This window comes from Vipera ursinii, assembly GCF_947247035.1.
Source record: "Vipera ursinii genome assembly, chromosome: 2".
Lineage (NCBI taxonomy): Eukaryota > Metazoa > Chordata > Lepidosauria > Squamata > Viperidae > Vipera > Vipera ursinii.
This window is the reverse complement of record NC_139513.1, coordinates 157,079,196-157,151,284: the sequence shown is the minus strand read 5'-3', so window position 1 is coordinate 157,151,284 and position 72,089 is coordinate 157,079,196. Positions and strand designations below refer to the sequence as shown.

Below are 72,089 nucleotides of genomic sequence, written 5' to 3'. Positions count from 1 at the left end.
CCACGAAAACCAGAGGCATCATCCTCCAAGAAGCCAGGGAAGCCCCAAGGCAACACAAAAGAATCTTCCATGAAAGGGACAGAGGCTGTAGAGTCCACAATTCCTGCCAGGAACTGGGATTGGACTCCGGCCTGCACCGCAGGGACGGTGGACAACTCGGAAGACAGCTCAGAGGGAGAACCATTGGTAAGTGGACCCCTTCCACCCATACTTAAGACAGTGACTATATTAGCTTCCCCTATGCCTGAAGCAGCCAAAATAAAAGCTCTGATAGACTCTGGGTGCATCCGCTGCCTTATCAGCCCAACGCTGGTGGAGAGATTGAGCATCCCAGTGAGGAAGCTAAAACAACCAATCTCTTTTAGTCAATTAGATGGGACAATAGCAGGGGGAGGACCAGCCACCCTAGCCACTTTACCAATCCACCTATCACTGGGGCCCCATGAGGAGGACATAACGTTTATAGTGGCCCCAGGCATGGAATGCCCAATGATTCTAGGACTGGAATGGCTGAAGAAATGGAACCATGGGATAAACTGGAGGACAGCAGAACTCAATTTCCCAAAGGGGGGGCAGAAGAACTTAGACTCCAAAAGCACCCCCCCCAACCCAGAGGGAGGAGACAGCAGCGGTAGGGAAAGAGAAGGGGTTACCAGAGATACCGGAAGAATACAGGGACCTGGCTGAGGTTTTCAGTGAGGAAAGAGCAGATGAGCTTCCCCCCCACCGCCCCACAGACTGCACCATAGAATTCAAACCTGGGGCAAAACTCCCAAAACCCAGGATGTATGCCATGAGCCCAAGGGAAATGGCAGAAATGGAAAGATTCATAAAGATTTATTGAGCCTGCCAAACCCAAAGTGGCCGCCCCGGTTCTGTTCAGGGAGAAGAAGGATGGGTCTTTTCGCTTGGTTGTGGACTATAGAAATTTGAACACAATTAGTGAATGTAATCTGTACCCCCTTCCCCTAATGAAGGATATGCTATTCCACCTATCGAAAGGAAAGATTTTTACCAAACTAGACCTGAGGGAAGCATACTACCGTATTAAGGAAGGAGACGAATGGAAGACTGCATTCAACTGCCCAATGGGGTGCTATCAATTCAAAGTATTGCCATTTGGACTGCAAGGGGCCCCCGCAGTCTTTATGCAATTAATTAATGACGTGCTGAGAGAGCACCTATATAAGGGGGTCCTGGTTTACCTCGATGACATCCTTATCTTCACAGAAACCAAAGAGGAACATATCAAACTAGTCAGAGCAGTCCTGAAGAAGTTGCGAGCTGCCCACTTATATGCTAAATTATCGAAGTGTGAATTCCATCAGGAAAAAATCGACTACCTGGGGTATCGCATATCTCCAGAGGGCATCGAAATGGACCCTGAGAAGGTCAGGGCAGTACTAGAGTGGGCACCCCCCCACACATGGAAGCAATTACAAAGTTTCCTGGGGTTTTCTACCGCCAATTCATCCCCGCATTTGGCCAAATAGCCATGCCCCTCACAAATTTGTTGAAAATGAAGGGGGGGTCACCCGTGAAACCCAGCCAGCCTCTGAAATGGTCAATGGAATGTCAAGCAGCATTTGAGAGGCTAAAGAGACTTTTTTCTGCTGAACCTGTCCTAAAACACCCAGATCCCGAGAAACCTTTTGTAATACAGGCAGATGCGAGTGATGTAGTGGTAGGAGCCGTACTATTACAAGAAAATGATGGGGGGAAATTGCAACCATGCGCATACACATCCAGAAAACTCACAGAAACAGAACAACGCTGGCCAATATGGGAAAAAGAGGCATTCTCATTGAGGTGGGCATTACTAACATGGCGCCAATTTTTAGAAAGAAATAAAATACCTTTCCAGGTCTGGACAGACCACAAAAATTTGGAAGCACTAAAAACGCCCAGGAAGCTCACTCCTAAGCAAGCCCGCTGGTCCCAACATTTTCACCGATTCAACTTCACTCTCAAACACTTACCAGGGGGGAAGAACTTCCTGGCAGATGCATTATCCCGCATGCCCCAATATAACAGCACAAGAGTTACTGACTTTAAACCACTTGTACCGGAACAACAACTGGCAGCACCAGTCACCACCAGGGCACAAGAAAAAATGAAGCCGAAGGTAGATAGCCAAACTGGAATAGAATTCAGGAAGTCTTTGGAAAGTGATGAATGGTTCCAGAAAAATAGACATGTGTTCACAATTAAAGATGGACTGCCATGGGTGGGGGAGAAGCTATATATACCTGCCACACAGAGAATCAATTTCATGCAACTGTGCCATGATACAAAATCAGCAGGACACTTTGGCTTTGTAAAAACCCTACACTTAACTAAAGGCAATTTTGGTGGCCATCTATGAAAAAGGACATAGAAAGCTATGTGGGTAGCTGTCAAATTTGCGCGATGGCCAAAAGACTGCAAGGGAAACCGCCAGGTCTGTTACAACCAGTGGCAAACCCCTCACCCCCATGGAAAGAAATAGCCATGGATTTTATCGTAGAACTGCCAGAAAGTAATGGAAACACCATAGTCTGGACTGTCACAGATCTGTTCTCTAAGCAAGTACATTTCATACCTTGCCAAAAAATCCCAACCGCAAAAGCATTAGCAAAACTTTTTGTACAGCATATTTACAGATTGCACGGGGTACCACAATGCATCATATCTGACAGAGGGGTGCAATTTACGTCGGCATTTTGGAAAGAATGTTTATCCCTCTTAGGAACCACCCAAGGACTGTCATCTAGTCACCATCCTCAGACAGACGGAGCTTCTGAAAGACTTAATAATATACTTGAACAATATCTGAGATGCTTTATTAATTTTCAGCAGTCCGACTGGGCGGACCTACTGCCTTTTGCAGAAGTAGCATATAATAATGCAGTCCACTCAAGCACAGGTTACACTCCTTTTCAAGTAGCTACAGGCCAGAGTTTCAACCCAATACCAGAACTAACCCCAAAAGAACCGGTTATCCCTGATCTGAAGGAATGGATTGCTCAATTACAAAATACATGGCCAATCGTTAGGAAAGCGTTGGAAGATGCCAGAAAAGCATACAAGGCACAGGCAGACAAAAAAAGAACCGATCCCAGAACCAATTTAGGGTAGGAGAGATGGTATATTTATCCACAAAATACCTGAAATCACTCCAACCCTGTAAAAAACTAGGACCAAAATATATTGGACCCTTTCCAATTAAAAGAATCATAAACCCAGTAACAGTTGAATTAGAACTACCCAAAAATCTTAGATGAATACACCCAACCTTCCACTGCAGTCTATTAAAGAGAGAACAACAATCACCACTACGAGCAAAAATCCCACCACCACCCCCCCCCATCATGGTGGAAGGAGAACAACATTTTGAAGTGAAAGAAATCTTAGATTCCAGAAAACACCATGGAACGATACAATATATAGTGGCATGGAAACACCTCCCCTCCTCAGAAAATGAGTGGGTTAACAAACTCCATGTTAAAGCACCTAAGTTGCTTAAGAGGTTTCATATAGAATATCCGAACAAACCAGGCTAACATTTATATGTTTTCTTTCCCCACAGATGGACGCATCTTTTTTCTGAAAGGAGAGCCGAATGTCAGAATCCATTTATATCACATTTCATAAATGTATAGGTAGAACAATGTGCTTATTCTGGGGATTCTGCCATCTCTCCGAAGGGGGGGGGGGAAGAGGATAGACTTTAGGCATCTTCAAACAACAGGGAACAAAAGGAAGCAATAACCATAAAACCAAGGAGAGTTCCCTTTCCCATGGAAGGGCCTGACATCTGACCAAATGGATGAGGGGAGGGGCTGAAATGGGAATGCTTTATATAGGATTGAAATTGTAACTTTGTTAGATTCCGTCTTGTATTGCCACAATCGATTCCATCCTAGTAAACATTTTCGTTTTGGACTAAACTTGCATCCAAGAGTTCTTATTTCCTAAGATGTGGATTGAGGTGGGTCCTGACAGGGAGCTTATTTTTAAGCTCTCTGGTTGCATTAAACAGTGAAGGTTATCATAATCAGTAAATTGTGGCTAGGAGTTTTTTTTCTTTTTTTTACAGTCCTTGTAATGTATTGGGTTTTATATATGTTGTAAGTGTTTGCTGGAGTTGCACTATTTGCTAATTCAATTGCTAATACTAGTTGCACTGCTTGCATTTAATTGATAAGTGCTAGTTCATGTGTATGTTGTAACGGCTGCTAGCCAGCCCAGAGCGTTGTCTCCAGCTGGCTAAGTAGGTCTTTAGGTGGGAAACCTTAGCTTCAAACCTATTGGTCGCCGCCTATCGGCCAACCATATAAACAGCTGTGCATCAGCTCCCTTGTAGCTTCAGTTCTGTTCTGACCTTCAATAAAGCATGTTGCTGTTTTGAACCTTCTGTCTCACTCAGTGCCTGCAAGAATCGGCTACACAACACTGGCAACGAAGATGGGATGTGCTGCTTCTTAATAAGAGCCTGAAGTCGGTCTGCCTAGCAAGCCATGCTGGAGACCACCACACCCTGAGGATCAGTCCCAGGTCCCACGAAGAAGCTAGCAGCACGAGGCAACGTGAGCCACGAGCCACAAAGACTTCTCACCATGGCGAAGGTTGGAAAGCTCAAAGAATTCGACGTGACGCACCCGGAAAGATAGTCATCCTACATTTTCCGCATAGAGAACTACCTGCATGCAAATCAAGCCAGCGAAGATGGGCTGAAGGCCACGACCCTCCTCTGCGTGTGCGGCCCAGTCACCTTCGATATCACAGAAAATGTGGTCGCCCTGACGCAGTTGGAAACCGTCACATATGCAGACCTAAAGAAGAAGCTGTGCGACCATTTTGAACCAAAGCTTTCAGTAATAGTGTGGAGGCACGCCTTTGAACAACGTGAACAACAACCCAGCAAGTCGGCAACAGAATTCATCGCAGTGCTTCGTCAAGCTTTGCAACACTGCAATTTCTCTAACCTAGAGGAGCGACTAAGAGACTGCTTAGTCTGTGGACTCAGGAACAGAGAGCTCCAACAAAAACTCTTTGCGAAGGAGACTCTCTCACTTCAAGAAGCCTTAAAGGAAGTTATGGCGGATGAAGCTGCTGGAGGGGCTGTGAAGGCCTTGCAGCCCTCCAAAAGTGCACCATCTACAGAAACTGTCCACCACAAAGACACTGAATGAGTGGAAGACACTGACTCCGACCACGAAGTCGACAAAATTCAGCAGCACCACAAAAGAGGAATGAGGCCAACTGACAAGGCAGTTCTGTTCCCGAGGTGTTTGGGCTGCAGATTGCCATATCAGGACAGCCACATGCTGGGCGTGTGGAAAACCAGGCCTCATTGCTGCTGTCTGTCGAGGTCGCCAGAGGGACCTCCAGGCAAATGAGACTTTCAGGAGAGGTACTAGGGCCCCAGGGCAACACCGAGTAAGGTTCTGCTCCAGCCGCTGGAGCATTTTTCGCACAGGTGCCCATCGACCTCTTAAACAGAAGTTGTGACTGCAGGTCAAACCTCAAGGCGTTCCATGTAAAATGAAACTGGACACAGGCTCTGCTGTGTCCATCATCTCCATTGGCACTTTTCGGCATGTTTGCAGCTGAAGTAGCAGATGGGTCAAGCTACGACCATCCAATATCCTACTTACTGACTTCCAGAATTCCAGAGTGGCGGTTAAGGGCAAGGCCACACTTGTGGTGAAGTTCAAGGGGTTTTCAGACACACTAGATGTTATTGTGGTAGATGGCCAACGTACGACCCTCAGAGGGCTCGATTGGTTCAATGCATTGGGCATCCAAGGTCACCGGAATTCACCAGATTCAAACAACAGATTTGTCTTCTGTTTGCAAGGAATTCACAGATGTGTTTGGCTCAAGTTTGGGAGAGTACAAGGGCCCTCCGATAGCTTTTAAACTTAATCCCCAGGTTGCTCCAATTCGGGTTAAGCCCCACTGTGTGCCATTTGCGTTAAAGCATAAGATTGATGCAGAGCTGGACAAGCTTGTGAGTCAGGGGGTCTTGCAGCCCATAGATAGTGGGGAGTGGGAGACCCCCATTGTAATGCCACTCAAGGCCAACAGAGAGGTACAAATATGTGCTGACTACAAATGTACCATTAACCGGGTATTGCAGCAGCACGCGTACCCTGTCCCAGTTGTCAGCCATATTCTGGCATCGTTGCAAGGAGGCAGCATGTTTGCTAAATTAGATTTAGTGCAGGCCTACCAACAGCTGCTGGTGGATGAGGCCATGGCAGCCGCACAAACGATTGTTACGCACAGGGGGGCCTTCAAGGTAAAGCGCCTTCAATTCGGGGTGTTGCCCCAAGGATTTTTCAGGGGATCATGGAGTGCATGCTCAAGGGCATTCTGGGGGTCTGCCCCTACTTCGACGATGTACTCATCACTAGGGAGTCCACAGAAATTCTAGCTGAGCGGCTTAGAGCCATCCTTCAGCGGTTCTGCACTGCAGAACGTACATTAAGGAGAGACAAATGTAAGATTGGGGTTCTGTCCAAAGAATTCCTTGGGTTTAGAATCAATGCTGAGGGCATCCATCCTGCAGAGTCAAAGCTGAAAGCGATTCAGCTGGCACCAAGCCCCAGGTCCAAGGGAGAGCTTCAAGCCTTCTTGGGCCTCCTGAATTTTTATCATTCATTCCTCCCCAACCAGGCCACAGTGGCAGAGCCACTACACTGGCTCTTAGACAAAAATTCCCCATGGCAGTGGACCAAGCTCCACGAAAGGAGTTTTTGGGCAGTAAAAGCGTTGTTGTCCTCAAACTCAGTGCTCATGCACTTTAATGAAAAGCTGCCAGTTTGCATCACGTGTGATGCATCCCCATACGGGGTTGGAGCTGTGCTGAGTCACTTATCGGCGGATGGGAGACAGTCACCCATCGCCCATTATTCGAGAACCTTTGTCCTCAGCAGAGTGCAATTATGTGCAAATTGACAAAGAGGCCTTGACCATTGTGGCCAGGGTTAAGAAGTTCCATGACTATTTATATGGGAGGCAGTTCACAGTCTTTACTGACCACAAGCCCTTGCTAGGCTTGTTCACAACGGACAAGCAGACACCTCAAATTCTGTCACCACGAATGTTGAGGTGGTCTATCTTCCTTTTGGCCTACGACTACAGGCTGGTTCACAAACCTGACAAAGAGATGGGCCACGCAGATAGCCTTAGCAGATTGCCATTGCCACAAGTGGAGCCCGATCCGGCTCCAGCTGCATGCATTTTAGCAATTCAAGATTTGCCAGAGTTTCCCCTACATGCGGGAGATGTCACTGCAGAAACGGCAGCTGACAAAATCCTAAGTCGCGTGTTGGCTTGGATTCACACAGGGTGGCTGGAAAATAGTGTGTGGGGGGGAGTTCCAGAGTTTCTTCAGCTGGAAAAATGAGCTTTCAGCTCACAAGGGGTGCATCTTTTGGGGTAGCAGGGTTGTATTCCCCAGTTCACTCAAGCCCAGGGTTCTCCAGTCTCTGCACGATGGCCATCCGGACATTGTCCAAATGAAGGCACTGGTGAGGATCTACCTCTGGTGGCCAGGCTACATAAAGCTATCGAGGTCCAAGTACATGGGTGTTACACATGTCAACAGTCCAGACCAGAGATGCCGCAGACCCCTGTCCACCAATGGGAGGAAACACACACACCGTGGTCAAGTATCCACGTAGATTTTGCCTGGCCCTTTCAGGGACAATTGTTTTTAATAGTGGTCGATAGCCAATCTAACCTAAGATACGCAGATGATACCACTCTAATGGCAGAAAGTGAAGAAGAACTAAAGAGCCTCTTGTTGCAGGTGAAGAAGGAGAGTGCAAAACTTGGGTTGAAACTTAACATTAAGAAAACCAAGATCATGGCATCTGGCCCTCTCAATTCCTGGCAAATAGATGGGGAAGAAATGGAGGTAGTGACAGATTTTATTTTCCTGGGCTCCAAGATCACTGCAGATGGGGACTGTAGCCAAGAAATTAAAAGACGCTTGCTCCTGGGGAGGAAAGCCATGGCAAATCTAGACAGCACACTAAAAAGCAGAGACATCACCCTGTCAACAAAAGTGCGTATAGTCAAGGCTATGGTCTTCCCAGTTGCAATGTATGGCAGTGAAAGTTGGACCATAAGAAAGGCTGAGCGCCAAAGAATTGAGGCCTTTGAACTGTGGTGCTGGAGAAGACTCCTGCGAGTCCCTTGGACTGCAAGGCGATCAAACCGGTCAGTCCTAGAGGAGATCAATCCTGACTGCTCTTTAGAAGGCCAGATTCTGAAGCTAAAACTCAAGTACTTTGGCCACCTAATGAGAAGGAAGGACTCACTGGAGAAGAGCCTAATGCTGGGAAAGATCGAGGGCAATAGAAGAAGGGGACGACAGAGAATGAGGTGGCTGGATGGAGTCACTGAAGCAGTAGGCGTGAGCTTAAATGGACTCCAGAAGATGGTAGAGGACAGGAAGGCCTGGAGGAATGTTGTCCATAGGGTCGCGATGGGTCGGACACGACTTCGCAGCTAACAACAACAACAAGCCACTCTAAATGGTTGGAGGTGGTTCCAATTCCCAATATGACTACTGCAAGGACCATCCAGGTGTTGTGGTCACTGTTTGCAACACATGGGCTGCCGGACGTCTTAGTATCCAACAACAGAGCCCAGTTCACCATGTCGAGTTCCAGGCCTTCCTCAGGTCCAATCTCATTAGGCACGCCACATCGGCTCCTTTTCACCCATCATCGAATGGGCAAGCAGAACGGATGGTTCACACAACCAAAGAGTCCCTTAAACGCATTACTACAGGGGACTGGCACCACAGGCTGGCCGACTTCTTGTTATGCCAGCATACAACGCCTTGTACGGCTACAGGCAAGAGCCCTGCTGAGCTGCATTGGGGCAAGAGACTAATAACAAAATTGGACAGGCTGCACTCTGATAGAGTGGCCTCTGACATGGCACATCCCAAGGCACCTAGGCACTTACAGGTGGGAGACCGGGTTTGGACAAGGCAGTTATGGGTGCCAGCAAAAGTTGTTAAAGTGTCAGGACCACTCTCCTACGAGGTGGTCCTGGAAGATGGGCGAGTCATTTGCCGACATGTTGATCAGTTATGCCAGCGACTAACGGAGCAGTTGTTGGCCCAGGACTCCCAAGGGGAGCAGACCTGGAGTCCACAGCCTCACATTTCAGCAGGGCAGTTCGGACGCTCTGAAACCTTTTGCATGGAAGAGAATGGGGCCGGGGCTGTAAAAGCACTTCCAACTGGACCTCAGGGGCTGGGCAGTCACCCAATACCCAGCAGCAGCCATTTTTTATTTTTTTTATTTTAATCCCATTTATATCCCGCCCTTCTCCGAAGACTCAGGGCGGCTTACAATTTAAGCACAAACCAATGTGCTTAGCAATAGCCTTCATTCTATGTATATGCCTGCTTATTAGGGCTTTCGCCCCCCCCCCAAGCGGCATTATTACAAAGTCAGCTTATTGCCCCCAACAATCTGGGTCCTCATTTTACCTACCTCGGAAGGATGGAAGGCTGAGTCAACCTTGAGCCTGGTGGGATGTGAACCTGCACTAATTGCAGGCAGCTGGTGTTACTTAAGGAGGCATTAGCCCACTGCTCCACCAAGGCCATGCCGACTTAGCGGCACCATGAGACTTTGGGCTGGGATGACTGGGACAGGCCAGCCAAAGAGACTCAAGTTGTCTTGACTCCACCGAGCCACAGAGCCCGGGTCTACTCAGCATGGCAAACGAACCGGTAGACCGGGAGATTCCAACAACCCACCAACGCTCAGAACGAGCCCAAAGACCTCCAAAATATCTTCAAGATTTTGTAACCAAATGAATGTGTGTACCATCCAGGGGGGAGGGGTGTAATGTATTGTGTTTTATATATGTTGTGTTTGCTGGAGTTGCACTGTTTGCTAATTCAATTGCTAATACTAGTTGCACTGCTTGCTAATTGCTTGCATTCAATTGGTAAGTGCTAGTTCATTTGTAGTTGTAACTGTTGCTAGCTGGCCCAGACCAGCCGGCTAAGTAGGTCTTTGGGTGGGAAACCTTAGCTTCAAACCTATTGGTCACTGCCTATTGGCCAACCATATAAATAGCTGCGCAGCAGCTTCCTTGTAGCTTCAGTTCTGTTCTGACCTTCAATAAAGCATATTGCTGTTTTGAACCTTCTGTCTCCCTCAGTGCCTGCAAGAACCAGCTACACAACAGTCCTGAACCACAAAGAGGACAATGTAGTTCTTTGTGAATTTAATAATGTAAGACTGGGAAAAGTTTTGCCCTAACAAATCATGAATCCTGAAACAATAAATACCATACTAATAGGAATTAGGAGTACGGTACTTTTGAAGTGAAGTAAAGTAAAGGTCACTGGAATGTCATCAGTTCTTTACATTATGAGTAGAAAACAAAGATAACCTGAACATTGTGTTCCTTCAAAGTTTTGTCATTGTTCTGGTAAAGAAAATATTGCTGCAAATATGCTGTCAAAGAAAAATGCACATTCTCTTGAAAAAAATGCCTCTTCAAAATATTCTTTATTTAGAAGACTTGTTCAAATTGCAGGTCATCACAAATATTTCAAATTATAATGAATTATAGTAGCTGCAGTGGTATGCTTATGTATTATGACAACTGAGGAAAGTCAGTCTGTGGACTATGGATACAAAATGGGCCTACAGTAATCTGTTTCTAATGCTATATATTCCAAGCTTAGGGGGGGGGGGAAACCCCTAGAAACATACTTAAGAAACATATGCAGTATTTACTATTTTTCAGCCTGATCTGGCCTGTATGTGACCTTTGGCCCAAAATGTTTGTGTACCTATGTCATAACAGAAGGCTATCTTATTTCTTGGTTTTAAATTGTTGCACTGATTTGAGAATCCTAGGTATGAATAGTCATGATAATGATGTTTGATAAATAATCAAATATCATCCAAGCCGATGATAATTATATAAACAAAGTTCTGCTTAATCAATTAAGATTAAGAAATAAGTTTAAAAAAATCAACATTACTCAACCATATCTACCTGATAATGTTGCTTTAAGGTAAAAAATGGGCAATCCCTTGAATTCTAGTATAATAAATAACAAAACAAAGTTTAAAAAGACAGAAAGAGAAATAGTAATGGCAAAAATTTGCATCAGATATCTGGCTCATCTAATCATAAAATAAATAGTACTACAAAAATCAGATAACTAAATATACAAAAATAAGGTATTACTTGCAAATCCTCTGGATCTTGACTTAAGATGAATATAACTCTAACTCAGCAGATATGGATGAAATTGGACAGGAAGCCTACAGTTTTAGCTAGAATATTTCTAGTTCTAGAACTTTTAGCAGTAGTGATCTGTTTTCTACTTAATTTTATTTATCAAATTTAGATACTGCCCATAGCAATATCATTTATATACTGCTCCATAGTGCTTTACAGCACTCTCTGGGAAGTTTGCAACATCAGTATATTGCCCCAAGCAATCTTGTTCCTCATTTTATTGACCTCGGAAGGTTGGAATGCTGAGTCAACCTTAAGCCTGCCATGATCAAACTTCAGACTGTAGTCAAGAGTCAGCCTGCAATACTGCATTCTCACCAGGGCTCCAGCTGCCCACCTCATTGTCTACGTCACTGTCTAAATTGTCACTGTCTAGTTTGCAAGCAAAAATGATACAGCTGGTCCTCAACTTATGACCTTAATAGAGCCTGCCTGTTATGGTCGTAGGTCATGATGTTCATAAAGCAGGTTATGTGACTGGGTGATTTTACAATCCTTTTTTGCAGCAATTGTTAAGTGAATCTTCATTGTTGTGAAATGAATCTGTGGATATTAAGTGAATGCTATAGTTGTTAAGCAAACCTATTGTTTGCTATGAAGTGTTTTTGCCAAAAAAAACCACCCTGCAGTAAACACTGCTTTTTGGCAAAACTCTCATAGTCACGTAACCACAGATGCTGAAAATGGCTGAAAATGCAGGCTGATTGCCAAATTCAGATACATGACTAGTTGGACAACTGCTGGAACTTTGAATCAGGTTGTAAGTCGCTTTTGGGGATCCATCATAATTTCAAAAAGTTGCTAAGCAATTGGATGTAAGTTGAGGACTATCTGTAGCTAGTCAATTTACCTTAAACTACAATTTAAGGATGAGATAAGCGTTACCGCATAGTGGCCCCCCCAAAAAAAAGTTTGGTAGCACCTTTTCTGACAACATCAGCACTATTACAGGTACAAGTACTTGCATAAGAAAGTAGGCAAATTCACATGTGCCCTATGCCATTACGTTAGCAATGTCCTTCTGGATTTTCAATAGAACAAACAGGATCATGTTGCACAAAAGAATTAACGAACATAAATTTGACATCAGTGCTTTAACCTCCCCAGAGCATGCTTCAGTTACGGTGACATATTTTTTCTGGAAAAAAATAAAGAACAAACCTGAAAAAGGTTTATAAGAATATTTTTTTCAAAAATATTTATAATTTTGCTCTACAAATGAAAATTCAAAGCAAAATGTTTTTAAAGATCTTTACAAAATGTATATTCTAATAAAAACATTAAACCAAACAGCTTATGTAAACTTACTTTAAAAAGACAATTCATTTCCCATATTTTTCGCATGAATGTAAAAGACTGTGTACTGTATGTGGTATCTTTTGTACAGTAAATATTACAGAATTACAGAGTTGGAAGAGACTTTGGTCTTTTAGTCCAGCCCCCTGCTTAAGAAGGAGACTATGATTTTGGACAAGTGGCTGTCTAATCTCTTCTTAAAAACCTCCAGTTAATGGAGCACCTACAACTTTTGGAGAAAAACCATTCCACTAATTATTGTCAATAACCAAAAAGTTCTCCTTAATTTTAGGCTAGATCTCTCTTTGATAAGCTTCCATCCATTACTTGTCTTGCCCTCAGGTGCTTTGGAGAATAGGTTGACCTCCTCCCCCTCTCTGTGAGAGCCCTCAAATATTGGAAGATTGCTATCATGTTATCCCTAGTCTTTCTGTTTGTTAGACATTCCGGCAATTGTATGCTTTAATTTCCAATCCCCAAATCACCTTTGTTGCTCTTCTCTGCACTCTTTTCTAGAGTCTCAACATCTTTATATTCATTTTATTCACTCTGTAATTCTGACTATAGGGGCACTGTGATGGACACAACCTTGAGGATTAGTCATAAGTCCCAGCTACCATTCTAACTTTGAATAGTTGTGAATGAATGCTTGTAACCCGAAGACTATCTGTAAACCTAAAAGTGACTATTTTGGAAAAAACAGTACAGCACTAATAATAATAATAAATAATAATATAATAAACCTTTATTGTCAAAGTACATGTGTACATTGAGATTAGCTGAGCCTCCCCGTGCTCTCTCCCCCCAACACACAGTGACAACAAACCCTCCATCCTACCACACCATGTGAACCAACTACACCACACACCGGCCTCCCAAGTCAATTCTGCATAAGTTCACAGAGATTATGTCCCATTTAAAAGCCTAACAGCCCACGGATAAAAGCTATTTTTCAGCCTGTTGGTACGGCTGGCTATATTGCTATATCTCCTACCGGATGGTAGGAGAGTAAAGAGATACCTTCCAGGGTGTGAATCATCCCTGAGAATCTTCCTCACTCTTCCAAGGCAACGAGCCCTGGCAATGTCATCCAGTGGTGTCAGGGAACAGCCCACAATGTCTTGTGCTGTGCTCACTACCCTCTCAGACCAGCATACCAAACCACAATACCATACGAGAGGACGCTCTCTATAGTAGACCGGTAAAAGAGGGTCATTAGCCATTGTTCTACCCTGTTCTTCCGCAAGACCCTGAGAAAGTGAAGCCTCTGTTGGGCCTTTCTAGCCACCTGGGTTGTGTTAACTTTCCAGGTCAGATCTTCACAGAGGTAGACTCCCAGAAATTTAAAGGAGGAAACTCTCTCTACACAGTCCTCCCCGATGTAAAGTGGGGCAGGTTTCTCCTTTTTTCTCTGGAAGTCTAACACCATCTCTTTCGTCTTGCCAATGTTTAGGTGCAAGTTGTTGTTACTACACCATATGGATAGTTTTTGTACCTCCGCCCTGTATGCTGTCTCATCCCCACCTGTAATAAGACCCACCACAGTTGTATCATCTGCGAACTTGATTATCGCAGTGGATGGGTCAGATGATACACAATCATAAGTGTATAAAGAGTACAGGTAGGGGCTAAGCACACAGCCCTGTGGCATGCCGGTGCAAAGCTTCAGGGGGGTGGACAAAACAGACCCGACTAGCTCGATTATTGAGCAAGAGGCTGCTGAAGTCACATATATCAAAAGGCTTCAGGCACTCTCAGAACTCAGCAAACCCAAAGGGAGTTTTAACAGATTACAAGCAATTAGCAAGCAGTGCAACTAGTATTAGCAATTGAATTAGCAAACAGTGCAACTCCAGCAAACACTTACAACATATATAAAACCCAATACATTACACCGCACCCCCCTGGATGGTACACACATTCATTTGGTTACAAGATATTTTGGAGGTCTTTGGGCTCATTCCGAGCATTGGTGGTTTGTTGGAATCTCCCGATCTACCGGTTCGTTTGCCATGCTGGATAGACCCGGGCTCTGTGGCTCGGTGGAATCAAGACAACTTGAGTCTCTTTGGCTGGCCTGTCCCAGTCAGCCCAGCCCAAAGTCTCATGGTGCCGCTAAGTCGGCATGGCCTTGGTGGAGCAGTGGGCTAATGCCTCCTTAAGTAACACCAGCTGCCTGCAATTAGTGCAGGTTCACATCCCACCAGGCTCAAGGTTGACTCAGCCTTCCATCCTTCCGAGGTAGGTAAAATGAGGACCCAGATTGTTGGGGGCAATAAGCTGACTTTGTAATAATGCCACTTGGGGGGGACAAAAGCCCTAATAAGCAGGCATATACATAGAATGAAGGCTACTGCTAAGCACATTGGTTTGTGCTTAAATTGTAAGCCGCCCTGAGTCTTCGGAGAAGGGCGGGATTAAAATAAAAATAAATAAATAAAAAATAATACTGCAATGGTATCAACCTAATTAGTTTAATACTTATGTAATCTGTATCCGCATAACTAACTGTCCTCTCCTTTCTCTCACACCCTTCCGCCCCACCCCAATTCAAATCCTGTATCGGCTAGCTGCCTCTGGTGAAGTGAGCCGCAATAACATTTGTCAGTGTGATATTTTGACGTTTTGGATTCGGTTCTGTAACTGGGGGAAAAGAAAAGGAAAAAAAAAAACCCAGAAACCCGACAGAAGCAGCAAGACACATCAGAACTCGGCGAGTTGGAGAACACGGGAGTTGGAAACTGCGGAAAGAAAAAAAAAACGGAACTTCGTAACAAAACGAAGAGGCACGGGCACTGAATCCCAACGCCTCCCCCCCCCCACACCCACCCCCGGTTGCGATGAGCTTTGTTGCCATGGTCACCGAGCCTCGCAAAGAGCGTGCTTTCCCGTGAGGCCTCGGCGCTCGTTCTGTTCTGTTTTCTCCCCTTCGCCCTCTCTATTGTCCAAAAAGAGAGAGAGAGAGCACTTTTCGAGGCAGCCGCGCTGCAACTCTATGATCGGAGGCGGAGTTCTCCTTGCCTGGTCCTCCTCCAGCGCCGCGAAGGGGCGTTTGTGGCCACAGCGGGAGGAGAAGCGGTCGGTGTAGGAACGAAGGTGTAGGAATCTCAAGTGCGCAGGCTGTTAGGCGCAAGGTATGGGGACGAGGGGATTCGCCTGGCGAGCGGAGGAATGGGGGGTGGGTGGGTGGGAGACAAGAGACGGGAATAAGCGGCTGCAACCTGAGAAGGAGCGGCTGGCCGCGAGATGGAAAAGCACCGTAGCGGCGGGAGGGGAGCCGGGAATTGGAACGTTGCTCTGGCAACGGAACCGGGAACACATGTGGCGGGGATGGAAACGGGTGCCCAGATTGGCGCCAAAAAAAAGCGCCCCCCCCGCTGGCAAAGTTAATGGGGACGATCCCAGTTGTGGGTCAGTCAGCTGGCGGTCTTCATGGCTGGACAGAAAGGATCAACGCGTAAAAATATCGTTAATGCGGTTGTATGTTTGTCGTAGAAGCAGACTGGGCTGAGGGGAGCCCTGATTAACTGGAATCGGCGGGGGTTTATTGAGGATTCTTTGAGGATCTGGTGGTGGTGGCGGTGTTGGTGGTGAAAGTTTTCCTTAGGAGCGAGGAAAGCCAAGATTCTAGTCCTCTTTTTTAGCTTATGGAATCTCGAAGAAGGGGCGGTTGAGATCGAGCGCTTGCAGCCCTAGTCGACCTCACAGGGTTGCTGCGTTGGGAGAATGCCACCGTAGGTCTTTCTCAGAGGTGCTTTTCAGGAGGCAACTAGATGGTATTGTTTTTTTTTTTTATTTGAGGAGGTTTCGCTTCTCATCCAAGAAACCTCTTTAGCTCTGACTGGATGGTGGACTGGATAGTGGATCCCCATCATCCAGTCAGAGCTGAAGAAGCTGATTGGATGAGAAGTGAAACCTCTTCAAAGAAAAACCAGAAAGTCCAATTGCCTCCTGAAAAAAAACCTTTGGGACAACCAGGACCTGGGTGACTGGGAATCTCCGTAGCCATTGAGAATAGGTCTTGTCTTGCATGCAGATGTAAATGCATACTGACTAAAAATAGTAAATTGCTTCAAAAGTACAGTGCTCTGCAACTATTGAATGTAAGCTGGGTATAGTCTCAGGGAAAAAGATATTGATCACCTTAGCCTGCAGAGCAGAAAAATAATATCCTGAGATTTGTTTATGTCTAGTGAGCAAAATAAGAACAGGGGCTTGCTACACAAATGATACCGAAGCACAAGATGTTGAGATTCATTTATTAAAATGTTAACATATATAACAATCTTATGGAGATAGACTGTTCTTTGTGCTGTAATTCAAAGGGGGTGGTTTAAATCGGAGGTGATATTTTAAATCTGATTTGGATTAGAAATCTAGCTGTTGGATGTTTTTAGAGCTATTCACTATCTTGGCAGAGATAGTATTTTTCAGGTAGATGTATTTCTCTTTCTGAAACTCTGTATATATATGTCTGTGCTTGTTTGATTCTGCCCCGAGTAACAACGTACTGCTTTCAAGAACTGTTCCAAGATAGTAGTGGAAAATTTGCCCTGTTTCAATTTGATTTATTTCCTGGTATAATAAAGCAGAATTGCAGTATGGTTTGCTGTAAACTTTATTGGCAGAAACATGACTAATTGGGAATATAGGCATCAAATTGTTCCTTGTTTCTTATGGCCAGAAATAGCAAAATCCTAGATTATAGAAGTAACTTTAATATTTTCTTACAAATATTAGAAAATTACTGTATTGAATTAAAGTCCAATCTGATCTAACTTTCTGTTTGGATAAATTCTTTTAAGATGTTATGAGCAGTGTACTAAGATAACAGCTATCTTTGGCTCAGTCATCTGTTATTTATAGGAATGCTGCCTCTGAATATGGAAGCTCCATGTTTCCATCCTCAAATATCATATATCATCCGATGCAGTAGAAGTAATTACATGTTTCTCAAGGTCCTTCTTTTAAATTTTCAAAAAAAAATATTTCCCATTATGTAGCTTGTTCCACAATCTGAAAAATGTATTTCGAGAGAAAATCTAAATACTGTACTTTTCCTTAGCGTTGGAAATTAATCATTCTGATCTTACCCTGTGGAAGAAAAGAAATAAATTTGCCAGCCTTGTGGTATTTAGAGATAAATATCATGTTATCATCGCCTAGTTCTCTTTCCACACAGAACAGTCTCTTTAACTTTTCCACAAATAACTTAGCCTTAACAATTTATATTACTCTGCACTGGACATGTTCCAATTTGTCAATATTATGTTTAAAATTATAGTCTTCACAAATACATGTAATACTCCAGGTAAAATTTAACCAAAGCAGAATTGAATGGAACCTTTTATTGGAACTGCACATTATAGGTGCTAAAGTTTAGTGTGTTCTATTAAATGGCCCAAATCTTTTTCACATCCTCTGCTGTCACGGAAGATGTCAGCCATCAGGGATCTTTGTAACTGACTGTTTAAATATGGAACTCCCTACCCACTTTGAGTTGTTTTGCAGAACTATTTTCCTCCTTTATTTGGATTATCTATAAAGGTCAGTACTGCGCCTAGGCAGGACATTGTGTTATTCCATTTGTTACTTCTTTTCAGATTAGTGAGGAGCCATTGATGAATACACTTCATTGCTTCTTGATCTCCAGCTTTTTTGAGATCAGCCAAGGTGGGTGAAGTTTCTCAGAGCAGATACTTCAGCTTTATGCAAATTGCACACGTCTTTTAGACTTCCACTATCTGCACTTGATATTTACAGAATAAATTCCATAAAGCTTCCATATTTATAGTTTGTTTGCTTTCAGCCCTGATTTTTTTTATGGTAAGAGAGTGACAAAGAAGCTGAAGTTAAGAATAGTCTTTGGCGAATAAGTTATTGGGAATTGTATAGATCACTTGTCCGTTTCTTGTCCTTTGAAAATTCACTTAACCCCTTTCCAAGACCTTATATCAGAAGGTTTGGAATATCGTTCCATTCTGCTACAATTCTTCTGAGAAGCTGAAGGTTCATCTTTAGATTATAGTAAGGAAGATGAAATTTTGGATGATTTATTCTGTTAGGATTGTCTGATATTCTCTTTTAATCACAGCACACATTGAATGGGATGAAACAAGTTCAGATTAAATCCTGTACGAATTGAGCTGCTATATGCCAGTAAACATCTGTGCAATCTGATAACAGCAGGAACTACTCTTGATAGGGTTGAGCTGTCCTAGAGAAGTTGATTGTGATCTGGTTGGACTTCTAGTTTACAGCTTCACAAATAGCTGGTGAATGCTGTGTCCGGGAGGGCCTTTGCGCAATTTTGATGGTGCACCCCTTATAATCCAATGTGAACTTGATTATAGTTGGCTTACTATAGTGTGCTCCACACAAAGCAGTTTTGGCGATGACCCAGAAGCCACACCTGGACCAGAACATGATGCATAAACAACTGGCAAGTCAACAAGGGGCAACACCCTCCTTGAAATTCCTGCATTGATTAACAGTAGGCTTCCGGAGCCAACTCGAAAAATACTGAGTATCACCTCCAAGCTCTTGGATGGCATATCACCTGGATATACCATGGACCATCTTACCAGGACTGAATTTGCACAGCTGGTTCAAATATTTTGAGAAAGCCTGCGGAGAGTGTCCACTCAAAAGCAGGACTTTTCCATTGTGGTTCCCATTGTTCAGCTTTCATTTCCCTAAGACAGGGGTGTCAAACTCAATTTCATTGAGGGCCGCATCAGCATTGCGGTTGCCCTCAGGGGGCCGGGTGGGTGTGGCCTACTGGATGGGCATGGCCAGCTCTACATCGTTGGCATCAAGGGTGCCTATGGGGGCCTGGGCAGGAGTGGGACAGATCTGAGGGTCTCTGGCAGAAGGAGGGTCTCTGGGCCAGGGCCAAGGCAGTGGGGGCCGTTCCCTCACTGTTTCCAGGATGGCTTCGTGGGCCACATGAAACCACTTCGCGGGCCGGATCCGGCCCCCGGGCCTTGTGTTTGACATGTCTGCCCTAAGAGGTTCTTGCAGCATCTCCCTTCTTGGCATTTCACAGACAAAACAATTTTGTTCCATTCTCCTTTTAATCCTAATACATGTTGATGGAACATTCATCTTGGGGAGTTGATTACTTTTATGGTGCTGCTTTTTATATTATTGCTTTGTTATACAGGTAACCCTTGTTTAGTAACTGTCTTGTACAGCAACGGTTTGCAGTTGTGATGGTAATGAAAAAGTAATGTTGACTAACATTCACAGAGTTTCGTTTATTTGATGACTGAATTTCCAGTTCCAGTTGTAGTCACAAAAGAATGACTACCAGTATATTGCCTAGACTGGAGTCTTCAGATTGGGATGTTTTACAAATATTGTAAATAAATATTGATAAACTTTATATAAAGTTGTTAGTTTATTTTTATAACAAAAAATAAAGAACTGCATTAAACTATATTTAATTTTTGCTTTTAAAATTCTAAGTTAACAGCTTTCCTGATCCCTCAGATCATTCTTTCGCTATTGTGACAAAATGCCAGACATTCTCAAAATACATTCAAGGATTTGTACACACCTGGTTTGTTGGCCCAACTTTTGCCAGTGTCCCATTTTTCCTAGTTAAGTGCTTTGGAAGCAGCAGGAAACATCTCAGCAGAATAATACAAATTCTCATTAGTAGGCAAAATGGGTGCCATCCCAATCCCTATATCCATGCCGATTGGCCATACTGCATCAGTTTTGTTATATTTGAAACTGGAAGGCACCAGATAATTTACTCTTGCTACTTTTGATATCATTTCTTAGTATTTACTATGTGATATAACTGCAACTATCTAACTTGTAGTTTTGCTGGTTTGGCTTACAGAATGTATTTTCTTTAAAAAGACATTTCCTTCCTAGCAGTTTAACAAGGGGTTTTGCAGTAAAGACAAAAGTCTATTTGTCTAAATAGTAGTGTCTGGCCTCAATTCTTTGTTCAATTACCTGAGACTAAATATTTATTTCAGTGGAACTTTCATTTGTGTAGAACAAATAGAATCATACCATAAATTATCTGTCAAAAGACTTGTCTCAATTGGGATTTCACAGAAAATCCTGTCTGTAAGGACTTGTTTATTCAGTTATCTTCTGAACACAAAATGTGAGTCTGTGCAGCAGAGGAATTACTCCCTTAATGATCTCAGAGTCTGTGGCATTCTTTTAAGTAAAATGGTCTCTAGTTTCTTTCAGGGTTTGAATGTTAAAAACGTTACTTTGATCACATTTGTTAGACTGCCTGGCTTTCTCTTTTTCTTTGAGGCAGCTCTGAGTTCTATTGCTGCTATTATAACCCCTCTGTTGCATATTACACTGAAACTGAGATTAGGGAGGTGAGCAAAATCAGATTGTAAGACTTCAGAGACATTGTAAGTATTTAACAATTAAAATTTAAGGAAAGATGAACTAATTAAACTGGTTAATTGCTGGATAAGTTGCAGTCGAGTGACTAGTATTTCTTCATTGTTTACTGATGAAAAAAGTAATTACCTTTTTTTTCCAGTGGAGATGAACTCTTAGTAACAGTTGCAACTAAAAAGCATTTTCCATTCTGACTACATTACTGACAAATAATGCTTCGAAAAAATAGGAGTGGATTTGTGGGAGGACCATAAATTTCTGTGCTCAGCATGTGCCCAATTATATCTTCCCTCCATCTTCAGTATATGTATGTATGTATGTATGTATGTATGTATGTATGTATGTATGTATGTATGTCAAACTGAGTGTTATTTTGAGTACAGCTGCAACTGGCAAAAAATAGCCAACTCTGAAGGAAAGGAAAGGTGAATGCTTTCCTATGTGATCAGAAAAATGTTTGAAAATAAATTAGACCTTTGGCCTCTGACTTCAATTAAGAAAAGTAGGAAAGAATAGGAGAATTTGGTTTCAGGCAAAAACTGAACTGTTTCCATCTTTTCTATCACTTATGAACTGTTCTCAAATTGTTCATACTTCTATACTGTATTACTGCTTTCCATTAATCTCTTCTTAAAATGTATTATTTAAACTCATGTTTTGTTACACATACCTTTCTTTACACACTTACATAAGCATCATAACAATATTACACTAAAAGTGGGGAAGAAAAGATACTGCCAGAGTTGTTGCAGGCACACAGAGGATACTGCAGTAAATCAAATACCTATGATTCAGTTTTTGAAAAAGTACAGTGGACAACATCAGCTAAACTTTCTGGGTAATTTTTAATGGGAACCACAATCTTAGTACATTACAACAGTGTACCTTGAGCCGGAAAGGTCTTTCTGAATTTATTTTGGTAGTTGTGTACTTTTTATTTTCTCTGATAAAGAAATGTGGTATATAATGAGGATGCTGGACCAAGACCAGGTTCAAGTTTCCACTCAGGCACGGAAGTTCAGTGGAGGACTTTGGGCCAGGTATTATCTTTCAACACAGCTTTTCTGATAGGATCCCCGTTAGGGTAAAATTGGAGGAAAGAGTATTAATCTTACTGTTTTGAGATACAGGTAGTCCTTGACTTACAACAGTTCATGTAGTGACCGTTTGAAGTTACAACAGCACTGAAAAAAGTGAACACATGGCCATTTTTCATACTTACGACCGTTGCAGCATCCTCATAATCACTTGATCAGAATTCAGCCATTTGGCAACTGACTTGTGTTTATGACAGTTGCAGTGTGCCCAGGGGTCATGTGATCTCCTTTTGCGACCTTCTGACCAGCCAAGTCAACGGGGAAGCCAGATTTGCTTAACAGCTGTGTTGCTAGCTGAACAACTGCAGTGATTCACTTAACATCCGTGGCAAGAAAGGTTGTAAAATGGGGCAAAACTTCACATCTCACTTAGCAACAGAAATTTTGGGCTCAACTGTGGTTTTAAGCTGAGGATTCCCTGTAGTAGAGGAAAGTGGAATATAAACCAAATAAATACATCTGGACTTTAGCCTGCCCCTTTCATTTGCTCCTTTCACCTTTGCTCCATCCTTATTATATGGCCAGTTTGCCTGTCTCCCTGCGATCATCATCTGTTTATTTTAACTCTTGTTTTTTTACAATAAAATTACCCTAGCACCTTACATGAAACTTATCTCTTTTTTTCCCCAGAATGCACACAATTGGGGTTTGTACTGCTTCCCTTGGCTCACTGGGCCTCATGCGGTTCTTTGGTGTGTCCTGGACGTGGAGTATTGTAGTCACTTTGGGCATTTATATTGGCAGTGGTGGGTGGACCTTTCTCCGCATCATCTTTAAAACAGCCCTGAGAGATTTACTGTAAGTACAATGTCTTCTTATGATAGCAGGATGGTTTGTTTTCATCAAAGATGTTTGTTGCCCCAGATAATGAATCTGCATAGCCTCAGTCCCTTCATGGGACGAGGATATCAATTCTCCCCTGATCAAGAGCTCTGATAACTACTCTTTTGAAATACTACTATAAATACTGTTGGCTTTCTCTTCCCAACTATCCTCCCAAATGTGATTTTTTTAAGTCATAGAAGTATAAATGGATGCCTATAGTAAATAGATTTGAATTTAAGTAGAGGAAGGTGGGAAGGATAGTATTCCAAGCCATTCTTTTCTGTTTATTAAATCTTGTGTGTATAAAATAGGTAAGAAAACAGCCTGTGAAGGATTTACCTGTCCCAGAAGCCAAAAACTATAATGTTCATATGTACCTTAAAGAGAAATGCTCTTCTTGAGGGGATTCAAGACAGCTAGTTGTTGAAACACGCATTTAAAGTGTATAAATAGTATTAATAAAATGCTGATCCCCAGACCATACCTATTGTGATCAGCTGTCTTGCTTTTTTAAAAAAAAGGAAAAGCACTCATTGAAAGTTAAAGGGCAAGAGACATGTTTAGGGCTGTATCTGTATGTTATGTGAAGCCGTAATTTACAGAGTCATGTTTTATTGCATAAAATATGGCTGGTATTACCATACGCTATGTGCTAAATATGAATCAGGTAAACCATATTATAGCTTAGTATGATGATATGTGAGCCAGATCTTGTTTAAATCCACCATTCTCAATCTGCTTTCTTTTTGGGAGGGAAAACCATTTTTTTTTTAAAAAAAAAGATTAAGTAGACATTACCTGCTGCTTCTTCCTTTGGTTATTCTGTAGACTTGTGTACAGTTGAAGAATTTTGTAACTATTCATAATATGAAATTTATGCTCAGCCAGTAGCAGAGAATTCTTATTTATATGTTATAGAAAATGTATGCCTATGTCAAGATGGGAGTGGATTTCACTTCTTGGTTATAATGTTTATCTAGGAAATGAAATTTATGTCTAAACTCTACGTGTACTTAATTGGTTTCTTACTATTTCTACACAGATGATTTTTTTTTTAAATTGGGGCTTCTCTTTCCTCATCTGACTCAGCTCCTGATTAGGACATTCATAGTGAGGAGGGATAGATGGGTTTTAAGAGGTCATTTATCTCTACTAATGTTTGGTCCCGTGTGAAATCTTCCCAATATCTTTCCCAGTGCTTTTTTTGTAAAAGAAAAAGGTGCCGGAACTCACACATGTCATACAACCTGCCTTGCCTAACCTACAAGGTTCCATCCAAAAAAGGTGCCGGAACTCCGTTCTGAGCGTTCTATGAGAAAAAAAGCCCTGATCTTTCCTATGTCTAACACGTTGCTTTCCTGTTGCTCTGTAACTGAATTTGGCATCTAGTTTTTTGCATGTCCCCTTAGGATCTTTTTCTTGTTAAAAGGATTTAGGGCTGTTGCTCTTACAAAGGCTGTTATAGTGACTGTCAGTGCCCTCTGGATCTCTACTTCCTCCCAGTTGCATGGCAAGTGAGAAATAACAGCAGAGAATAAAGCGCCTCTTAAGAATATGGAAAGGGCAATTCATGCCTGAAAAGGCTCCTCTGTTTCCTTCCTGGCACAGCTTGGGTCACTATGATAGGCCAGCTTTGCTGGGCAAAATGCCAAGAGCCTATTACTAAACCAGCCTCTCTTTCCTCATCTGCCTAAGCTCCTGATTAGGGCATTCACAGTGAGGAGGGATAGATGAGTTTTTAAGAGGTCATTTATCTCTACTACTGCTTGGTCCTCTGTGGAATCTTCTGTGTTCTTCTTTAACCAATAATAAAAGCACATCTTCTATTATTATTCTGCATTTGAGGAAAATAAATGTGCTAAGTACAGTACAGCCAGTCGTTGCCTTGACCTTGTGACAGTTTTTGTGGTATTTTTCTCATCACTGAAAAGAGAGCTTTTGAACTGAACCATGTTCTGATTCTGATCGATCTTTCACATCGATCAAAACAAATATAAAATGTGGACAGGCAGGTAAGATTTTCTGTGAAGTGTCAATTGGGAATTACACAAAACTTTTTGTGCAATATGGTAATTGTGATAAAGGAATATCATCATAAGGTATACTTAAATATATCAAGGAATGTGGACAGAGTCAGACCGCTTGATGTTTAGAAGTGGATATTGCATTAGTTGTAATATGCTTTGCCTCCATTTGTTCAAAGTTATACCATATGTATGTTTCAGCCGTAAGGTAAAGTCTAAAATGACTTTATAACAAATGAGTCATGGTCTACCTGATAAAGAATTGCCTTCTCTGACAAATCACAACTCCACAGCTTCTGGACCACAGGCTTTACCCAGTGATGCTTTACAAGGGATTGAACCTGAGACCTTACTCAATTTGGGATAAAGGGTATTCTGAATTAATTTCCTCTATTGTATTTCATATCTTTTGTTTGATTAGTAAACAGAGATGGGAGGGAACAGAGCTAAATGAGATTGGCTAGAACAAGTAGAAAAAATGTGGCCAATAATATCTCCCAGTTACTGAGTTTTCTACATGTAGCATTTGCAATGGCAAGCAGAGGTCATAGTTTAGCTGGCAATCAAAATAATTGGTTGGAAACATTTTCTAAAAAGTCTAACTTTATTGTTGCAGATGAATTTTTTTTTAAAAAAAGTAAACAAACTCAGATGCCTTCTTTATATAACTCATTTCACTTACACTTTTGTTACATTTCTTATTCTCACAAACTGCCTAAGACTTAGTTTTTTAGTTACCTTTTCTTTGTATCGCTGAACTGTTCATTGTTGAAAATAGTCTTGAATGTGATGCTTACAACACTGAATTTAGACCGAAGTATTTCTTTTTTTCATTCCTTGGTTTTGTCTGTCAATAGCTCTGAATAGTAGTTATGAGCAGGAAAGAGACAAGCTGTTGAGTGTGTTCTTAATGTAAGAACTATTTAATCACTATCCTCGGTTGTGTGCAGAGTTATATAGAGGTAAAGGTTCCCACGCACATGTGTGCTAGTCGTTTCCGACTCTAGGGGCCGGTGCTCATCTCCGTTTCAAAGCCGAAGAGCCAGCGTTTGTCCGAGGACGTCTCCGTGGTCATGTGGCCGGCATGACTAGACGCCAAAGGCGCACGGAACGCTGTTACCTTTCCACCATAGTGGTCCCTATTTTTCTACTTGCATTTTTACGTGCTTTTGAACTGCTAGGTGGGCAGAAGCTGGGACGAGTAACAGGCGCTCACTCTGTTACGCGGCACTCGGGATTCGACCCGCCAAACTGCCGACCTTCTGATCGACAAGCTCAGCATCCTAACCCACTGAGCCACCGCGTCCCTGCAGAGTTATATAAACTGAGCTAAATCTGAGTACTCATACATGTTTATGCCACATATATTGATAGTAGTTCCAGTGGCAGTATTTAGAAATTACATTCCTTTAGATGTTTACAAGTATATAAATAGAGCATAGTGAAAGCAGAAGCGTTTCTCTATATACACAGCATAGCTGCTGTCTGTGCTTAGCCATCACCCCCTCCCCAAATAATAGTTGTTTCAGGTAGCTCACTTTCATTTGCTAAAACCAGCAAGATTCTCCCTATATTTTCTTTCTCAGATTCAAAAATTAAAGTAGTTTTAACCCTCAGCCCAACATGGTGTGAGGCTGGGTTATTTGAAGGACTACTTTCCTCAGTGACATCTACTCAATCTATTGGGTTCAGCAGAAGGGGCTTGCGGGTTCAGTCCACTAGAAAGTGTCATCGCTCTTGCCCCATAGAACATTACTCCCCTGGAGATCTGGCTGGCTCTGAGCTTGATTGCCTTCTGGAAGGGCTTCAAGTTGGAATATAGAACATAGAATAATATGGTTGGAAGGGACCTAGGAGGTCTTCTAGTCGAACCCCCTGCCCATGGCAGGATATCCTATACCAGGGGTCGGCAACCGGAAAAAGGAAAAGAGCCACTCAGAACCGGTTCCATCACACAAACAAAAAAGTGGGAGCCGCAAAAAGTGCGTGCGCGTGCGTCCACTCACGTGCATGCGCAAAAATCATTTTGCGCATGCGCAAAATGGGAGGCACCTGCGCGGCGACGGGTCTCCCCTTTGGAGAGGTGCACGCCGTCCCGTCCGGAGACCTGCCACGTTCGTCAAACATTGACGAACGCGGCAGCTGTGCAAACGGGATGGCGGCGGTTTGGCGAGTGCGTGCGCACCTCTCCCAAGCCGCCGACGTCCGGAGACCTGCCGATGGACGGCGACGGCTTGGGAGAGGTGCGTGCGCACTCGCCAAACCGCCACCATCCCATCCGGAGACCTGCTGCGTTCGTCAAACATTGACGAACACGGCAGCTGTGCAAACGGGATGGCGGCGGTTTGGAGAGTGCACGCGCACCTCTCCAAGCCGTCCCGTCCGGAGACCTGCCGCGTTCGTCAAACATTGACGAACACGGCAGCTGTGCAAACGGGATGGCGGCGGTTTGGAGAGTGCATGCGCACCTCTCCAAGCCGTCCCGTCCCGTCCGGAGACCTGCCGCGTTCGTCAAACATTGACGAACACGGCAGCTGTGCAAACGGGATGGCGGCGGTTTGGAGAGTGCACACCATTACTTCTTGACTTGCCCTCAAGTGCTTTGGAGAATAAGTTGACCCCCTCTTTTCTGTGACAGCCTCTCAAGCAGGCTGAAAAAATTGCTACCATATCACCCCCAGCCCTTCTCTTTCTTAGATTAGGCATACTTAGTTCCTTCAGTTATGATTATGTTTTAGCCTCCAGACCCCTTATCATCTTTGTTGCTCTTCTTGGACTCTTTCTTGGAGTCTCAATATCTTCTTTTATATTGTGGTGATCAGAACCGGACACAGTGTTTCAAGTGTGGTCTCACCACTGCATTGTAAAGCGACAGTCTTGAAACTACCCCTCTGTTGTTGCAACCTACCGTAGGACTGCATTAGCTCTCTTGGCAGCTGCAGCATACTTCTGGCTCATACTTAAGTGATTGTGTACTAGCACACCTACCGTAGATCTCTCTCACAGTTGTTACTATTGAGCCAGATGCCACCTATATTTGTGCATTTGGTTTTTTCTTGCCTATGTATAGAACCTTAGTTTTCTCACCACTAAATTGCATTTTGTTGGATGGGGCCCAGTGCTCAGTCTGTCAAGGTCCTTCTGAATTTTGAGTCTGTCATCTAAAGTGTTAGCTATTCCCCTCAGCTTGGTGTCATCTGCAAATTCGATGAGTTATCTAGATCATTTATGAAGATATTGAAGAATACTGGGCCTAAGACAGAACCTTAAGGTACCCTGCCTACTGCATGCTTTCCTCCATTTGGATGTAGTTCCACTGAGGACTACCCCCTAACTGTGGTTGGTCAGCCATTTGTGAATCCATCTAGTGGCGATACGCTCTATCCCATTGTTCTGTCTTACCAAGAAGTAGATGTTGTGGTTTTTCTATCTGGTTGTATGGCTCTTGAATTACCATATGCTCTCCCAGTGATTGTATTGTATACTTTTCATTGTTTTTATTGTTTTAACATTTTATATTGATGGCATATTTGTTTTATTACTTGTTTTTTGGTGTTGTTTATGTTTAATTGGAAGCTGTCCTATGGATATTAAAGGTTAAATTAGAATACTGTAATTAAAAATTGAAAATTAGGTAAAATTTTAAAACAGGACATGGATATGTATGTATAAGTAAAAATATATTGATAAATGTTTTAACTCAACATGCTATAACTAGAAATGTACTAGCTAAAAGATGATATAGCAAATGTTAAGCAAATGTTGTATGTTGGATTTTTAATTCCCTGTAAACCGCCCTGAGTCCTCAGGGAATAGGGCGGTATATAAATGTAACTAAATAAATAAATAATAAAATAGAGAAGGAATGTTTGAAGATGCAACCTGAGATATGTACTAAACATTTTGTTATTGCTATTGATTACCCAATCACCACGCTGCTTTCCAAATATTTAAATGTAAAACTGGAAAACCAATAAAATTGGTGTTTTTTTAAAAAAAGAAATGAGCTTGATTTAATTTGAAGAATGTGAGTTTTGCGTCACAGTTTGAGCATTTGATTTCTGTTCTTCCCTAGTTCTTCCCTAGTTTTCAATCCTTTAAATTGCCACTAGATGTTTGAAACTGCATAATAATAGATGACTAAATCAGTGTTTATATGGGTTGCTGAGCATGTTTTTTCCCTGATGAAGTAAAATAAAATTTGAAGAAATAGAGTAAAGCAAGAATTCTGCAACTTTATCTAAAATGTATTCTTTTGGGGATTGCTTGGATACACCATTGTAATAGCTTTGACCTGAATATGATTGCAGGCCAGATATAAGAGGTATTAATTATATAAAATCAGATTCTTAGGATGGCTTTGAGGAACTGAGCAGATGTCTCATGCGTTGCATCTATGCCTCAAACAATCAAAACCACTATGGTATAATAATTAATACTTCCTTATCCCTTTTTCAGAGGACTCTCGGTGCTTTTGCGAGTCAAATATGAACTGTATCATCACAGGAAAGCAAAAAACAATATTCCCAAGATATTCCAGAAAGTGGTCTGGAAACATCCAGACAAAGTGGCCTTGATTTATGAAGCTACTGATGACAAATGGACATTCCAGCAACTGGATGAATATTCCAACTGTGTGGCCAACTTCTTTTACCAGCAGGGCTTTCGTGAGGGTGATGTAATCGCTATCTTTATGGAGAACCGACCAGAATTTGTAGGCTTCTGGTTAGGGATGGCCAAAGTGGGTATTGAGGCAGCTCTCATCAACTTCAACTTGCGTCTTGACTCATTGACTTACTGTGTGAAAACCTCAGGAGCAAAAGCCATCATCTTTGGTGGGGAGCTGTCAGAAGGTATGATATATATATATATAGAGAGAGATAGATAGATTTGGGTTTGATTTCCTAACCTCCGCTGTTTTCATTCTTGTCTTGAAACTATAGTCTGGTGAGGAGAAAATTAATTTCTTTAGAGAAAATGCCTGTTTACCAAAGTAAATTACCTCTTTGCACTTGTCATTAGATTGAATTGGGGATGTCTATGGAGATTCTCAATCATCCCAGTCCTGGTTCTAACTCAAGTTAGAACTGAATAAGGTTCTTGGATGAGAGGCGAAATGTTTTCAAAGAGAAAAAACAACATGAAAAAAGCGTCTTTGGGATTGAATTGGTTAATTAATCATGAAATATTCATTTCAAGCAACGCTGACATGCTCAGTGTTACAATAGAAGAAAGGGGAGAAATTCTGCATTATTTGTGTGAATATTGCTCATAATGAAGCAAGATTGTTGCTTGCTAAGATCTTGGACAACAATTTCCATTCTGCTTCCCAGAATACAGTCCAGTCAGCAGAGGGGAGGTATGTGTGTGTGTCTGTGCTTCAACTCAGCCTTGAATCCTGGCAACTGCCTGGACAAGTCCCAGAAGTTTTCTTTGCATTGTTTCAAAAGTGGTGTGCCTTTTCTAAGGCTGAGTGAGACTGGCTGGCTGACCCAAGGTCTCCTCAGCTGATTTTGTGCTTAAGGTAAGACTAGAACTCAGCGTCTCCAAATTAATAGGCCAATACCTTAAGCAATAAGCCAGACTGCCTCTCCCAGCACAGATAAATATTCTGTATTATTAATAATTTGCTTGGAAGATTTTCGTTCAAGAGAGGGAGAAGTTACCAGATGCCCTTTGCTATACATTTGAGGAATAGATATTTCCTTTGTTATAAGTAATAATTAACATTTCATTTAGACAGATGATTCTCCAAATCTGGCTGGCTTCTGTGAAATAGGATAGGATGTCCTTTTCCAAAGGTTTCCTTTATGTTAATTAAAAAAACCAGATAGATACGTAGTTTCTTGTGTGACACTTGAATAAGATGACTTATTTATTCATCATCTTATTACCAGACCAGACAAAATAATTAAAACAGTGCTGCTTTCTCATTCAGTAAAGTTATCACAAAAAAATCAGAGTTTTTTTTAAAAATACTATAAAAGATCTGCCTTTTAAAATGAAACATATGCTGGCTAACCTAAACCTTTGAGGATGCTGTTATAAAACCTAGCTTATAAGGGGGTTCTCTGAGATTCTATAGCAAGGTCGGGCCTCTTCTCTTTCTCCAAGGAGAGATTTTAAAACTTTAGGAAGGGAAATTCAAACTTTTTGATTTGCTATATCAGATATATATTTTTTGAACAATAACAAAGGATAGGGGAAGGCTAGCAGAGAAATAAAAGCAGCAAACATGGGGGAAAAATCATTGCCATGTTAATCCCTGGGAGAAAAAATGATTAGGGAAAAAGAAAATGCAAGCAGTCCTTGATTTACAATTAGTTGTTAGATGACTGAAGGAATGACAGCTACAGAATGTAAAGCATCCCCAGCTCTTCTAAATATTCATGCTCCTCCCAGTAGTCATGTGGGTCAGCTTTAGGACCAGTTGTGGTGTGCCAGTTTCCAGCATTTTTTTCCAGTTTCTGGCAAAAAATGTCCTTTAAAGTAAATGGGTTTGCTTAACAACCCCGGCTTTTGCTTAATGACCACTATGAAAAAGGCCACCCACCCCCCCCCAAAAAAAAAACTTTTGGTCACGTGGGCACCTCAACTTATAATTGTTTCCAGTCCCAATTAACACAAGGACTGCTTATAAAATGAGGCCATATATTTGACTTTCAACTATGACAAAAGAATGGGAACTAATGAGGAAAGAAATACAATTTCCTTTGTCTCTAAATGCAAAGTATATCTTGATTCCAAAGACATCTTCCACAAAGCCTTCAGCACATAAACTCACTTTCTGTTAAATTTGGACTGTAGTCCTCTGGGCTGTGTGCTTTTTGGGGGAAATGGATTTAGGAAGAATATAAAACACTCAAAACAGTCTCTTTCCACATGAACCGGTATGGGACTTTAGACTCTTATAACACTTGTGTGTTCCCCTGCATGGCTTGAAAGAAGTGTAATTAAAACAGAGCTATAACATTTAATTAGGCAATCTTATTATATACAGATAGTCCTTAACTTATGATCACAACTGAGCCCAGAATTTATGTTGTTACGTGAGACATTTGTTAAGCGAGTTTCATCCCATTTTACGACTTTTCTTGCCACATTTGTTAAGTGAACCACTGCAGTTGTTAAATTAGTGACACCGTTATTAAGCGAGTCTGGCTTCCCCATTGATATTTCTTGTCAGAATGTTGCAAAGGCGATCACATGATCCCAGGACACTGGAACCATCATAAATATGAATCAGTTGTCAAGCATCCGAATGTAAATCCCATGACCCTGGGTGGTCAAGTCACTTTTTTTTTTAGTGCCGTTGTAACTTCAAATTGTCACTAAGTGGACTGTTGTAAGTCAAGGACTACTTGTAATATTAACCACATGAAGAACTGTGATGTTAATCTGCGTGTGGAAAACCAGAAATAGTTGCAAATTTTGTTTTTCAAAAACAGACAATTCGAATCCACACTGGAAAAGAGTAGCAAGAATACCCCAATTTTAAAAAGACAAAACTTTTCAGAATAATAATAATAATAATAATAATAATAATAATAATAATAATAATAATAATAATAATAATAAAAAAAAAAGTTGGAAGGGACCTTGGAGGTCATCCAGTCCAGAGGTCTCCAACCTTTTGGGCACCAGGGACCAGTTCTGTGAAGGGAGGTTTTTCCGTGGACCGGAGTGTGTGGTTTTGTGTCCTGCCTGCATCCTGCAGATGGGGCTTTGCTTGTTTGTGCGGACCGGTTGCTGGCATGCCACGGCCCGGTACTGGTCCACAGACCAGTTGTAGGGTCTGCTCAGGCAGGAAACTATCATACCATTTAAGACAAATGGCTGTCCAGTCTCTTCTTAAAAACTTCCGGTGTTGGATATGGTAGTATTTGATATGATGGTAAGATATTGCAAGACAGGGTATAATCTGCGAGCAGTCATTGTAATTTGAATACTGTTATTGATATTTTTTTTCTTGTGGTTGTAGAAATGGGCACCATCTATTTTACATTTTTAATAAAAAGGGCTGGTTTTATGTTGCAGCAATCTCTGAAGTGAACGGCATCCTGGGGAAAAACATGACTAGGTTCTGTTCTGGAGAATTTGTACCTGAATCCTGCCCTCCAGATACTAAGCACTTGGACCCTCTGCTGGCACAGACATCGAAATCTCCTCCAACTCATGTTTCAACCAAGGGATTAGATGGTACGTTCCCTGGCAATCAGCCTGCTGATGAAAAGAGAAAGAGCCTAGGGTGTTGGCAGTTCCTGTCCCGCCCTCCCTCCCCCCAGCTTCATGGTGAGGTGTGCTGCAGGGAGAGTTTTATGTGACCTTTCCTCTATATTCATGTTACTAGTTGTCCTGGCCTAGTTCCACAGAGAAGTGGAGGTTAAAAAAAATTACACCTTTAGGACTTGGTTCAGATGAGCAAAACAGGTTCTGACAACCCAGGCTGTGAACTGTTTTCAGGGAGATATCCTAACCTCCTTGCTTTTGGGTCTGTGCTCTGCATTTGAAAGCAGCTGCCTCCCTGAGATGGGTAACTTGTTAAGTAGAAATAGCAAAGAGAAGCTGATCTCAAACTTATCCCTCGCTGCTGTGCTGTCTTCCTAGATCGGCTGTTCTACATTTACACCTCTGGAACAACTGGAATGCCAAAAGCTGCCATTGTGGTGCATAGTAGGTGAGGAACAGTACCTGGCCTTGGTTGTTACCTGCCAATATTCAATATTGTTATTTCTGGAGATTTTTATTATGTGGATATGTGAAGGAGGCTTTGGGATGTGGATACTTCTCCTATAGAAGAAAGGTTTGTGTGTGCGCACGCAGACACACACACACACACACACACACACACACACACACAAACACACACACCTACCTCCAAACGCCCTTGGTACTACCATTTTGTTTCTATGGAGAGTAAGGAAAATGGAAGCCTTGATGGAAGTACGCAAGGACTATTATGTAAGCAAAAAGATTTGAAAGAAGCTAATATTTGGAAATGGCTCAAGAAGCCTTAGAACTCTGACCTCCTATGTGATCAGACAATGTAGCAATTAGAGCGTTAGATTACTTCTAGGAGATCCAGATTCAAATTAGTTATAATTATAACTCCTCACTATTACTAACTCCCTACTATAACTCATTTGAAGTATAGCTGTTTCTTAGTCTTAACTTTTTCACAGATTTTTAAGGTGATAGAACAAGTGGCAAGGGTTATAAATTCAGCAATATTCAACAATAATTTTAAAGGAACATTTCAAACCTCACATAAGCATGAGCACATCACCTCTATGCTATTCATTAATGCTGCAGCTTACCCCCTCCCCCCCCCCCGGGGCTTCTGCATGCACTTAAAAAAAAAATAGTGCGGCTGCTTTGAGAGTCATAATAATGATCAGTCTCAAAATTTCTCCAAAAGCCTAAAAAAGAATGAACAGCTGTAATGAATAGTAGAGATGCTATGTTCACATAAAATCTAATTTTCCTAATCATTTTTGAAACGTGCATAGCACTAATATGCAGCCATGAGCTCCTGAAGGAAAAAAAATATAAAGGTAAAAAAATTATTCACTCATAGTGGGGGACGCCGGAGGATACAGGGAAAAGCTGCAGTCGCACTGTAAAAGTACAGCTGCAACTTTCTTGGGAAAGAGGCTTGATAGAGTTTTTTCCGTTCACAAGATCTGGTTCGGCTCTGTATTTCTTTACGCAGAGAGAAACAGATAAGGGCTAATAATTGAACAAATAAATAGCAAAGTAAATAGATGAAGAGTTAAAATGACAAAGAGAAGATTTAACTAAATAATAATTTAAGAGTTACTGATGAAGAAAGAGTTCTTTAAAACAACCTTTCCCCTCTACTTTGCAAAATCAGTTTGGATGACTTGAGAGCTAAAATAATCTTCCCATCATCTTCATGTAATTGAGTGTACAGGTATTCCCAGTTAACAACCACTCATTTAGCGACCTTCCCTGCCAACTTCCCACAAGCAAAATCAATGGGAAAGCTAGTAAGGAAGGTCACAAGGTCATTCTCCTAAGTCACGGGTGTCAAATTCTCCATGTCACGTGACGTGTCGCGACATATCACGACTCTTTTTGCATGGGCGCGGCCTCGGTATGATGAAACTGGCCCGTGGGCCAGCAGTTCGACACCCCAGTCCTAAGTCATTCCCGTTCCCATCACGTTTTCTCCCAGGAGGAGCCCCCAAATAGTAAGGTGAATGTGAGCCCTGGGTGGGCAGGTAACCATTTGCCCAGCCATATTTTGTACTGTGCTGCCTGAACCCTGGCCTTGCAGCACATGCGGCAGCAGAGTACCCCCTTCTCCATCCTGCAGCACTCCATAACCTTCACGTGCCCCCATCGGCCTGATTGTGAGCCCCTTAAAGGAAGGCTTGTTGTTCCCAAGGCTTGCAGTTCCCTGCCTGGTCCCTCATTGTCTGCTTGTTGGAAATCAGCAGGAATTCACAAGTCCCAGTCAGGTGAGGTCCTCACTTAATGGCCCACAATCCTTATGATGACAGAACAACTTCCAAGATTTGCCACTGCTGAAGCGATGAAGTCACATGATATCAATCTTTATGGCTGCATCACTTAACAAGGTAAATGCCAGACTCAGTTGCCGTTGTTAAGTGAGGACCTACAATTTCTCCTTGTATAACAGGGGTGTCAAACTGCCAGCCCGCAGGCCGGAGCGTCACGGAGAAACCGCGCCCATTCCATTGCCAGCAATGGGAAAAAGTTCCAATACGTCGCGCGACGTCACATGACGTTGTGAGTTTGACATGTCTGTTGTATAACTTCCTGAGATGTATCCATGCACTGCAGTCCAGGTGCCAACTGACCACACTGAGCACTGTCGTACTGCCTTCCAGTACTTGTATCACTGGTTTTCCGCGAGATGAAACTCTCCTTTGATCCTAGAAGAATTTTCACAAATCTTTTGTGTTATCTGGTACCAATTAAGTGCAACTCTATTGATGCCTATTTTTTTCCTTCTTCTTTTATTGCAGATATTACCGAATTTCTGCTTTCGGTTATTATGCTTACAGAGTGACCCAAGATGACATAATCTATAACTGTCTACCACTGTACCACTCAGCAGGTAGGCTGGCATTATGGCTTTATGTTTTAGGATGGAGGTTGGCTTTTGGCATAACCAGGGGCACTCTGCTAATGTTCCCCAGGATTCCTGGCAAGCATGCCCTGCTGACAGTCTCTCTCTTTCTGTCTCTTAGGGAACATCATGGGCATTGGCCAGTGTGTGGTTCATGGTCTGACGGTAGTGATTAAGAAGAAATTTTCTGCCAGTCGCTTCTGGGACGACTGTGTGAAATACAAGTGTACAGTAAGGAGATCTCTGAACTCTTGCTTGTAGGCACCACAATTAGTAAGTGGGAGCAAGTGCAACTTGGGGAAGGCTGCTTGGCAAGACAGTTACACATTAAAAAGAAAAATAAACGAACCAAGAAAAGGCAACGGTAACGGGATGTGGGCAAACTTGAGAGATTACCTTGCTTACGATATGCTGGTGTAGTTTTCATAGCTGGCATCAATGAAGCAGTCATGTGCTTTCAGGCTGAATGACTATAAACAAGTTTTCTTTTGCCCTGACCAGGTGCTGGCAAAATGTCAGGGCAAAAGAAAAGTAGACCATGGCCATTCAGTTGGAAAGTTCATCACTGCCTTATAATATGTCACTTGCAGTTCAACGTAATACTTTTAATAGGTTACTCCCAAAACTGCTTTGTCCAGCTTCTAGCCAATTGGTGCCTCAACCAGATTTAGCAAGGCTAGAAGCAATAGCAACCATGGAAGGGTAATCACTCTTCAGTCAATGAATCACCGCTATTATTAAGCTTTCTTGCTCGGGTAACTGCAAGAAGTGGAGTTGAGGCATAACCAGAAGTCATTTATTGCAAATGCTACTAAACCTATGCATTAAATGCAGCCGCCACAGAAACAAATTAATGACCAGTCTAGGACATGAACACTGGCAGAGTTAAAGGTCCAGAATCTCAGTAGATTATGGCCCAGGAGCAGATCAACAGGCCTCTCGGATGCCATCAATTTCACAGCATCGAGAAATAACCTCTTCATTTTCTGGAGTGGAGATGAACCTAGTTTTATCTGCTTTTCTGGCTATATGTCATTAAGCTTTTGTTGTTGCTGTAGTTTGGGTAATATACTTCAATCTGCAAACCTACTGGGAACTTACTTTTTTTTTTTTTGGCAAAAGAGGGTTCCAATAGGAAATCGCTTGATTCATAAGTGTGGCCATTTTGGATAACACAAGCTTAAAAAGTGAAAAAGTAGCCTGCTTCCTCTCAGTATCTTGCATGCCACCCTTCGAGGCACCAGACTGACTTTGCCTTTCCTGTGCTTTGAGGTTTGAAACAAGAAGTAACCTCTATTCCAGCACTTTAATCCTTTATTTACTCTTTCCTTAATCTTTAATTACTCTGTGCATAGCCAAATTTAAACATGCTTTTTTGGACAATAACCCAGTAAACAAAAAAAAAAGCTTATATCAAAAGAGTGGCTGTTCTTGAGCAATGTGCTTTGTCTGATGTGTTGTTAAAGATTGCCTTTAAGTAAGAAGCAGGAAACATTTCTTGCAGTTTGGAAAAGTTAGGATTCTTCCACATGTTGGAATCCAACATTGTAGTAAACAGGGTTAATAATACCTTTTATTGTTCAATTAACTTGTGTGATTTATTTAAAAGATTTATTTAGCTGCCCATCCTCTATAGCAGTTCTATAGCAGCAGTTCTATAGCATCCTCTATAGCGGTTCTCTATAGCAGCGGTACCCCGCACCCCTAGAACGCTTCTGATACATTCTCCCACCCCTTACAAAAGTTCAAAATAACGGCAACGAATTATGCATATACACTATAATTTTGAAAACCCAAGTTTCCCCCCCCCCCAGAATATAGTCTTGCACCCTCAGGGGGTGCAAGCACCCTTGGTTGGGAACCCCTGCTCTATAGCATAACCCTTAACTTTTCACTGTAGTAATAAAATAGTAAAAACATAAAAAGCATTTTTAAAAAGTCTCCTTGGCATCCACATCAGCTTGTAATTATATTGTGGTTTTTGAGTGGAGTATGCAAACATTTACACATTCATTTGAACATTTAGCAGTACTATTTCTTTTTATGATTCCATAGTCAACCATGTTATCTTTCATAAGTTATCTATGTATGAAGAGAAATTTAGTTTGGAAAATGTTTAAATAATACATAGCGGTATCAACAAATTCTGTCTCAGAAAAAGCATGCTTTCCTATTTCTAAGACAATGGTTTCAATCTACGAGTTGCAACTATTTCATTAGTACTTTTTAAACAGACTGCTGGTTTCGATTAATCACATTTAAACTGTTTCTAAATATTCCAATTGTATAAAACAAATCAGCTTTATAAAGAAAACAGAACTACTGGCATTTTGCAAACTCAATTACTTTTTCATTTTAAGCCAGAAAAAATTCCTTAAGCAAATTGGATCAAGATGCAGTGTACCTTGAATAAGTTGCATTGTTATCCAATTTCCTCAGGACTTGGCAAGGTTACTCTTTCAAATTGTCTCTTTCTTGCTTTTCAAAGATCATCCAATATATTGGGGAGATTTGCAGATACCTGCTGAACCAACCAGTGCGGGAGGCAGAAAGGCAGCACCAGGTGCGGCTAGCTATTGGGAACGGCTTGAGGCTCACCATTTGGGAAGACTTCACACAGCGGTTCCGAATCAAGCAGATTGGAGAATTCTATGGGGCTACTGAGTGCAACTGTAGCATCGCTAATGTAGATGGAAAGGTAAATTGAGAAATTGTCTTTCTATAGTTAGGATAATTTGTTTTTGTTTTTTTAATCAAGCTCTACACGTAAGGATGGGTGCGCTCCCTCCCTTCGTCCAGTGCGCTCCCACAGGGAGGGTCTTCTCAGGGTGCCACTGGTAAGAGATTGCCGGCGGGTAACACCCAGGGATAGGGCCTTCTCAGTGGGGGCGCCTGCCCTTTGGAACCAGCTGCCCGTGGAGCTGAGGACTGCCCCCGACCTCCGTTCATTCCGCCGGGGCCTGAAGACCTGGCTCTTCGAGCGCTCTGGCCCAGGCTGAGGATTAATTTATTTTAATTGGGGTTTTATTTATACAGGGATAAATTTAATCTTTTTTTAAACTTGGTTTTTAACTTTTGTATTTTTGGTTTTTAATTACCCTGTAAACCGCCCTGAGTCCTCCGGGAAAGGGCAGTATATAAATGTAATAAAATAAATAAATAAATAAATAAATGTTTGCAAAATCTGTAGCATGTGGGCTTTCTCAGCTTCACTTTTGCAGCCTGGGAATGTGCCATTTTTTTTTTATTGAAAAGTTTTACAATACATTTTATCTTTAACAATCCCTCCCCCCTCCCTCCGCCCACCCCTTCCTAGCCCTCCCTAACCCTCCCTAATTTTTTAAAATTATTTTTTTGCATAGCTACCCATCTGCAATGAGGGAGCGTACCCTTTAAGACCACTTGGCTGGGTGTCAGATGCTACCGTGCTGTGGCTATATGAAGGGAGGCAGCTGGGTTTTTAAAGTCACTGACGAAGTGATTGGATTAGTAGGAGAATCCCTTCACAGAGAAGGTCACTATTACTGTAGATATGACAACTATTTGATGACTCTTGGCAGGTTCAGTTACTACCCTGAAGCAGTTACTACTGCTTGTTGCCAGTTCAGGGCTAATAGCATTCTCTCTTTAATGCTGTGGGCTTTTATCAGTGTTCGTTTAATTTACAGACAGCAAAAACTGGGATTGCAGTAAGATGTTGCAATATATTCTATCCCTTAAGAGGAATGTTCCTGATTAGAAGTCTAAGAACCATGGAGATCATTTTTTTTCCTCATGCTTTCCTCAAGTCTTTCCTGTGCTGTGCTATGTAGCACTAGAGCACGGGTCAGCAACCCACGGCTCCGGAGCCACATGCGGCTCTTTGAGCCATCTCCTGCGGCTCCCAGCCGCCCAGTGCGCGCGCACCTCTTCGAACGGGCAGTGGTGCGCGCGCACCTCTCCAAATGGAGAGTGGCACCGCCCGTTTGGAGAGGTGCGTGCGCACCTCTCCGAATGGGCAGAGGTGCGCGCGCACCTCCCCAAACCTTTGGAGAGGTGCGCGCGCACCTCCGCGCGAACGGGCAGCGACGCCGCTCTTTGGGAAAACTGCCGCGGCACGTTTGCAGGCTGCCGAAGGCGGTAGCTCTGCAAACGGGCCGTCGCCGTCGCGCAACCGGGAACCGGTTCCATCACACATTAAAAAAATGGCAACCGCGCGCATCCGCGCATGCACAAGAAAAACCCGTTTTGCGCATGCGCGTGCATGGACGCATGCGGCTCCCACTTTTTTTATGTGTGATGGAACCGGTTCCCAGTGGCTTTTCCTTTTTCAGGTTGCCAACCCCTGCACTAGAGACTTTAGCCTGCAAGTTTATTGGTACATAGAAAATGGAAAACAAAGTGTTCTCTTTTTTTGTCTTTCCCCAAATCCCTATGTAATAAAAGGAGGAAAAAACTTCACTTTTTTGAATACTGCTCTCCTTCAAATTTACATCCCATTCCTGGATTTTAAATACAAATTGCCAAGAACCTGAGTAGGCTAACATGGGGCCCCAATGAGGGCATCCTATTCTGCAGGTGGCTAGTAGATTAGATGGAGATTCCACTTCCACCCCTTTTACACATTGGTTCTTTTTATCTGCTTTGCTGTTAATTTTAATGCCTAGTGTTTTTAGCATTTTTAACCTTCTAATTGTATTATTTAAGATGCTCAATAGTGAGATGGGCAGCATATAAATTTAATAAATGCTGCCCATCTCACTATTGAGCATCTGGGTGGTTTACAGCATCGTAAAAACAAAGGCACAGAATATTAAAACATTCAGTATTAAAATGAACTGAGATTAAATGTTTAAAAAAACCCACAATATTACTAGGTGGAGGTATAATCTTTTGCTAATCCACCTCCAACGTGGAATGTCCCCATCGGAGCCACAGGCCAATTGGTAGAGGCAGGTTTTGAGGGTAGGAGCAGATCTCACCTCAAGGGACCTGATGTTCCAGAAGACAGGAACCATGGCAGAAAAGATCCTTCTCCTGGACTCTGCAAGCCAGAATTCCTGGATCAATGGGGTCTGCAGGATGCCCTTTTCTGCCAGCGCAAGTGGAACGGGCCAGTCCCAGTGTTCTTGTTTGCTTGGTCCCCTCAAGTCACATCTCACCATTTTGTAGAGCTTGGAAATTCACAGAATATTTTCCTAGTAAATAATAACCTCCTTAGAGAAATGTATGCAGCTTTTGGAGACCTCCTTAGCTTTTTTTTTTTTACTCTGACAGGTGGGAGCCTGTGGCTTCCATAGCCGGATTTTGCCAAATGTGTATCCTATCCGCTTGGTGAAAGTTAATGAGGACACCATGGAGCTAATACGTGGCACAAATGGACTTTGTATCTCCTGTCAACCAGGTAAATAAGTCTGAAAATGCTTTATGCCTTAATTGTAACTTGGAGAATAGAGGTTCCTCCACAGTGCCAATTGTCCAGGAGTATAGCTGGTCTGGATATTGTTAATTATTATTGTGCCCAAATTAATCAAGGGCAGAAGAATTTACAGGACTGGAGAGGCGACTTTTTGATCTGCTTCTTAGGCAAATACAAGTAGTCCTTGCTGAACAACAGTAATTGATTTGTGCTTTAAATTGTAAGCTGCCCTGAGTCTTCGGAGAAGGGCGGGATATAAATGGGATTTAAAATAAATAAATAAATTGGCACTGGAATTTCTCTCATCAAGTGATGTGGTTGTGAAGTGTGATGTCACATTGCCACACCGCTTAGTGAAGGCAGTTCCTGCACTTCTAGTTGCTATCATTAAGCAAATTCCATACAGTTGTTAAGCATGACATCCCATGGTCACTGTTTGCAACCTCCTACTGGCTTCTCCATTGACTTTGCTTGTGAAGGTTGTGAATGGCAATGTATGTGACCACAGACACTGCAACATTGTTACTGCAAGCCAGTCACTAAACTCCCAGATCATGATCCCATAATAGTTGTAATTTTGGTCGCTGAATGAGTGGTTGTTAAACGAGGACTATCTGTATGCCATTATAAAGACAGGAGATGAAAAAGCATTGATGTTCAAGAGTACAAAGCCTTTTGCCCATTCGCCGTGAACAATACTTAATCATCTTTTAAAACTACCTCCTGAATAGTTGAAAGGTGGCACATAAGTAGGTAAGCAAATGTGTAAACGAAGTAAAGCAAATGACAAATGGTAACTTGTGAAATAACAAAGTTAATCATTGATATTTGAAAGAAAAAAAAGAATAAAAAAGTATAAGAGAGGCCTAAAGAAGACAGGCTGTGTAGACATGGAAAATACAGTATCATATAGAAAGGATAAAAGTAATTAAATTAAGAAAAATACTAAAGAAAAGTTTACAATACATATCCAGTGATTCAGTTTAGCAAATTAGCTAATTACAGATTATATATGTCATCTGTACTTTGATGTACAGATTACAGATACTCATGAATTTTGTTTGAGCTGCATTTGAAGCAGTTGGTCTTGATTTGAATTTCCTTGATCAATTGAGATTCAGAATATAACTTTCTTTTTACTTCCTTTTTTTTGGAGGGGGGAGCTCAAAGGCAACCATTACCAGTGAATGGACTTTGGGGGCAAGACACATTTAGGAATATATATTTAGGAGAGGATGAGTTTGAAAATACAAATACACAATCCTTTTAGAAAATCTTACTTTATAATGGAATCAAATAACATTTTATATTGAGTGCGCACTTTAAAAAAATCATTTATTTCAGTCCTTCAATTTTCAGCTAGAGTACTGCTGCAGAAGACTTAAAGATGTGTTAGCATAGTTAAGAGACAAAATTTAAATGAAATGACTATTCAGTAAGATTCTTAACCAGATCAGTTATAGAACTGCTAGGTGAAAAGAAGTAAATTGTAATATTTGTGTCTCAATTTTTGTTGCGATGTTGTGCCAAAGGTAATAGCAAATATAAAGAATCTATCTAGGTATCTATAATGCTGTAACACAGAATATATTAACTTTTTTTAAAAAAAATTCCTTTATTTAGGAGAACCTGGACTTCTTGTGGGCAGGATAAACCAAGAAGACCCCTTGCGGAGATTTGATGGCTATGTCAATCAGAATGCAACTAACAAGAAAATAGCTTATAATGTCTTCCAAAAAGGAGATCAGGCTTATCTTACAGGTATTCTTCATGCAGTTGTCTTGGTCCCTTTTGTGTCCTAGAAGGATAATTTTGTAATTTTGAATTATTTATATATTATAGTCAAAATTACAAAATTATGTAGTATCTAAGTTCCTCAGAAATTAAAGACATATTCAGATATTTGAAATTCTTCCTTAAGCATAGACCTGTGGTAGTATTTAAAAGAAATAATATCTGAACCCGAATAAAATCACTTAATGCTATGATGAATCCAAAGTTGTTGCTTCTTATGCATGACGATTCAGGGAAGCAGTATTTTGTAAGCACCCCAATATTGTTTGTTCACTTACTTTAACTTAAAACCGTTGACAGTGGCTTAAAAGCACAGTGCAGTGCAAATAAAACACTTTTATTGACTAAGCTTATTTATCAACATTATTGATTTTGCTCTGTTTTGGGATGAATAGAATAACTTTCCAGTATGGGTGGAGGTTGTTCTTCTACAAGGAGTTTCTTAATTTGGTTCTGGCCATCATTCCTGAGAGATAGTTTAGGTATAATGTGGATGGTCTTTCTCTCCCATTTACCGAACCATTTTTGCATGTTTGTTCTTGATCCATCTGTTGTATCAGTAATTGGGAAACAATATGCTTGGTGTATTCTAGTCCTCATTTGTTGAAGGGCATGATGGCTCAGTGGTTAAAGATGCTGAGCTTTTCAACTGGAAAGCTGACAGCCCAGGTTCGAGACCCAAGTGCCGCGCAATGGGGTGAGCTCCCGTTCTTGCCCCACCTCCTGCTCAGTTCGAAAGCATGCAAATTAATAGGTTCATAGGTATCACTTTGGTGGGAAGGTAACAGTATTCCATGCGCTTTTGGCATATAGCCATGCTGGTCACATGTTACAGAAAATGTCTTGGACAATGCTGCCTCCCTCAGGCAAGAAATGGAGATGAGCACCGCACTCTAGAGTTGGACACAACAGGACAGAGAAACTTTTACCTTTACCCTCATTGGTTGAACTCCCAGCTGCACAGGCTTCGTGATCCATACTGAAATCCTATTCTTCCTGCAGGAGATGTCCTAGTGATGGATGATCTTGGCTATATGTACTTCAAAGACCGCAGTGGGGATACATTCCGTTGGCGTGGGGAGAACGTTTCCACCACAGAAGTTGAGGGAATCCTCAGCCATATTCTCAGCAAGACAGATGTGGCAGTTTATGGGGTAGAGGTACCAGGTAATTTAGAATTTAAAAACTCAGCAAGCAGGTCGGTTGAGTTCAAAATCAGTTGATGCTGTTGGGTTTGGAGATGGGAGATACTGTGTAATAAAAAGAAACAACAAAGGCAGCTCAAAACATACACCTATAGTAACACTGAAAATCATTAACTTATATGTATGTTAGGGCTGAAAAAAATCTCTGGAACAGTAGCCATAGAATAATAGAAAGATAAGGGTAGAAGCTGTTATAAGGACAGATATATTACAGGAAGTCCAGTTATTTTCCAGTGGTATTCATTCTGAGACTTAAGCAGAAGCAGCTGTCTGAACAGATGTAAAACAGGCAAAAATTACCATTAGTAGAATGAGAAGTTGATCCTCTTCTGTTTAATGGCAAGGTGTTTTGCTGTGTCACCAGGATCTATTGCTCCTTCAGATGCCTCTTCTGTGTTAGCTCACGTTTAAACCAATAGTTATTAATTTTGGTCTTAGAGCAAAAAGCAACATAGGGGATGTGTTTTGTTTTGCAAAGTTGCTTCAACCTTCCACGTGGAGAATGTATGACAGGAAACAGCTTAGGTGAATTATTTGATGTAATTGGCTGAGTTATTATACATTTATCCCACTTTCTAGCCATTGAGTCTCATCATATAAATTAAATATTAGTGCACTGCGCCAACGGGGAACAGGTGCCATGCACAAATGGAAGACCCAGAATCTTTTGTGGTGGTTTACCAACTAAGAACTTGAAGTAAGAGAATACAAAAGGGAAACGAGGCAGGAAAAAGAGGGTGAAGAAACAAGTTGCAATTAATATTTGCAGCCTATTAAAATCATTTGATATATGGTTGCTGCAATAGCTGGCTGGTGTTAGCCAGATAGGTCTTCCTGTTGCAGTCACAGATCCACTGACAAAATGGAAGATATTTAGAAAAGGAGAAAAGCAAAGTCCCTCCGGTGCTTATTCTCTCTGCAGCTAGGCTCTTTAGCTGTGGAGCTGGTGTGCACATCTGGATTGGATCTCCAGCTGTGAATTAGTTGGCTGCCAATGGCTTCTTTGTGAAAATGTACATATTAGAGTGGGTAGTCTTTATAATTTTGCTTTATGCTTGCTCTGGGTCCATAATAAAAATTTGATATAGTTTTGCTTATTTCCTTTTTTAAATTTTAGGAGTGGAAGGCAAAGCTGGAATGGCAGCTATTGCTGACCCAAAAGCAAAACTGAATCCTAACATTCTATATTTGGAGATACAGAAAGCATTACCTCCATATGCACGGCCTATCTTCCTCCGATTTCTGCCACAGGTTGACACCACAGGTAATACAAACTGAAAAAGGTGCCTTAAGCTTAAATTAAAGGACCAAGGTGGGATATATAATAGATACTAAAAAGATAATACATAGTATTTATTTTTATTAAATTTATTTGTTGTCCATGTCGCCACAAAGTGATTCTGCGCCGGTTTACAATATTAAAAGTGATAAAATCATAATAAGAATACAAAATTATAATTAAAAGATGGGAGGGGAGGGAGCAAGATGAGAGGAGGGAGAGGGGGGGTATCTGTTATTATTCTATTATCACCACTGTAGCTATCTTTTAGCATGTGTTTTATGTCCAACCTTTCTCTTTTACTTCTAAACATTGTTAATTGTTTTGCTCTGTACCTGTCTTTGAAATAAACCCTGAAGGAAGTCAGAAACGTGTGTTCAAAAGTAGATAACTTCCTACTTTACTAGATAGTCTGGTGATATCAGAGATGGAGTATTTTCCTTGATTGGACAAAGCACTAGACTCCACAGAGAGGTTGTCTTTTAATTATCTTCCATATTCTTTTAAACTGAGGGTGGTACTCTAGACATGTGAGAGGGGGGAAAAGGAGGGCCTGCCTAACAATATTCAGATAGAACGTCCAGATTATGTGATCTGCAGTGAATATGAAACATGCCCTGATATTCAAGAGCAGGTTTGGCTATTCTTTGTGTACGTGAATGTCACTTTCCTGTACTCCATTTCTTAATAAACTCAGACATTTGGTTTAAATGTTTTTTAATAGGAATTGTAAGGGCTTGTCCACATGAAAGATCACGCCATTACATAGTCACCTCTTGTGAATTGGCATTAGGTTTGTTGTTCTGGGCTTTGGACGAGAAGATTCCAAGCACTTTCGATTTTTTGAGAGCTGGGATGAAGGGAAGAGGGCAAAAAACTCTTCAGCTAGACCAGGGGTAGGCAACCTTGGCTCTTTTATGACTCATGGACTTCAACTCCCAGAATTCCTGAGCCAGCTTGGCTGGCTCAGGAATTCTGGGAGTTGAAGTCCATGAGTCATAAAAGAGCCGAGGTTGCCTACCCCTGAGCTAGACAAACAAGGGTATGAGAGGAATTTCACTGTCTGACGGCAGTATTTCATAATTCTTTTATTGGGAATCTCTTGGAGGAGGTCCACCAGTGAGATTTAAGTTATCCTCCAGTTGTGCAGTCTAAACAAGGCATTCCCTTTCTTTGCTAAAGTAACTGATCTAAAGTAACTGTATAAACAGACATTATTTTATTTTTTTAGATAAACATTAAAAACATGAAACATTTGTAGGTAGGAGATGGAGTTCTCCAACCAAATACACCCCAGCCTCTTTGTAAGGATGGCTATGTGCCTGTTCCATAGTCCAAACCAGTCCTTTCCAGCTGTACTGTAGTGGCCAAATACCGCATTTTGCATTGCAGGTGTTCATTTCCTTTTCCCAACCCTTCTTGTTTAATCCCTCTTCTTAGCAGGAGAAAAATCTTTGTCAGGAGGTTGTTGTTGTTGTTAGTTGCGAAGTCGTTTCCGACCCATCGCAACCCTATGGACAACATTCCTCCAGGCCTTCCTGTCCTCTACCATCTTCTGGAGTCCATCTAGGCTCACGCCTACTGCTTCAGTGACTCCATCCAGCCACCTCATTCTCTGTCGTCCCCTTCTTCTCTTGCCCTCAATCTTTCCCAGCATTAGGCTCTTCTCCAGTGAGTCCTTCCTTCTCATTAGGTGGCCAAAGTATTTGAGTTTTAGCTTCAGGATCTGGCCTTCTAAAGAGCAGTCGGGGTTGATCTCCTCTAGGACTGACCGGTTTGATCGCCTTGCAGTCCAAGGAACTCGCAGGAGTCTTCTCCAGCACCATAGTTCAAAGGCTTCAATTCTTTGGCGCTCAGCCTTTCTTATGGTCCAGCTTTCACTGCCATAAATTGCAACTGGGAAGACCATAGCCTCGACTATACGCACTTTTGTTGGCAGGGTGTCAGGAGGTAGTCATTCTTATCTCACAGAAGTACTCTTCCTCTGAAATTTTGCTCAGTTTTGAGTTGTGATTGGAATTCACAGCAATATGTTTTGATAACGAACCCTGGTGGCTCAGCGGTTAGAACGCAGTATTGCAGGCTGACTCTGCCCAGAGCCTGGCGTTTGATTCTGACGAGGCTCAAGGTTGACTCAGCTTTCCAAAGTTGGCAAAATGAGGGCCCAGATTGTTGGGGGCAATATGCAGACATTGTAAACAGCTCAGATAGTGCTGTAAAGCATTATGGGTGGTACATAAGTCTTAAGTGCTATTCCTATAGTCTTGTTTTTCAAATAAAATGTCTTCAGTCTGATCATTGTCTTTGTGCTACTAAGTGCTTGCTTCAGAATGGGACAACTCGCCACAGCCAAGTCTCTACGGCCACCTTGCCATGGGACAATTCAATAAGTACAAAAGTTAATTTCAGTGGAACCATGGCCAATAATAATCATAACAAAAAGAAATTCAATCCAGAAATACAAAAGTTACAATAATTTCAGTGAAAGTGTGGACACATGTAAAAGCAACTGAATGAAACAATTAATATAGCATTGAATTGTCCCGCAGCAAGTTGGCTGTGGTGAGTTGTCCTAGGACACCCCCACCCCCCTTGCCTTGCCTCTTTTGCATGTAATTGTCAATAATGTATTTCTATCTTCTTTCTTTTTCCACTAGGCACTTTCAAGATTCAGAAGACCCGTTTACAAAGAGAAGGCTACAATCCACACCAGGTGTCAGATCGGTTATACTTTTTGGATGTGAAACTTGGAAAGTACCTACCAATAGATGAGTGCATTTTTGAGAGGATCCAAACTGGAAAAATGTCTCTTTGATTTAATTGGCGAGATGACTCACAAAAGGTCCTGATGTCGAAAGGTCTTGTTTTGGTAGAGAAATAGACTTGAATAAATAAGCAAAACAAGGTTTTAATATGCAACAGGGAAAAACCCCACTATGGTGTGAGAGCAAGATGGTTCCCCCCATTTTTTTTAAAGAAAGCACATTAACCATTTCCAGAACTCTTTTTGTATTGTTCAGTTTTTAGAAAGGCCTTTTTCTTCCTTATAACTATTGCGATAGGGAATTCCATATGAAAGTGGGAATGATTTCTGATCCACATTATTAAATGTCCTCAATGTACCAGGGATGACTGTTGTAGCAAAACTGATCAAATTATTTTCATCTGTGTTAGTTGGCTGTATTTCATTGTGTTAAAGCGGAGAATAATTGTTTGGGATAAAGCCTTCAGTTGCTTTTAGACTTTCCAGGTTCCAAACATACAGTTCCTCCCATTGTTTCATTGTAACTTTTATTTGTAGCTTTAAGGAACTGACTGTCCAATTGCAACAGTTTATGTGTAGAAACTTGATGTTGAATAGAAAAACCAGAAACAGGACTAATCGGATGAAATAACAGTATTTTTTTTTAAAAAAATTATATATAAGTATATTGAAAATAAGTTGGTTCGGAAACTCTTCTTGAGATGAGTGCTCTTTTAGCAGGAGGATATTGTGGTACTTCAAATTCCACTTGCCTACAGCGTATCAATTGGCTGTTACATACTATACCTTGTGGGAAAATAATTGATGTATATTCTTTTAATCTATTTTAAATCATCTTATTTAAAACAAATGTTAGTTTGGAGGAATGGGATATTTCAAATAATTATTTGACTGCTCCAGAATCTTGAAAAAAACAGTTCCATTAAACCCTGAAAGAAGCGGGATGTCTGATGCTGTTCAGTCTTTGGACTTACTAATTTCTTGTGACCAACATAGGAAGCGTGTCAGCTCAACAAAGACCATTTGCAACACATTTCCCACACTGATCTTCCAGCAATATCTGATTTGGACATTCATAACTTTGCTTCATTAGTGCCATTTGGGCAGATGGCACTAAGAATTTATATAAAGACGATACAAATGGACTGCTTGAATTTTGACTGACTGACTGCCTGTTCAAAGAAGCTGTAATTCTTGGGATACAGTGATATGGAAATATTCTGTTACCAATGTATATACTACTGGCCTGATATATGATGGTGAAAATGTTTCAGGTACCCTGAATCACTTAAGATCAAATTAATTTTCCTTGATATTTTTCTCTTTGGCAGAAATAGAATTTCATCTAAGAGTATTTTACAAAGACATGTACAGAACAATGTTATTTTATATTTCTGAGTACTGCACACCAAGTATTGTACTAGCCAGGCAATTGATAACAGTTTAGAAGCCATGGGAGTCATCTGTTTCCCTTTTTTAATTATAAGACCCAGAACGTGCCTTTTCCAACTTCTCTTCAGAACAAGTTAAAACAAGTTAACAATTTTGTTATGAACATAAGATGTATTAGTCGTTGCATAAATAAACATACCTACAGCTAACTGATCTGATCTGGAGAAAAAAAAATGTTTAAAAAAGCAAACAAAAACTAATTTTGCTCCTGGTTTTATGAATCATGCATTGTCTAACTGAATTTTTTGAAGCAATGTTACATTTTGTTATTGGAGTCACTATTGCCAAAACATAACACTGATTTGAGAAAAACCTTATAAGAATAAAGAACTTTAAAAGAACTTATTTCTGTGTCATGTGCATATCTATTCTGTTAATGAAAATGTTCAATGTGTGTGTCATTTCATGTCCAAATGTCTGCTGTTTGTTCTGTCAGTTTTATTAACCTGGCCAAACAGTACTAACAAAGCAAAAAAAGTCACCACTCAGTTTGTTTGTTTATTATTTTATTTTATTATTTTATTTTATTAATTTTATTATTTTATTTTATTATTTTATTTTATTATTTATGGAATTTGTATGCCGCCCTATCTCCCAAAGGACTCAGGGCGGCTAACAACGATAAAACACAAAATACAAACATTAAAAGGTATTAAATCAAATTATCCCATAAATAGTCCAATTAAAAACACAATAAAACAAAATTAAGAAAACCTCCCTTCCATCAGTCCGGGTCGGCCTGTTGAAAAAGCCATGTTTTAAGGTCGTGATGAAAGGAATGGAGATCCGGGGCCATCCGGAGCTCCAAGGGGAGTTGATTCCAAAGGGCAGGTGCCCCCACAGAGAAGGCCCTCCCCCTGGGGGTCACCAGTCAATATTGGCCGATGGCACCCTGAGAAGGCCCTCCCTGTGTGAGCGCACAGGGTGATGGGCAGTCATTCCTGGCAGCAGACGGTCCTGCAAATATCCCGGACTTTAGCTCTTATGTCTCCCTAGTTTGCATAAAAATATAACTTTAGTAAAGGATTTACCTCAAGCCGTACAGTAGGTCATTGATACAGGGATGGGCAATAATAAATACTATTTTCTTGCCAGCCCCAATCCATGTTGCAATCCCAAGGGCAAGATGCCCATCTCCAAATTAATCTTTTGTTCCAAGAAATATAACTTGTACAAGGGGTTGACCCAAAGCAAACATCACAGCTCTGAAGTCAGACTTAACATCTATTTCAGAAGCTTTTGGTTGGCAGCTAAATAGCCCCCCGGTTCTTGGAAGTAAACTTCCTTGGAACACAACTAGCCTTGCTTTCAAGTAAAAATAGACATGACTGTAACGTAAGCTGTACCTTTGCAAAAACGTATCACTCTTCCGTCAAACTGGATCTTCTATAGACTTTCTGCCCAGTAAGCATTCGTGTCCTTTCTAGACTTCCCTCAAGAGACCTCTAATAAAGAAAACTGAAAGGAACTCCAATACGGCCCCAACTTTATTTTATTTATTTTTATTTATTTTAATTCCATTTATATCCCGCCCTTCTCCGAAGACTCAGGGTGGCTTACAAGCTTAGCAGTAGCCTTCATTCTATGTATATGCCTGCTTATTAGGGCTTTCACACACACCCCCCAAGCGGCATTATTACAAAGTCAGCTTTATTTATTTATTTATTTTACATTTATATACCGCCCTTTCCTGAAGGACTCAGGGCGGTTTACAGGGTAATTAAAAACCAAAATACAAAAGTTAAAAAACCAAGTTTAAAAAAAAATTAAATTTATCCCTGTATAAGTAAAAACCCCAGTTAAAATAAAATTAATCCTCAGCCTGGGCCAGAGAGCTCGAAGAGCCGGGTCTTCAGGCCCCGGTGGAATGATCGGAGGTCGGGGGCAGTCCTCAGCTCCACTGGCAGTTGGTTCCAAAGGGCAGGTGCCCCCACTGAGAAGGCCCTATCCCTGGGTGTCGTCCGCCGGCAATCTCTTACCGGTGGCACCCTGAGAAGACCCTCCCTAATTGCCCCCCACAATCTGGGTCCTCATTTTACCTACCTCAGAAGGATGGAAGGCTGAGTCAACCTTGAGCCTGGTGGGACTCGAACCTGCACTAATTGCAGGCAGCTGGTGTTACTTAAGGAGGCATTAGCCCACTGCTCCACCAAGGCTCTTTAATCCACTATTTCATTTTCGCAATGCAGCCATACGAAAATCTTCGGGTCCATTGCAACTTCTACTTTCCTGTTCTCTGCAGTATGTAAGAATTCCGCCTGCCAATAAAGATAGGGGGAGAGCCGGCTTCACCGGCTTCCGGTGGCTTCTTGCATATGTTTCCGCCGCTTTTTTGCCCTTTAACTCCTCCTTCAAAGAAGAGCGTTTCCGCCCGCGTGCCATTGACGACTGCTGTCGCTTCCGCCCGGGCTTGCTCGCCATCTCACTATGGGTCCCTCTCGGCTTCGCTGCCGGGTTTTTTCGTTCCACCTCTCAGCTGCCGCTTCACCTCCCTCGCCATGCCCGGCTCTTCGGTGCCACGGCGCGCTCCGGCCGCTGCAGCGTCGCCGCCTCCCCAAATCTCCGTCTTCCCTTCGCCGCAGGAGCTGGGCTCGGCGCTGGCCCAGCTAGTAGCGCAGCGGGAAGCTCAGTCCGGCCCGGGTGGGCGCTTCTCCCTGGGCCTGTCAGGTGGAAGCCTAGTGCGGATCTTGGCTCAGGAGCTGCCCGCGGCCGCTGCCTGCCCTGCCCGGTGGCTCCTGGCCTTCGTGGACGAGCGGCGGGTCCCGCTGAACGACCCCGAGAGCAACTTCGGTGCCTACAAGGTGTCTCTCCAGGAGGGGCGAGGGGGGCCCCCAAGGAGGGCCGGGGTGGGTGCTGGGGCTGATCCCCGGGGCGGGGCGCGTTTCTTTGGCCGCGGTTCTTCTTCCCGGCCAGGAAGGCTGGGCGTGAACTCTCTCGGGTGATGCCGGTAAACCTGAGACTGCAGGAGGGATGGGCTGGTGGCGGCTTTAAGCTTTGATCTTCCATTTTTTTTCACCTGCAGTCCCCACGGATTGCTATACCTGTCCACACTGCTTCACACACACACACACCCCACCAAAAAAAAAATAACAACTCTTTTATTTTCCCCTTTGGTGCTGCAAACGCCTTGCGGAGCCAGACTGAAATCTCCTTTGTTCAGCATCCTATCTGTGACGCCCCCCCCCCCAGCAACCATATTTGCTGCTTTTCACTACAAAAAAAGCGGGAGCAGATTAATATGAATCTCTGTCGATTCATACCCTAAAACCAGAGCCATGCATGGAGCTGTATAAAATCTGCCTGTGAATCTGTATTGCAAAACAAGTGTCTGTAGCTTGTTGCTTAATTTTTTCCTAGGGTGGGCTGACTTCCGTTTGTCTGCCTGGGCCACTTCTTCTTTTCAACTAAAAACTCAGTAGTTTCCTTATGGGCTCTAAATTTACATAGCGGGAATACCTGTTTAAACTATAGCAATTTAGTGTATGGATGCTCACATTAAAAATGTGTATATTCAATGTTAGGCTGCAATCTAAATAGCATAGAATCTTTTGTCAGGCTGGGATGCAATTGACTGTCAAAAATATTGATCTATGGGCAGATGGTTGTTAGTTTACATTCTGTCTACTTTTGTGGAAAAATAAGAAATCATTCTTGTTCTTTAGTAACCTAACAGTTGGATCAAATCATTTGCCGAAGGAGAAACTCCCAGATTCTGGAAGATTTGCCTTGTCCTTCCGCAAACTCAATACTTCAGGTGTAAATGATGATTCTCTGAGCTCTGTTTGGGAATACAGGTAGTCCTCTATTTATGACCACAATTGAGCCCAAAATTTCTTTTGTTAAGCAAGCATTTGTTAAGTGAATTTTGCCCCATTTTACAACCTTTCTTGCCACAGTTAAGTGAATCACTGCAGTTGTTAAGTGAGAAACATGATTATTAAGTGAATCTGGCTTCCCCATTGACTTTCCTTGTCAGAAGGTTACAAAAGATGATCACATCACCTGGAACACTGCAACCATCATAAATATGAGTCAGTTGCCAAGTATCTGAAATTTGATCACGTGACTATGGGGAGGCTGTAATGGTTGTAAATGTGAAAAATGGTCATAAGTCGCTTTTTAGTGCCTTTGTAATTTCTAACAGTCACTAAGTGAACAGTTGTAAGTCAAAGACTGCCTGTAGATGACCATGACAAAGTTACCTTTTTTTCCTTGATAGGAGTCTTATATCTTTAACTGCTGCATGGAAGATCACGGTTGCACAAGGGAAATATATGCTAGCGTGGAAATACAGTAATGGAAGGTTCATTTGTGGGGTGTTTATTTTCTTATTTTTACTACACGAGTAAGAACCATGGCACTTACAATCAGGAGATAAAAAAAACAATCAAACCCAGGTTGCACGGAACTTACAATTATAGTGAAAAGGGGAACCAAAATAGGAAGAAGTGCACGTCATAGATTTGATTTCATAGATTTGATCCTGCTTTTATTCTGCCAGAGGAAACAGATTCTATGAGATTGTATAGAATGGAAATTTACCCCCTATTTCATCCCATTTCAGTCTGTGCAACATTCTTTTCCCATTCTTAAAGCATCCTTCTGTTCACTAGGATGGTTCTTGGGGAGTATAATAACAATGCAGTAGCTGCCTCCTATTCCCCTCCCCCCTCAGTTTGTCCTCCTAAACAGCAACCTCTCCTTTCTATGAGAGTCTCATCTCAATTCCAACCTATTTTTGTGTCTGTGTGAAAGCAGAGCAAAAAATATAAGCAAGCCTGACCCCAGTTACTTTTGTCATTCTGTAGTAACACGATTTGTACTTTGTTTCAGACATACCTCCTTTCTAAAATTGCTATACCTGATGACCAAATAGTTGTTATCAATCCTTCGCTATCAGTAGAAGAGGCAGCGGCAGATTATGCTGAAAAGCTGAAAAAGGTACGGCTGGGAGTTGGTGTATTTTTATTTGCCACAGATGGTCAGATTTTCTTGCAGGGTGCTAGTAACTTAAAGGCAAAGTACAGTGGTGGGAAATGAGATTAAATCCTAACTGGATTTTTTTTTCCCTCCAGAATTTCCTATTTTCAGTAGCTCCTCCTGGTTTGATCTGCTGTTTTGCCATTCAGTACTGATAAAAGTTCCCCGATGTTTGACAAAATGTTGATGAGCCACTAACTTTGAATATAAGTTCATGACACAGTTTTGAGCTCAGACCTGTAACAGGCCTGCTCATTGTAAATTTCTGGCTGATGTCCTTTCAAAGGCCTTGAGAAACTGAACAGTTAGCGGCAAGCTGATCAATGTAGATTAAAATGAAAGTGTGATGAATGCAGTTATTACAACAATTCAACTATGCTGTGTTTAGCGCTTTAGCTCTGAGTTCCAGAAACTGTAATCCTACACAGCATCTTCCATATGATGCTGTGGTAGAATAAGGTAAGCCCTGTCTTTATCCAATCAGACTACTTGGGACTAGTTAACCAGTGCAAATAGGGATAATTCCTCCAAATGCTTGAAATCTCAAATCAAGTTCAGGACAATAATAATGCCAAAACTGATGGTGGGAAAACATGTTGTCCTAAAGCATTAAAATTCATAATGACTAAATCATGGAAACTCTTAACACAATGCCAACTGATTCATATTTTAGTACTTTTTTAATACCAGGCAAAGACATTTTCATTTTTCTAGATTGTGTTTGGAGGGAAAGATAGTTGTTCCCATGTTTATATTCTTCATAATATATTTTAATTTGAAAACTAATAAACATACACCAAGTGGCAGTATAAAAATTGAACAGATAGATAAGTGAATGTGATATTTCAACCTTCAAGTGTGTTTCTGTTCCACAGGCCTTCCAGGGTGAAGATATGCCTGTATTTGACCTTTTGATCTTAGGAGTAGGACCAGATGGACACACCTGCTCTCTTTTTCCAGATCATCCCCTACTACAGGTGAGCCAAAGAGAGGAATTGTAGGTGATTTTTATTTATTTTTGTCTTGGACACACCTGTTCTCTTTTTCCAGATCATCCCCTACTACAGGTGAGCCAAAGAGAGGAATTGTAGGTGATTTTTATTTATTTTTTTGTCTGCTGTTGCTTGGGTTGAAGATCCTGTTCGATGAAGTCATGGCTGTTGCAGACTGAAGGAGCAAAAAATCCTGCTGGCTATTCTGAGGAAGCCCACAGTAATCAGATTAAAGTTTAGTGTAATTTACTTATGACAGATTATCCTTCTAAAAAAGTGATGTGTTATAACAAGTCTATTGAAATAGATTTTCCTTGGGCAGCAGCAGGAAATAATTGGACAAATGTGCATTGAGAACAAGGGTTATCCTTAATCCTGACAGTCTTGCTTTTTAAAGAAGTCTAGAGCCAGAGCTAATGGCTAATGGCTACTGTGAAGTATTAAGATATCTGTCAGTATGATTGATCTGCCTGGGGGAAATATGGGAGACAACTTTGCCTCTGCTGTCCTTAGTTAAACTCCCAACTCATAACAGAGAACAATGGGACAGAAAGCCAGAGAACCGCCAAGGAAGGCCAGGATAGAAGAGAACATTTTCCTCAATTTTGCTCAATTTCTATTAAACAGATGTTTTGCCATTGGCCACATGTCTCAGAGTAGCCATTTTGTAAATAGGCAAGATCTCCTGCCATGAGGATCATTTTGAGGAGCTCTTACAGTACAACTTAATGTTCAAATTCTAGTCATGCCCTCCAAACCCAAAAAGTTGCCTATCCTAGCATGCTGATGCCTATTACTAGCTGGGACCATCAAGAAAGTAACAAATGGCAAAATGTAAAAAAAAACCCACACCTTTGTGAAAGTAAGTATAATTGATTCCCTGCATTTCTTTCATAGATGGCTCAAAGATGCAAGTGAGCCGATCTAGTGACAAGTAGAATATCCAGTCTATTTTGAAATAGACATAGATTGGCTTCTCTCGTGGGTATTAATAAAAATCTTCCGTGCTTTCCTTTTGGTCTTGCATCATCTGTTCCTGTAATTTCTGACCCTTTCTTTGTTTGATCGGAGCAACACTAGACTCTATTCAAATGGAAACTTGAAAATATTTGGTACTGACCAATTTAGAAATGGACTGCTTAATTTTCAATCCTATAAGTGATACATAAATTAGATTAAAATGTAGATACCTATATCAGAGCTTCAGTGTAAGTACCTTTGAAGAAAGTGGTGATTGGGCAAATTATTTATTTTATTTATTTTTATTAGATTTATATACCGCCCTTTCCCGAAGGAATTCAGGGCGGCTTACAGGGTATTTAAAACAAACCAATACAAAAGTTAAAAACAATTTAAAAAGATTAAATTATCCCTAAAAAATAAAAACCCCAGTTAAAAATTCTCAGCCTGGGCCGGAGAGCTCAAAGAGCCAGGTCTTCAGGTCCCAGCAGAATGAACGAAGGTCAGGGGCAGTCCTAAGCTCCACGGGCAGCTGGTTCCAAAGGGCAGGCGCACCCACAGAGAAGGCCCTCCCCCTGGATGTTATCCGCCGGCAGTCTTTTACCGGCGGCACCCTGAAAAGACCCTCCCTGTGTGAGCGCACTGGATGAAGGGAACTTGATGCTGGCAGGAGGTGTTCCCTCAAATATCCCGGACCCAAGCCATTTAGGGCTTTATAGGTCATCACCAATTAAAGGTGATTGTATGATTTTTAGAAGGGGGAAAATGTGAAGGTGTGTGTGTGTGTGTGTGTGTGTTCCATATTATCATAACTCAGTAAAATTGAAATGGCTTCCAACATTATGAGTTTGCAGTTAACTAGTACATCAGCTATAGTTGAGACTGACCCCCAACAGCTAAAGCATCAATTGGTTAAACAACAACTTTAATTCCTTCGTGTTTGATAATCTATACTTGTATTCCATGGGGAAATCCTCTTACAGCAGGGGTCTCCAAATTTGACAACTTTAAGATTTATGGACTTGGGGCACACAGAGATGTTCTATGTCAAGGACCATTTGAAAATGAAACATTCCAAGAACTAGTTAATTTGAACACTGTGCACACTTGCAAGATAATTTGTTCTGTTTAAGACTTTGAGAATTAAATACTGTGCTTCATTTGTATGGATAAAGATGAAGTACTCCTGTGTAACAACTCTTCTCCGTGAGCTGCATTGGCTTCCGGTTGCCCTCCGGGTGAGATTCAAGGTGCTGGTAATGACCTATAAAGCCCTAAATGGCTTGGGTCCGGAATATCTAAGGGAACACCTGCTGCCGGCATCAACTTCCCATCGTCCTGTGCGCTCCCACAGGGAGGGCCTTCTCAGGGTACTGCCGGTTAAGGAATGCCGGCGGGTTATTCCCAGGGAAAGGGCGTTCTCTGTGGGCGCGCCGGCCCTATAGAACCAACTTCCCACGGAACTCAGGACTGCCCCTGACCTTCACTCATTTAGCCGGGACTTGAAAACCTGGTTCTTCGAGCTGTTTGGCCCAGACTGAGGGGTTTTAATTTAATTTAATTCAATCGGGTTTTAGTTTAACTTCAGGGACTGTGATTTAATTAATAGTTTTTAATTGATTTTAATTTTGTATATTATGTATTTTAATTTTCCCTGTAAACCGCCCTGAGTCCTACGGGAATCGGGCGGTATATAAATTTAAATAATAAATAAATAAATAAATAAACCTAGCTCTGGCTCATGCTGTTTCCAAGGTCTTATCTTTCCGTTCCTTCACTACGGTCCATATATTTACTTTCCTGTGTCAGGAGCGGGAGAAGATTGTGGCTGCCATTAGTGATTCTCCAAAGCCCCCCTCAGAGCGGATCACACTGACTTTGCCTGTGCTGAATGCAGCGAGGAGTGTGGTGTTCGTTGCCACAGGGGACAACAAGGCTGCAGTGATAAAGGTACTGTCCTTTGGAAGGAATATATTTTTCCTTTTTATTCCCCAACTTGAGTGCTGTGGGCGATATGGTAGTGATGTCAGCATAGGGGTGGGGCAAAATGTTCAGCCTTTTGGAAATGTTTTTTTTAATAAGGGAGTAAAGTTTGTAAACCCCCCCCCTCAAACCTAAGTCCACCTTTCCTTTATTTTCTCAGACATCCCCCTCTTTAATCAGCAACAATGGCATGCCATCAAATTCCCATATTATACCCCCAAATTTTGATGGTAAAAAATTTCTAGGGGCTGCAGAGAAGATAAAAGTATAGCTTGTGGACAGGGATTGTCACTCCAGTTTTTCAGTTTTGCTCTGAAAAGTTTCTTGCAAAGGTTTTGTTTGTTCCTCCTTGGCTTGTGGAGCTGGAGAGTAATTAATTATGCTGAGCTAATACACTGCGGAATCAGACTTGTTTGCTTCAATTTGAATTGTGGCTTTGTCCAGTTCACACATTTTCCCTTTTAAATGACGGCTGCACATCTCCTTCTTTCTAATGTAGAATTTTCTAAGAAAGAGTAAGGCTCTTCCTTTGGCAGTAATTCACCTATGACTGTTCCCAGTGCCGCCTAGCAAAGAAAGTGTGTTTGTGTGTGACCTTTTTTAATGCATTATTTCCTTAGACCAGACATGTCAAACACAAGGCCCGGGGGCCAGATCCGGCCCGTGAAGTGGTTTCATGTGGCCCGCGAAGCCATCCTGGAAACAGTGAGGGAACGGCCCCCACTGCCTTGGCCCTGGCCCAGAGACCCTCCTCCTGCCAGAGACCCTCAGATCTGTCCCACTCCTGCCCAGGCCCCCATAGGCACCCTTGATGCGAACGATGTAGAGCTGGCCACGCCCACCCAGTAGGCCATACACACTCTAGCCACGCCCACCCAGTAGGCCACTCCCACCCAGGCAATACCCGCCCGGCCCCCTAAGGGCAACCGCAATGCTGATGCGGCCCTCAATGAAATTGAGTTTGACACCCCTGCCTTAGACATTGCCTGGTTCCCAAGTGACTCTGAGCAGCTCACAACTTAAAATATGTTGCCTCTGTTATGTATTTTGAATACCATATGCAAAGTGTAGAGTTTGAAAGCATGGGTGCCTGATCTTTTTCTTTCTTGCCACAGCGTATTTTGGAAGGCAACGAGGAAAACCCACTGCCGGCTGCCCTTGTCCAGCCACACACTGGGAAGCTTTACTGGTTCCTGGATGAGCCAGCTGCAAAAGAGTTGACCATTCCCTTTGAGAAGCATTCCATATTGTAGGAGCTTCATGTCTTGCAGCCTTCTGGGTTGGGAGAAGTCTACCAAGTACGGGGTGTGGGTAGAGCCCCACCCTCTAACATTCCAGGTCACGGTCTCCACGTCTGGTCGTAGCGCTAAGGAGCAGCACTAAACTAACACTGTCTTTCTTTTCTTTTTTTTTTCTTCCTTTACTTTCCCCCATCCCGATATATTTTTTTTACATTTTAAGAGGTGTAAGTTTGTGGAGCACGGTGTAACAAATATGATTATTGCTTAAGTAGGGCAAAGTATGACATGGGAAATGCTTGGGTCCAACTACTAGGTATCAAGAGAGTTGATTACAGTCTTTATCATGTGAACGGTCTAATGTGGTGTAAAATGGATGCACAATTAAAGGTGTAAATTAAAGTCACTCAATGCTGGCACAATGTGTTCCTCTTCTCTGTGTGATTTTTCTTTAATCATTAGGTAACGGGAGTGATGAGGCCTATTTTATCTTTTGAATGTATCTGCCATGGCAGATTAAATTTATGATGTTGAACCTGTAGATATTTAACATTCATCATATTAGCATATTGCCTCACCCATGCACTCCATAGGATTAGACCACAGCTTCTATTTCTGAATCTGAATGATGACGAGGAATTATGACAATTGTATTTTAACATATCTGGAGGATGCTTCTACATTCCAGAAATCGTGCCAGATGCTTCTCTAGGTTGCTTGTGCATTTTCAGTTATATTCCATTCCACATTTTGACTTCTTAAAAAAGCTGAGATTTGGAAGAAACTGCACTGTGTCATACTGTCTTGCGTCTCATAACTTCAGCATACTGTAAGCTCGCCTGTTTCTTTCCACTGAACACTATCAGTCCACCTACTTATTCCATAAACTTCCTATGTCTTCTTTATATCCATTGTGCTTCAGCCAAGTTCTGTTTAAAGTAAAGATTAAGATTCCCTCAGACTGAGTTTAGGTCCTGCTTACTTTATGGATACATCCATTTAGCTACCGTATCTGGACTGCAAAACTCTGGATAATAGTTAACAGCAGAAAAAAGTTAAGACTCTCTACATCTTTTTTGCTACCATCTGGTGACTGTCTAGATGTTTAAAGCCCTCATATGGTGGCCCAATATTAAGAGGCTGTCCCTAACACAGAAGGATTGCAGAAAATGTGAAAGCCATTTTTTTCCAGCAGTTAAGGCACAAAGCTAAAAACCAGGGGACTGTGAGTTCTAATCCTGTCTTAGGCATGAAATCTGGCTAGGTGATTTTGTGCCAGTCATGCATTCTCAGCCCAACCCGCCTCATGGGATTGTTTTGTGGGGGAAAATAAGAGGGGGAAGGAGTATTTGATATATTCATCACCTTGAATTATTTATTCTCCTCACAACAAACGAGAATATACACAATACAGGCAGGACAATTTTGTTAAAAAAAATCATGGGCACAGGGTGATAGGCAGTTGATAAAGAGTGAAGAAAGACCACTAAGACTCACACCAGTTGCATTAAATTTGTTAGGCCAAATACCACAATTCCCTGACTCAACTAGGAAATTTCAGATCCAGCATAATTGTGTAGGGAAGACTGGTCTACTAAAAGCTGTCCTAGATTTGGTTCATTGTAAGTCCAAGTTGTAGTGCTTCCTAAAATGTTCTTGAGAAGCATGGAAATGGCTGGCTTTAGAGAGCATGGAAACCAGTGTTTTTTATTAGCTGCTTAGCAGCTTTCAAAGACGTCTAACAAAAGGAATTAATTAGGCTAGACTAGGAAGAATGAATTAAAATGGTGGGCAGCTTCTGGGAATATTATTTTAATTGGTCTGTGAGGCTGAATGTATATTTCATTAGCAGCTGAGTAATGGAAAATTAATAAGTACCATCCAGTTCAGTGCCTTTTTATACATAAAAGGCTTTTAAAGCACAGTCCAACTATTCCTTGCTGATGAAAATTTTTTGATTGTGATGGAAAGCTTGCATACACTAGGAACCTTGGAGGGCCACAGAAATACACAATCTTTCCCAGACTTGTAGGTTAGAACTTTTGGCTTGTGAAAAACTAAAATGGCTGCTCGTTTACATGATAAAGTAATGGGGAATAGCATATTTCATGGCACAGAAGGTCACACAGGCCCAACAAATGTCAGCAATATGGAGCAAGTATACCTCATCTGAGCACTAAAAATAGAATTCTATGCCAATTTAATTGTTGCAGTACAACTGGAAACCTAGGTTCAAAACCACAGTCAACCGTGAGACTATGGTAGTCCTAGGTCAATCCCTCAGGTCAATCTACCTCATTTGTTGTGAGGAAAAAGGACAATGAGGCCATATAAGGGTGGAATATGAAAGTGATGAAATTTTTCACAGGGGAATGAACGTACAGGGGTGAAAATTTGAGGCCCTGCAAATGTTACTGAATAAATTCCCACTTACTGTATCTCTCTCACCAGTGGTTATGCTAGAAAAGACTGCTGGGATTTACAGTTCAACAACCTCTGCAGAACTGCAGTTTGCTATCCTTAATATAAAGAGTAATACATATATTACTCTTAATATAAAGAGTAATATATTGTTAAGAGCAATATATTGACTTACGACCACAATTGAGCCCAATTTTTTTTTTGCTAAGTAAGATGATTGTGAGTTTTGCCCCATTTTAGGAACTTTCGTCCCACAGTTGTTAAGGGAATCATTACAGCTATTAAGTTAGTAGGACAGTTGTTAAGTGAACCTGCTTTTCCCATTGCCTTTGCTTGTCAGAAGGTCGCAAAAGGGGATCACATGACCCTGAGACACTGCAACTGTGATAAATGTGAACCATCTGAATTTTGATCACACAAACAGGGATGCTGCAACGGTCATAAGTGTGAAAAATGGTCATACGTCACTTTTTTCAGCACCTTTGTAACTTTGAACAGTCACTTAATGAATTATTGTAAGTTAAGGACTACCTGTAACTCTGGCAAGAGCTCATTTCCCACTACACAAACAAAAATAAAAGTTGCAGAAAACAAGTAATTTGTGCACAATCAAATCCTAACTTTCATTATTTCAAATGTCTTTTGGATATGAAGTCATGGTCAAAGGTATGTTTTGACTGTCTAACTAGCTGACTGATTTGTCCAAAAGGGTTTTTTGGATGAAGAATGAGATTCAGATGCATGTAGTAAATTAAATAAGCCATGAATTTTTTTTGGAAAGCAAACAACTTTTATCTGGGTGTGCTATTTGATATGCTACAATCATTGTGAGACTATTAACATGCAGAGATGCAACAAGACCTTCCTTTGTAACCAAGTAATTCTGCTAAGAGTTTCCATTAGGTTTGCTCTGTGCTTATTGTGTCTCTCCTAGTTTTTACTATGTAAATCATTAAAATAATAGGAAATGTTGCATGTTAAGGGAAAAGATACAGAAAGAAGTTGCACTAGGCAGAAATAAAGGAGTACCCAATTTATATTCTGTGTTCTTCAGGCTTGGTTGAAGCTTTTACTTGTTACTCTGAGGCAGGAAGCCTGTATTTTCCTGGGAGAAACCGCACCAAATCTTGTTCAGTCTTTCCAAATTGTTAGTTCAAGCTTGCCTTAGATTTTGTTGCTATGTATTCAAATTGGCTGGTGCTTTCAGTCCAATTTTTGGGAGACATTTCCTACTCCAGTACTTAAAAGCTCCTAAATAAGCTTGCCAAAGAAAAGTTTAGCTGATGAAGAACAAGGATTTCTTTACAATTGGTCTTTTTTCTTTGGTTTATACAGAGTTTCTATGGTAGAGAATAGTCTAGAGTTTCAGATTTAAAACAGCTGTGTTTACTTTTGTATATAGAGCAAATACTGCATATTCCACATGTCTAAAGGCAAATACATATACAATGCATTTAGAAAGTATTCAGACCTCCTTCACTTTTGTCAATTTTGTTATGCTGCAGCCTGATACTACAGTTGTTGAAATTCATTTTTTCTCATTAATCTACACTCAGTACCCCATAGCAATGAAGTGAAAACAAAATTTTAGAAATATCTGTAAATGTATTAAAAAGAAAAAAAACTGAGATATCACATTAGCATAAGTATTCATACCCTTTGCAACAACACTTGAAATTTAGCTCTGGTGCCTCCCATTTCTCTTGATCGTTGCTGACATGTTTCTACACCTTGATTGGAGTCCACCTGTGGTAAATTAAATTGCTTGGACATGATTTGGAAAGGCACGTGCCTCTAGAAGGCCTCACAGCTGACAATGCATACTGTAACAAAGCAAAAGCCATGAGGTCAAAGGAACTGGCTGCAGAGCTCAGAGACAGGATTATTGCAAGGCCCAGATCTGGGGAAGACTACAATAAAGTTTCTGCTGCAGAGAAGGTTTTCAAGAGCACAGTGGCCTCCATAATTCTTAAATGGAAGAAGTTTGGCACAACCAGGACTCTTCCAAGAGCTGGTTGCCCAGTCAAACTGAGCAATTGGGGAAGAAGTGCTTTAGTAAGAGAGGTGACCAAGAAGCTGATGGTCACTCTGACTGAGCTCCAGAAATTCTGTGTGGAGATGGGACAGAGTTCCAGAAGGACAATCATCACTGCAACCCTCCATCGATCTGGACTGTATGGCAGAGTGGCTAGACAGCAGCCTCTCCTCAGTGCAAAACACACGAAAGCTCACTTGGAGTTTGCAATAAAGCACCTGAAGGACTCTCAGACTATGAGGAAGCAGATTCTCTGGTCTGATGAAACCAATTTTAAACATTATGTCTGGAGAAAACCAGACACTGCTCATCACCTGCCCAATATCATCTCAACAGTGAAACGTGGTGGTGGCAGCATCATGTGTTTTTCAGCAGCAGGGATTGGGACTGGGAGATTGGTCAGGGTTGAGGGAAAGCTGACTGGAGCAAAGAACAGGGATATCCTCGATGAAAACCTGTTTCATAGTGCTCAGGTCCTCAGACTGGGCTGAAGGTTCACTTTCCAAAGTGAGAATGATTCTAAGCACACAGCCAAGACAACATGGGAGTGGCTTAGGGACAACTCTTTGAATGTCCTAGAGTAGCCCAGCCAGAGCCCTGACTTGAACCCTATTGAACATCTCTGGAGGGACCTGAAAATGGCTGTCCACCAATGGTCGTCATCCAAACTGACTGAGCGTGAGAGGATTTGCAAGGAGGAATGGCAGAAAATCCAGGTGTGCAAAGATTGTCGCATCATACCCAGAAAGACTCAAGGCTATAATTGCTGCCAAAGGTGCTTTTTTAAAATAAATTTACAGACATATCTAAAATTCTGTTTTCACTTTGTCATTATGGGGTACCGAGTGTAGATTAATGAGAAAAAAATGAATTTCAACAACTGTAGAATCAGGCTGCAGCATAACAAAATTGACAAAAGTGAAAGGGGTCTGAATACTTTCTGAATACACTATATACACCAAGAGCCTTGGTGGAGCAGTGGGCTAATGCCTCCTTAAGTAACACCAGCTGCCTGCAATTAGTGCAGGTTCGCATCCCACCAGGCTCAAGGTTGACTCAGCCTTCCATCCTTCCGAGGTAGGTAAAATGAGGGACCCAGATTGTTGGGGGCAATTAAGCTGACTTTGTAATAATGCCGCTTGGGGTGTGTGTGAAAGCCCTAATAAGCAGGCATATACATAGAATGAAGGCTACTGCTAAGCTTCTAAGCCGCTCTGAGGCTTCGTAGAAGGGCGGGATATAAATGGAATTAAAAATAAATAAATAAATCTTTAGCTTTCAGCTTTTTCTGAACTGTTACTCACAGCAATCTCATCAAATTGGTGTCAGTTTAGGAAGACCTGAAAGATAATTGGAGACAAAAAAAAATACAGAATTTTTTTTTTGCCTGTCTAAAAGCAGAATAGAAGAGCCTGCTTCAAACCCAGGTACAATTTTGTCCAGTGCCACCCTATATTATGACTTACCTACTTTCTCCTACAACTCTTTAGATCAGACATGTCAAACTCGCAATGTCACGTGACGTCGCGCAACGTATCTGGACAGTTTTGCCATTGCTGGCAATGGGGTGGGCACGGCTTCCGGATGACGCATCCGGCCCGTGGGCTGGCAGTTTGACACCCCTGCTTTAGGTAATAATGGACTCCAGCTTCCACTTGACGCAGCTGAACAAGGATGTTGGATGTTTAGAGCAGGGTTTTTAGACAATATTCCAGAACACCCTAGGATTCTACAACAACTTGATAGTATTCCATTAAAAAGAGACAAAGAAAGAAAAATAAAAAATAAAAATAAAATGTCCATTTTCTATTACTAGCACTTTGCCTCATGATAAGGTATTCCAAGATTTTTGTTTTACAAAAAAAATTATAGGTTCTACTGTCTGAAAAAGTTTTATAACCCCTAATCTAGAAAATCCCAGCTTTCCACTGTCAGGAAAGTGATTGTGAACCAGTGGATTAACAGAGCTATTTATTTAAATCTAGGTGTTACAAACTATAAGCGGTTTAGTAAGTTAATCCAACTTTGGGGGTTTTCATAGCAAACTGAAATAAGTTGCATGTAGCAAGTCCAGACCATATATCCTCTAGCAACATCTAGTCATCCTCGATTTACGACCACAACCGAGCCCCAAATTTCTGCTGTTAAGTGACACATTTGTTAAGTGTCTTTTGCCCCATTTTACGACCTTTCTTGCCTCAGTTGTTAAGTGAATCACTGCAGCTGATAAGTTAGTAACCCAGTTAAGTGAATCTGCTTCCCCATTGACTTTGCTTGTCAGAAGTCAGAAGGTCGCAAAGGTTTATCATGTGACCCTGGGACACTGCAACTGTCTTAAATATGAACCTGTTGCCAAGGGTCTGAATTTTGATCACATGACCATGGGGATGCTGCAAAAGTTGTAACTTGAAAAATGATCATAAGTCACCTGTAACTTTGAACAGTCACTAAACAAACTGTTGTAAGTCAAGGTCTACCTGTAAATGCAACAGGAACGTCAAAATACGTGATGCGGCAGGAAGAAAAAAGAGCTCAAAAACCGTAAGAGGGTGAGCTGAAAGTGCTTCCTTTTTTCTGTGGGTTGGACTACTGGGGAGAAGTGAGCAGCTGCCAATGTTTAAAAATGTCATGCATGACTATGACAGTTTACTATTTTGCCCAAACAAGCCTCTACGGCTGATCAATATTTAAAAGAAAATTGGCTTTGTATGGTGTGTGAATCCCATCATGGTGCTTTGAAAGCATGGCCAATGTTTCCTCACTATATCTTAACACTGGCTTTTAAGAACCCTCATTCTTCCTTCTTTTATATTTCAAAATTTATCTCCTGCCAAGAGCGATTGGTGAAGTACAATCTAAACCTCCATCCTCAAAATATCCTGCAACAAGCCCAATTTTCTCCTTTGTCCCTCATCTACACCAACAGCACCATCACAGGATACAGAAAGTGTACACAGAAGATTATAGGTGCCCTCATATCTGCTCTTTCTCTAAGATGCTCTCTGCCATCATCTCCCAGCAATGCCTCTTTGGATTCTGTGTTGGACAAACAGGACACCCTTTGCACAAAGTGATTCATGGCCAAATTTGATATCAGGACTCAAAACAAGGACAAAATGATAGAGTATTTCAACTTCCTAGGACACTCCACAGCAGACCTCAAAATGGCTGTTTTGGAAAATTGGGGCTGACCAACATCATTAATCAAGGAATTTTCAACTTCGCTAATATGTCAAAAACTTACAGGAAATCTCAGAAGATTTCAAGAAACATAGTAAGTGTTTTCACGTTACAACTGTTAACTGATATGATTTATAATAAACCTCACATGTAACCTACATCCACATAATCAATTTAACTTCTCCTTCTCCCCCTTTTGCCCCCATACACCCCAATTTATCCCCTACATCATTCTAGCCACTTCTGCATTTGATGAACTGAACTGCAGCCTTTCCAAAAATGTGTTACCAAACTCCTGAGTTTTTTTGTTAGGTAAAACTGTTTAATTACTTTATCAGAAAAAATGTGGGTTTTTTTCACTTTCCACTTCTTTAGTAACAGCTGGGCCATTTTCTTCAAATAGCTGTTTTCCTTAAAACATATTACAGATTATCCCTCTATAAATTTCTAACGGTTTATTTCCACCACTGGCCACCAGATGGCCCTGTTGGGCAACCCTACTTCACGTTGCTCCACAGTTTGTAATGACTTGGCACCAGCATCCATTGTTGACTTTTATTTAGTTTAATATTTTCCATTGGTAGACTTCATATTTGGATGGTAGATTCCTTATTTATCTTCATCCACCTTTTTCCCCCAAATCATACCTAATTAAGTGAACTCCATTTATACAGCATATATTTCCCTCTGCTTCCCACAATCTCTGTACAGTATACTATAGTCTCTTTAAGATAGCTGCACTAAAATGCTATATGATAATATGCCATCAAATTGCTATTGATTCTTAGTGAACAGATAGATTTGCTCTAGAATTCAGGGGTGTCAAACTCAATTTCATTGAGGGCCGCATCAGCATTGCAGTTGCCCTCAGGGGGCCGGGTGGGTGTGGCCAGGGTGGGCGTGGCCTACTGGGTGGGCATGGCTAGAGTGCGTATGGCCTACTGGATGGGCGTGGCCAGCTCTACATCGTTTACATCAAGGGTGCCTATGGGGGCCTGGGCAGGAGTGGGACAGATCTGAGGGACTCTGGCAGAAGGAGGGTCTCTGGGGCAGGGCCAAGACAGCGGGGGCCGTTCCCTCACTGTTTCCAGGATGGCTTCGCGGGCCGCATGAAACCACTTCGCGGGCCGGATCTGGCCCCCAGGCCTTGTGTCGTCTGCTCTAGATGATCTGTTTCCAATCAGATCCTTCAGGTCTTCCAATGGTGTGCATGGATCCTACCCATAACTGAGCCCATTGTTTTTGCTAGTCATCCCCTTTCCTTTCTTTCCACCTTTGCCAGACTTCTCAAGTTAATTAGGTCTTATATAAGGTGTCAAAAATATTATCATTTCCCTGCATAAACTATATTGCCTTCATTCCTAATTCCTATTATGTCACAGTACCAAACTAAGGAGAAGATTTATGGATTCCTCTGGCTTTGCTTTCTCTTCCACGTTCTAGCAGGAGAGCTAAGCTCACTTGCAACTGAAAATGATGCTGGTTGCAGACCATCAGCAGTACACCAAGTCACCTGTAATCAACAGAATGGAAAAAAATTGGATTTGAGATGATAAATCTGTTTAAACTGGAAAAATGACGTTTGATTAACGGGAAGATACAATGGATATTAAAACATTTGCCTAAGCTTCTGCTGCTTCTATAGCACACCAAAATACAATGGGTGAATTTTCTCTGGCTCTGGAATTACAGGGATCAAGACAACTTCATTTCACCGAATTTCTGCCTGTCTCAGAACTGTAAAAATTAGATGTGCTAATTTTGTGTGTCAAACTGCATTATAAATAGCTTTTCCTAATAGATGCTTTGAAATTTTAAAATGCATTTTTAATCATAAATCAAATTTACCTCCCGTACAGTCCTTACTTACTTATTTTAATGCACTGAGCTGTAGTGGTATTAGTGCCCAAAATATGAAATTGTGATTAAGGAGTCTTACTAAGTGTTTTAAATGCGTCTTTTAAGCACACTATCCTTTCTCCCTTTTACTCTTTTGCAGCAGTACAACACATTTCAGACCATAAACTGTGGTTATTAATTCTGCTTAAATTAAATTTAAAATTTAAATTTAAAGTGTACAGTATGCATCATGGCTTCTGCGGTAAAGTTATTTCCTTCCTATAGGAAGGAAAAGGATTCTTGCATTAAAAAAGATCCAGCTCAGTCCTGTCTTCTTTTAGTATGAAACTAAAATTGGTTTCATGGCCATGAAATGTTGCAAATGTTAATTACATTTTGGTGTAAGGGGAAAAAAACAAGAAAGCATTAGCATCTTTCCAAGTCCTTGGCAAACGTTCCCTTAAGGTTTAAGATATTAACGCAATCCCACTTAAACAAAAAAGAAATAAAAACTCCAGAAAAGATATTCTGTTTTGGAACTAGCTGTTTTAAAATATGCAGCAAAATAAACATCTCCCAAACACCCAGAATGTTATTAAAGCAACAAGCTTGTTCATATTCTTAAGCATCTGGTTCAGTTTAGCACCTATTTTGGTTTGATATAGGCAATATGTTACTAGCATTCTGAAGTGGTAATAATGAATAAAAATGATTGGAATGAATAAGTTATGACTTCTTAACTGCTGTTATTGGATTTCTGGTAAATTGGTTTTCATTATTTGTTGGGTTGGGTTCTTGGCTTTTGTTTTTTAAAACAATGGGATATATTTTCGTAATCATAATGCAGGTAGTCCTCGACTTATGACCATAACTGAGCCCAAAATTTCCGTTGTTAAGAGAGACATTTGTTAAGTGAGTTTTGCCTCATTTTACGACTTTTCTTGCCTCAGCTGTTAAGTGAAACACCACAGCTGATAAGTTAGTAACCTGGTTGTTAAGTGAATCTGGTTTCCACATTGACTTTGCTTGTTAGAAGGTCCCAAAAGGGGATCACATGACCTTGGGAGATAGCAATGGTCATAAGTATGAACCAGTTGTCAAGCATCTGAATCTTGATCACATGACCATGGGGAGGCTGGAAAGATAGTATGTGAAAAACGGTCATAAGGCACTTTTTTCCAGTGCCATTGTAACTTTGAGCAGTCAATAAATGAACTGTTGTAAGTCGAGGACTACCCGTAGTAATATTAACAAATGTGAAGATTGAGTTTCTGAAGTTATCCTAGACGTAGAGATATCTTAGACTGGTAGCTGACAGAAGTTGGACCTTGGCCTCAGGCACTAGTGGAAAATAATCATTTTCTCTCACCCATCATACAATTATGAATCATCTGGTACCAATCACTTTGGCACGATCGTAAAAGTTCAAAATTACAAAGATAAACGTTTAGGGTTTACTTCTGCAAACACCACAAAATTATATCTTTTTAAATGATCAGTGTATAACCGTTCCTGTATTTTGTAGGAAAGCTAGCCAGGTGTGCTTTTCTGGGATTTTTTGATTCGTGGCACACCATTGTAAAAACATGTTTGTTCATCATCATGGCATCATGTATCAATTTGGAAGGATTACATTTCTAATTGCAAAAATGCCACTCTAGAATAATTGGAATCTAATGAAGGTCTGCTTCTCACAAACAGCCAAGAAGGTGGCAGACTTCAGGTGGATTATCTTGCTTCTGAAATCATAGCTGGGAGCTTCTGGAATAAAATGTTCTCTGATGATAGTGATGGGGACATTAAAGAAAATGTATACATGCAGAAGAGTATACTACATTTCCTTCAGCTGATATGTAGTTTGGGATATTTATAAGCTTCAGGATTCAATTGTGTGAGTCTTTGTTGAACAGGAAAATATGAGACTATGATCAAAATACTGGACTATCTTGGCATCTCTCCAAAATCTCAATCACATTAGAGATTAAAACTGACTCCAGTAATGTCTCCATACAAAGCCTGCTTTTCTGCTGAGCTCTGATCAGTTCTCCGTTGTGATGGTTCTGATTTCTCTCAATGTCCACCAACATAAGGCTACATCAGAAAAAGACAGCTTGTTTCCTTCAATTGGTTTGACTAAGATGAGTTGCTCTTGGTTCTTCTTCCTCAGGAACCAGCTGTGTCCACCTTCGCCAATGTGGTCCCCTCTGAATGTGAATGTACCAGTTTCCAGTTGAACCCACTCGTTCTGTGTCAAGTTAAATGGTAGCAATGGAAATGAGATGATAGTGATGCCATTTGCCCAGAGTGAAAAAAACATTGGAATCAAAATTCAGGAGCATACCAAGGATCATCTTTGTTCCTTCAATGGAGGAAGAGGTCCCTGGTTCAAATCCAGGTGCCCCCTCCCCCATCAGATAATAGATTAAAGGTTTCTATAAATATGTTGAAAGAGCAATTTAATATGTTAATGGCTGATCAGATTGCAACTAATTTGCATTATGCAAAAGATAATCTTTGTTCCTTCAATGGAGGAAGAGCAA

The 72,089-nt window shown here is 41.5% G+C and overlaps 2 protein-coding genes across 3 annotated transcripts; both read left to right on the top strand.

The window, feature by feature from the left end:
* The first annotated feature begins 15,433 nt into the window (after positions 1-15,433).
* Positions 15,434-50,414, top strand: SLC27A1 (solute carrier family 27 member 1). 2 transcript variants are annotated; one of them, XM_083353993.1, is made up of 14 exons: positions 15,434-15,713; positions 18,183-18,252; positions 22,692-22,859; positions 29,369-29,763; positions 32,948-33,109; positions 33,518-33,587; positions 35,926-36,017; positions 36,151-36,260; positions 38,518-38,727; positions 41,286-41,412; positions 43,051-43,188; positions 44,224-44,388; positions 45,544-45,690; positions 48,363-50,414. In XM_083353993.1, the coding sequence occupies exons 3-14, from the start codon at positions 22,693-22,695 to the stop codon at positions 48,518-48,520; spliced, it is 1,941 nt and encodes a 646-aa protein (XP_083210119.1). In that variant the 5' UTR covers positions 15,434-15,713; positions 18,183-18,252; position 22,692; the 3' UTR covers positions 48,521-50,414. The 2 variants fall into 2 exon arrangements, with proteins under 2 accessions (XP_083210119.1, XP_083210118.1); XM_083353992.1 differs by lacking the exon at positions 18,183-18,252 and having other exon boundaries at positions 15,435-15,713.
* A 1,958-nt stretch (positions 50,415-52,372) lies between these two features.
* Positions 52,373-60,500, top strand: PGLS (6-phosphogluconolactonase). The gene is made up of 5 exons (XM_083350956.1): positions 52,373-52,722; positions 54,755-54,862; positions 55,777-55,878; positions 58,663-58,803; positions 59,952-60,500. The coding sequence occupies exons 1-5, from the start codon at positions 52,420-52,422 to the stop codon at positions 60,087-60,089; spliced, it is 792 nt and encodes a 263-aa protein (XP_083207082.1). The 5' UTR covers positions 52,373-52,419; the 3' UTR covers positions 60,090-60,500.
* The last annotated feature ends 11,589 nt before the right edge of the window (positions 60,501-72,089 follow it).

What these genes read in the sequence shown, in the direction of transcription:
- SLC27A1 (XM_083353993.1), top strand. Translation starts at nt 22,693, where the DNA reads ATGCACACAATTGGGGTTTGTACTGCTTCCCTTGGCTCACTGGGCCTC. An exon ending in ACCACTGTACCACTCAGCAG is followed by an intron (nt 36,018 to 36,150) that starts GTAGGCTGGCAT and finishes TCTGTCTCTTAG; the next exon opens with GGAACATCATGGGCATTGGC. An exon ending in AGATCAGGCTTATCTTACAG is followed by an intron (nt 43,189 to 44,223) that starts GTATTCTTCATG and finishes TTCTTCCTGCAG; the next exon opens with GAGATGTCCTAGTGATGGAT.
- PGLS (XM_083350956.1), top strand. Translation starts at nt 52,420, where the DNA reads ATGCCCGGCTCTTCGGTGCCACGGCGCGCTCCGGCCGCTGCAGCGTCG. An exon ending in ATGCTGAAAAGCTGAAAAAG is followed by an intron (nt 54,863 to 55,776) that starts GTACGGCTGGGA and finishes TCTGTTCCACAG; the next exon opens with GCCTTCCAGGGTGAAGATAT. An exon ending in CAGATCATCCCCTACTACAG is followed by an intron (nt 55,879 to 58,662) that starts GTGAGCCAAAGA and finishes TTCCTGTGTCAG; the next exon opens with GAGCGGGAGAAGATTGTGGC.